The 72,089-nt window shown below is 39.9% G+C and overlaps 1 protein-coding gene and 1 long non-coding RNA gene across 3 annotated transcripts; one reads left to right on the top strand and one right to left on the bottom strand.

Annotated features, from left to right (window-relative positions):
- The first annotated feature begins 8,217 nt into the window (after window positions 1-8,217).
- LOC135471271 (uncharacterized) lies at window positions 8,218-18,393 on the top strand. The gene is made up of 2 exons (XR_010444424.1): window positions 8,218-8,849; window positions 13,176-18,393. It is a non-coding gene; the product is annotated as an uncharacterized LOC135471271 (long non-coding RNA).
- On the bottom strand, window positions 15,120-44,563 carry LOC135471270 (nuclear factor interleukin-3-regulated protein-like). Of its 2 annotated transcripts, XM_064750434.1 has the most exons (3): window positions 44,438-44,563; window positions 44,140-44,276; window positions 15,120-21,962 (listed from the first exon to the last, which is right to left on the bottom strand). In XM_064750434.1, exon 3 carries the CDS (start codon window positions 21,885-21,887, stop codon window positions 20,220-20,222), a length of 1,668 nt encoding a protein of 555 aa, XP_064606504.1. In that variant the 5' UTR covers window positions 21,888-21,962; window positions 44,140-44,276; window positions 44,438-44,563; the 3' UTR covers window positions 15,120-20,219. The 2 variants fall into 2 exon arrangements, with proteins under 2 accessions (XP_064606504.1, XP_064606503.1); XM_064750433.1 differs by lacking the exons at window positions 44,140-44,276; window positions 44,438-44,563 and adding an exon at window positions 24,502-24,663.
- Between the last annotated feature and the right edge of the window lie 27,526 nt (window positions 44,564-72,089).

The following is a 72,089-nucleotide window of genomic DNA, read 5'->3' on the forward strand; positions in this document are numbered from 1 at the left end:
ACATAATTTGTCCCTCCGCAATGCGCAGGCACAAGGTTAAGGCGACCTACCGCTGTTCTATAATTTCAGCAACAGTCGCGTTATACTTGTAAGTGTTATGTAACATGAACTGACATTGCGAAAGTCTTGTATAACTGTTTGAAAAGAGATTCAATGGAGGTGTTTCGAGTTGGAAATCTTTTGTCGTCAAAGGTAAAAACAGTTCTATTGTGTCCTGTGACTGGTGAAAAATGTTAGGCAACCTTTGACTAAACTGGCTGACTGATCACCTCTCTCACCTTTTTCCAGAGGCACAAATGACACCACTTTTCGTTAGATCACAAACCTTCAGTTTCTCAATTTTCTCTGTAATTAGTTCACCCAAATTATTTGATGACACTTTTTGAAACGCCCGTGTTATAGTGAAGGTGATCAAAAATATTTCTCTAACGTTTTTGACAGGTCACATAATACAGTTGGGCTTTTTCTATCTTCTGTGATAAAGGAGTTTGAACTTGAAACTCCCCGATTAAAATAGCATGTATTTCTTCGATTTCTTCCTTTAAAATTGGTTATGAGACTGGCTGGGGAACTTTTTAGCTGACGTGTAGAGCAACTTTTCACTAAGTCTGTAATCTGTTGGTCCATCTTTGGCCGCAAATATTTATTTATTTATTTGATTGGTGTTTTACGCCGTACTCAAGAATATTTCACTCATACGACGACGGCCAGCATTAAGGTGAGTGGAAACCGGGCAGAGTCCGGGGGAAACCCACGACCATCCGCAGGTTGCTGACAGACCTTCCCAAGTGGCCGCAAATAAAGATCGCGCAGGCGTGTTTTCGTCTAAACTATACCTGGGAGATTTTCATAAGTCAAATTAATGTGTCGTAAGCGCGTCAGGCACTACAACACGTGTACCACAAAACACAATATCATCGTGCACTGCTAGTTCCAAGTAAATTGCTAAATATGGCTGTACGTTCAAAGGCAATTGTTTCTTTTAATCAGGCAATCCAGAGGTAATGTATGCTTTGAGGGTTATAAGGCCCTCATCTGGGTAATAATACAGGTAAGGTCACAGCTGTCGGGATGACGTTCGAGTTGGAGAAGCTGATTTCAAATCTTACCCTGAAATATGGGTCGGGGTTTGCATTTGCATTTGTATTCCTGCATAAACAAGGATTCTGCTAGTGAGCTCGGCATCCCGGAGGTTTGGTCGCTTATCATTGTCTCATTGTTTGAGATTATATATTAAATGCGATGACAACACCGCATATGGAATACTTCTAGACCAGTTACTTATAATAAATTACAGGTAACATCACTGCCTAGTTTTTTACATAATTCTGTTTAAACCCTTATGCTAGACAAAGTTTATGTCTTTTTTAACCATTTATATCAATATAATATAGCTGATCAATCACGAGTACCTTAGAGCTTCCAAAAGAAGAATTATTTCCTTAAGATCTCTGTAAATCAAAAAAAGAGAGTAAATTTGCACATAACTTTCTACATGTTGCAGATAAGAAACCTTAATTTTTGGAGGTATAATTTATTTTTTTCATTTTTAACCAAAGCATTCCTGTTGTACACTGTCAAAATTTTACGGTCAGCTTGACCCAATTTTTCAGGGTCGCAGGCAAACTGACCTTGAAATATAGGATGGGAAAATAAGGGTCGAATTTTTTGACGCTAACAACAAGGGCCATTGTTCTAAACAAGACAGATTTTTAGGGTTGAAAACGCTGATCCTATATATTTGGAACCCTCACTTTTAGGGTTGCCAGTTTTTCCATTTCACTCTAAAATTTACATCAGTAGATCAGAGACCCCGATAGCACGGTTGGTAGAACGTCCGCTTCGGAAGAGGTAGATTAGCGGTATGAGTGGTAACAGACATTAATCTGGGCACAAGTTATGGTTCTCGAAACAGTGCTTGTGTTGGGTGTTTTATAGGTGGAAGAAGCCGAAGTGTCCGGAGTAAACCATCCACAACATTAGACTCTCCTGGAAAAGAATTCCCTCGCTTCCAACTTGAATTAAGGTCGGATTCGACGTGAGATAACTGATGCACGTTTTTTACTTGCAAACATTACGACACGTATGTTGCAATAAATTAAATGCTGGATTGGACGTGAGAAGATGGATGCACGGTTTTTATCGCAAACTTTACGAAACATATGTTACAATAAATTAGATGAGTACATTTCAATAAGATCAGTTCTTAAATTCACTAAAAAATAAAGAGAAGTAGCCCAACAGCTACGTAAGCTATTAATAATTGGATATTTGTGTAAGCGACATAGCTGATGCGCTGATATAATTTTAAACGCCAACGGGTTTTGTATTCAAAGTTGTGATACCCCAGTCTTTGTCGCTCCTACACGCTTTATACACTTACAAGTCTATCTGAATATCATGGTCTCTCATGTAAGCAGGTATATAGCGCACGGTCTGGTTGCTTCGCAGTTAAAAAGTTTGTCTTTTGAACAAATACTACAACAATAATTGGATTCTGATAAGCTATTCACTGTCAACGAATAAATCACTATGGCTTAACGCCACATTGGCAATATTTCAGGCATATGGTGGCGACTTATTAATTGTGCGTATTTACAGGGAGTGTTTGAGTTAACAAGAACATTTAATTTATAGAACGCAGTTAAAGTGGCTACAAGATTCCAATGATGTCTCCTATTTGAAACTTTGTACATGAACGTGTTGTATTTAAACGTATTTTAACATCACCATCAAAAGACGACCCACCTGACGCCATGTCACACGAGAAAACACGAGACTTTAAAAAGTTACTATATGGATTTGCGTGTAGACATATACCGTCTCACGAAAGCTGTTACATGATCAGTATTGCACAGGCTTACGTAAGTCAGTGAAGCACAAACCAGACTTCATTTAGATAACGGATCCAGAGTAAAGCATACCGGCGTGCAGATAGATCGGCCAGTTTACACTTGATGCTTGAGACTGTCAAGGTAAGTAGTAAAGTTTTAATGCACACTGGAATGAACAGCCCTTCAGAGCTTACACGTTGACTTTCACCGGATAATGTAATTCGGGGCACCGGCAACAGTACATCTGCGCTACTTAAAGTGTTTTGCTGTAAATCCGGTACTCAAATATATCAAATGTCCGACATGTACCTGCACATATGCACGTATTTCTTCATCCCATGTACACTTTGTAATATGTTCTACTAGGGTCGTTCAAGTACATAGATGCGCACTTCATCAGTTTACTGTCAAACTATAATTTTCCACAGCCTACAGTTCATATACCTATCAGATTTACGCGTATCCCTCCCCGCGTGAGCCTTGCATGCATTAAATATTTCAGAGGTAACATAAAGGTAATATAAAGGTTTGCTGTTTGTGCGTTAAGATGCCTAAGGTAAAACTGCACTGTGTGCTACACAATTGTATTAGAATATAGGCCTACTTTGTCTTAGATTTATCTGATGCTACGATCAGGAGAGATAAACACATTGATCGGTCTTCAAATATTTTAAGCTCTAATATAATCATTCATAAATTTTATGCTCACGAGTGGATCGCTCGTTTTTTAAACGGAGGTAAAAATGGTCGTTTATTTTGTTACAAAATGTTCACATATTTTTAGCCTTTGTCATATAGCATGCCCTGTTTGCCATAGCATGTCATACGGAACCAGGTTCCTGCCACTGATAAATGCAAGGCCAGTAAGTGTTGTAGATGCCTGTAACACCACATTTTGCAATAAATACACGACTGGTGTAATACCCGCAGTGTATTGTAATATAAGAAATTGACGTGTTATGTAATACCATTGGGTAACGTAATAAAAAATGCAGTGAAACTATATATAACCCGAAAGGCGACTACTGAGTTTTCAGTCAGGTTAGACGGGTTGTAGTCTTTTTTTAGTTGTGTCCGGCTGACTACCAAGGCGAGATGGTTAGCGTGTCACCAATGCCGTCGCTGTGAGGTCAAGTCCAGCTCATGTTGGCTTTCTCTTCAGTCGTACGAAAGAAAGTCTGCCAGCTACCGGCGAATGATCGTTTGTTTCTTCCAGGCTCTGCCCGGTTTCCTCCCACCATAATGCTGGCAGATGGTATAAGTGAAATATTCTTGATTACGCCGTGAAACACCAATCACGTCAAATAAATAAATAAATAAATAAATAAATAGCCGAGAGCTCTGTCGGTGATGTAGATTAAGCATAGTGATTAGTGATGTAAACAGAGCCGTATGTTTCTATATCCGAAAGGAGTTTTCCGAAGGGTTAAAGTTTCAATCGAGCTGGGAAAAAGTTCCATTTCCCAGTCGAAATAATAAAAAGTGCCAGACAGATCCTCTTTACCCTTGTGTAAGCATAAAACAATGTATATACCTGTTACATAATGCATAGTATTACATAACAAATAATGTTTTATTCCAGTAGCCTTGTGAAAAACAATAATTACATAACACGGACATTTTTTATTACGTAAGGTCGAAGACTTGCATAGGCTGCCTTTGTATCAGATGTCACGATAATTTGATAATGATGCTTCAGGCGAAGGTGCATCTGTCAGACCTGTTTAAGTTCTGTTCTCATTTTATATTGTAAGACTGTATTTATTTATTTGATTGCATGGTGTTTAACGCCGTCCCTTTTTCACTTATACTACGGCGGCCAGCATTATGGTGGGAGGAAACCGGGGAGAGCCCGAAGGAAACACACGACTATCCGCAGGATGCTACAAGACGTACGTCCGGAGAGGAAGCCAGCATGAGCTTGACTTGAACTCATGGCGACCGCATGGGTGAGAGGCTCCTGGGTTATCACGCTGCGCTAGCGCGCTAACCAACTGAGCCACGGGGCCCGTAAGACTATATAACCTAGTGTTATAGTGCATGTACCATTATGTACTTATGATATAAAAAGAGGTGAGAACTTGCACAGATTTGACGGATGTACATTATATACCGTAAATATACTTCATACCACGGTGGCCAGTTATAAACTACCACCAGATGCGGATATCTAATTATTGATATACAGCTCGAGGAAATGTATCAGTCAACAGGAAACAGCTCAGTATTGAACCACACCGCAATCATGCAGTCAGATTCTTAAATGCGACACTTATCTGATCCCTGACTTTAAGAAAGATAAATACTCTACATGTAATACAGATACGACCATGTTTGCCGGGTGGTGGCAGACAGAGCAATAAGATACAGTAAAGATTTGGAGGTCAAAGATACATTTTAACATAAATTCCGCGATGATATCACTTAGCCCATTCTAACCATATTTTGTTTATATTTATTTATTTACTCATTGTTTGACGCCAGAGTCCATTCTCTTATATAAAAAAGAGATAAAAAGATTAAGAGACCAAGATGGCCCAGATGATTAAAAAGTTTGGTTACGGAGACTATTATGTCGTTGTTTCAACTGAGGTTTTTGAGGTAGCCCTATCTTCCAAAGGGCAAAACGTTAACACCAGATACTCCCGTTTTCATTAAACCAATCAACCTCACAGCCGTCATTTAGGCGAAAGATTTTTAAACCGAGACCTTAACACCCACTAATCAGCCTAAGATTCCATAGATAATAAAAATGTAGGGCGAGATCAGAGAGGATTTCGTTCTTATTTCTTGAAATGTTCTCTGTAGGCTTTATTCTAATTATTAACACTTGCTAATAATTTACTAACACTAAATCTTGATCCACTTGCACGAAGACCTAGTCTCTCTAAACCAGACCGTCCTAATCTACCGGTTCAGTAGAGTTACGGTTACAGTACCCTGCATAAGGAGAGTAACGAAAACCCTACAGCGTCACGTGCTCGGAACAACCCCTTGACAATCAGCATTTAAGACGACTACGTGCAAGTGGACGCAGGAAAGCACGTCGTGCTGATGACTAGTTTTTTGATAAGCTTGGCATTTCCTCCTTAGTATACTCATGATGAAAATACGGGCGAATTCAGTGTCAGATCTTTTCTTTTGACGTTCTAACACTTTTGAGGGGAGATAACTGTATCTATCCAGAGCGTGTTATAGCGTGTGGGCCTCTTGTCCCCTCATCATTCATGTTGTGAATATATCCATCTAACTGTAAGGAAAAGTATGAAGGTATGTATACATGTATTTCTGGAGTTTCCTCGGTGGTAATGTTATCGCGTTATTTTGAAGTCATTTCAATCTGCCACAAGATTTGATTAACATAAACTTATGTCACTGCACTAAAAGGACACACTTTTTCTCTTGCGAGATCTTCTGTTCCGTCGTATTTTGGACGAAAAGACAGTTTCACCTGGACAATTCCTCTTAGCCCGTACGTTTATCAGCGGACTGATGTTCGGACGACAGGATGCATTGTTCCTGTGAACTACAGACTTGGTGTAAATATGTATATATGTCTATGTCCTTCGGTTTTCCCCAAAAAACGTTCACTTCATACTTCACAGGTGCATTGATTTATTGTTATGTATTTACTTATTTGATTGGTGTTTGACCCCCTACTTAAGAATATTTCGCTTATATATGAAGACGACCAGCATTACGGTGTGTTTGTGTGGGGGGTGGGGTGGGGGTGGGGGGGGGGGGGACCACTTTCTGCGGGTTGCTGGTAGACCTTCCCACGTACTGCCACGGAGACACCCATGTGTTTTGAAATATTACCCTGGATAATAAGTGGTGATACCCAATATATCGTTGATGTAAATCTGTGGCCCCATGTGTGTATATGTCTGGCGATTTTCCACAACCGTTCGTCCTATCCACTTAACACTTGCAAGGTGATATTGAGAATTTTTTATTCGTTAAAACATCATAGTCGTTGGTGTAAATCTGTGGACCTTATGTATGTGTATGTCTTAAAATTTCCCCACAAAACCGCTCATCAGATCCACTTCATATGCCACAGGTATATTGAGATTTTCCCCAGGAAAATTTATTTGTGAAAACTACTTATAGTCCTTTGCTATAAATCTGAATATATGTGTACTTTCTTCGATCTCCTCACAACTGTTTATCCGATCTACTGCTCTCCCCCTTAGGCGTATTGAGATCTAAGATTTTCACAGGACACAATTTTTTCGTCCCAAGTATAGTTTACTCCACATAGGCCAGCGTGCGAGAGTTGACAAATACATGGATGACCGATGAAACACGGCTTCAGTTTTCCCCAGTAAGGCTCTTATTCTAACTGCCCTACAAATGCTTAAATACACATATGTTTAATATACACATATCAAAAACAATAATCTGTTAAATGTAAAAGAGTGATGATGTCTGAGTGATGCTAAAATACATTCTGCTATTACAGCAGATTATTCTGTTAAATAAAGCCAACAATTTCTATAAATATAACATAGATTGTATTAGGCTACCAGGAAAAAGTATTAAATATGATGAACTAATTATGCTGCATTTAACAGAATACAGAATTTAAGCCTTACTCAGGCAACATAGTTTTTTTTAGTGTAGTAGTAAATTACCAATAATGGCAAGACCAATTCTCAAAACGACGTTAAACACAAACTACCAAAGAAGTAAGAAAGTATATAAAGTATGAAATTGGTGCGGAACCACACAAAGAGAAGCAGTCAGCAGTTTTCAATGATACTGAAAAGACGCGAGATATGTTCTAGGCGAATGATTGAAATCAGTAATCAAGCCGTGTACAATGTTAGTATATACGTTGTCGACAATAATATATGTATCTCACCTGCACTTTGATTGCAGCTGTTCATGCATATATCCAATTTGGTGACCTAATTCAATACGATGGATGTACAGCCCCTAGGCCCGGGTTAAGCAGAATTAGACACAATAATGACGCAGGTCGCCAGACATTCTGGACGCTCTGTCTATACGTACCTGTACATAAAATTTACTAACAAGAGAATTATACTCATTGTAAAAGTTAAGAAATTTAGAGTAAAGGCGTTTGATGGAATATCCTGGACAAACTAGTGTTTGCAGTCATAACTTGTGGCATTGGTTGAAATCTTCATAGAACATAATTAAGATGTAAACACAATTAAGACATACAGCGTAGAGAGGGAAACCTGAGGAGTTACGGCAGTTTGATAGATGGCAGATGGTCACATGTAACCAGTAAAAAACGGCCTCTTGTCACACAACACCCAGGATCTAACGAATGATACAAGGTGAGATATGTACACGCCATATGCACACGAGATATGTACAAGAGATATGTATAAGCCAATCCCACGATTCTCCTCGCAACAGTTCATCCGATCCTTTTCACACACTTTATTAATTCGTGAAAACTTTAGTCACTAATGTCAATTTGTAGTCATATAATCTAGGACCACGAACTTCGAGTTAGCTTCAATTGTCCAGGGCACTGCTTGTTTTGGGGTTGATTCGCTTGAGCTGACTGACAGTTAGCATACAGTGTTATGTCCCGGCATATACAGCTCTTATTCTTGACTGAACTGGCGTCACACAAAGGTCAGATAACCCAGTTTAGCCTGTATCCACTCACACGATGAACTCGCCGAATATCTGCCCGATATTCGCCACCTCAAGCTCCACGTGATCTATATTCAGGCCGCGGTTGGTCTTGCGCAATACAGAGGGCGTATTTCATAACCTGGGTAAAATGTGCTCCTCAAGGGCCGGCCACACCAGTGTGTCACTGTACAATTACGAAAAACGCCTCATCGATAAATTTAGACCCATTTAGTGCGTGTTTCCCCTTGCCATGGGTTAAGAAACAATTTGTGTGACACACGAGAGGCATTGACAAGAACGGTAACTCTTTGAGACGGACGTACTTTTATGCGCAGAGGGAATACAGGCTCAAGCCAGGCCACGTAGTCAGTGAGATGGTTTTAAATACAACAGGTAACGTGAATATGATTTGAATCATTTCCATATTGATGTAAGGCTGATTTTCGCTTTGATCGACCATCTACAGTTGTACTATTTATGATCGGCTAATATCGGAAAATAAGTCCCCGTAGGATTCCCACTGGTATGTATTTATACTGACAAGCCCAGTTAATAGTGTGAAAGTCTAATCTTGTAGATACACGTTTTTAAAGCTTACGTTAGCACACGCAGACGAATACAGTGCAGAACAATACGAGTAAAGTACACAAGTAAAGCCGAACACCTGTGATCATGTGTACTCAACCGTACCCTAAAAAATTTTCTGGTGTTTTTAAACCTCGTGTAATCCACCTATATATGAATACTACCACAGTCTGGTTTACGGTAAGCCCATGGTACAGAGCCTTTTGGGGAGCGGGAAATGTTCGCACCTGGCAAGGTACAAACGTACTTGAACTACCTCCTGACTTAAAGTCGCAGCCAAACAGGTGTGAGTTGTAAGAAGTTTAGAACTCTTTGTTTCTGGACTGCTGACTTACATTTGTAACAGGATATTTTTAACTACAAATGCACGGTTCGGTTGATATAAAGTGCGCGTAGGCTACATTAGCTCATGAACCAGACGCTCGTGTAAGAAGTACTACCGCATGACTCATTTTTATCGTAGCGCTATCCGGCTCTTCGTAATCGCAGCTCTCCCGATCTCATGTGAGCAGCGCCTTGAATGTGTCGGTCTCTATAACACGGCCTAATGACGTAGCAGATTAGAGTTCAACTTTTAGATAAGTTATTTGCCGGCAGTGATCGCCAACTCTTTCAGACTAATGTGAGGATGTAAGGGCACGCTTGGATAAGATCAGGCTCTTATTTATTAAATAACTTAAGACTTAATTCATGAAGTGATAATGCTGAGGACAGGAAAGAGCTCAAATTGTGGTTAGTACATTGTTTTTCAGGAAGGAATTAATATACAAATTTTCAACTTTTGAAACATTTAAATTATAGCTGTGTTTGAATTCTTGAGTTAGGTCGCAAGACGTTGATAAATACGGATCCAGGCTACAAGGCTAGACTAGTGATATAAGTGGAAAATCGAAGATGTGTGTATTACATTGGGTGTTGCAATCTTTTACTTCCATGCGGGGGACACGGACACGCGTGTCCTCGCGTGGTCTTCTTACCGTATTATCTCCCTTGTCAGCAGTTATGTCAGTGATGTTGGAAAGACAACCAGGAATGTTCAGGGCGAATGAATGAAATCAGTATTCAAATCGCGTACCATGCTAAAACCCCTGACGGGTAAATTTTAAGGGAGGACGCTTACATATCTGGTATACAGAAGAATAATAAAATCTGTCTATAATTATCGGTGTGGTTATAGGGCAGTCTGGTGCTTTACTAACATGTTTCTTGGAGATGAAAATGTCTCCAGTCTTTTAGAAAGTGGACTTCTTATTCGTAGTGTTATTGGTGGAATGTAGTTTAGAAAATATGTTTAGGAATAGAGCTAGAGACTACGACGATTGTGCATTGTGAGACTTGAAGAAATCTGTCCATGGCAGTGCTGAAACGCTTTAAATGCATTGCATGTAGATGTACATATTATACTTAAACACATACAGCATAGAGAGTAAAACCCAAACAACAACGACAGTGTCACAGACGAACGACATAGAGAGTAAAACCAGAGCAGCAGTTTGTCCCAGTTAGAATTTTATTTATGGAAATGTTTGTCAAATAACAAATTACATGCCCCCCTCCCTCACCTCACCACCCTGGCTTGAGCAGAATTAGTTAAAATAGATATGCAATGATCATAAATGCATTATTTTAGACGTCATTGGTCTAGAATTACTACTACACGCTACGTTTATGCAACCACTCTCGATTAAGTCATAATACTGAATGCCCAATGGTAAAAAAAAACGTCAGTTTTACTTTAAAGGAAAAGACAACACATGAGATTACTTTAGTTTTTTCGGAAGAGGACTGAGAACAAACCTAAATCGCCTCAACCAATTTGTTCTAATATGTTCTGTAACTCCACAAATCGCGTTTTAATCCAGAATTCTTAGGAGAGCACGGGTCAGAGAAACTGGAAACACAATGTTGTGTTACTCGTACTCCACACAGGCGTATTGATGAAAGGCAAAACGAGGTACATAATATGTCATTGCAAACAGCTGAGTTCGTAGGTTTACTAAAAAACTTGGGTCTGTTTGGTTAAACTTGGTAACAAGACGGTGGCATTTATGTTCTCATTAAGATGATTTTGGCTAATGTGAACTTCGACAGCTGATACGATTAATTATCCCCAGAAATTATATTTGGGGCATTTTCTTGATGCATGCATGCATTTCATTGTCTTCATTACCGATTGTCTTTTTAACCCATTTACCCTTATTTTACTCCCGTTATTCAGTCGAATATCAGATGAAAAGCGATTACGATTTCTCTTTTTTGGAGAGCATTGAGGCTAGTGGTCAGTATTGAATGAGTACATTCAATGACTCTTCTTACAACGTAGAGAGTAAAACCAGAGCAGTGACTACATTGTGATAGGTGGCTAATGGTCATATGTGAGCGGTGAAAGACGGCCTCTTGTCAATTTGTATCAGTTAGGTTTTATTTTAACTGTTCGTGCAAATGCTTAAATAGTATGAAATAACAGGTCCATAGCACCATGGCTTAAGCAGAATTAGGTAAAAAAAAAAGAGTTGCTGTCAGATGCAGTTTATTTGATGTCACTGGTCTAGCTTGTCATGTATGTCCATGTAATAACTCCATCACATCCAAACAATCACTCATTCAATAATCACTTAACCGCTCAATCCCACACACATTGTTTCCTTTTGTGATATATGAGATATATACAATATATGTATTACAATACAGACAGGAATTACTTTTATTTTATAGACGAAGATTTGTTTCAAATCCCAATAGTTTGATAAGAATGTTGAAGAGGATACCAGGAGATTGATTATATGATTGATAGAGTTTGTGGGTAGAGGAGAGATTTATTTACTCGACTGGTGTTTCACTTACACGACGGCGACCAACATTATGGTGGGAGGAAACCGGTCAGAGCCCGGGAAAAGCACACGACTATCCTGCAGAGTAGAAGATTTGAATGAGATACACGTATCACCTTGGAGAAATGATGTGAATCATACCGGATATGACACCCTGCCAACAACTCATTTATCTGCTTGGGAGAAAACCTATTTTCAAAACTGCGTCACTTCTATTTCGAGAGTAAAACTGATATATACGCAGTCAAAAAAGTAACTGCGCATTGCAATTTCCTGAATTTAAAAAAGTGCGAAAGAATACAATTAATACAAGAATACAAAAGCTCATTCGCAGTTAAGCTAAGGACTCAGCTGACACCAGGATATGCAGTGACGAAATGTCACAAAAAGACCACGTGACACGTTTATTTTGTAGAAACAGGATTCGGTAGATTTTTTAAAGTCTCCGTTACTCTGATCTTCCAATATTATTTCTAGTCAGAACGTCTGATTCAATCCGTGACAAACGTTTAACAGTTCAGTCGAAAAGACAACAAGGTGTCATGATAACTTGATTAAATTAACTAAATAACTGTGTTAATAAGCTTCTAGTAGGATTGACGCAACAGAAAGTTAAAAGGCGCATGCATCACGAACCCGAATAAAAAAGCACTTGCCCAACGTCAGGGAAATGTTCAGGACGTCCGGGATCGCCCCAGTTCTGGGAGTCCACCCTGGAAGGTGAACACACCCGGTATTAGGCTTGCCAACTTTCATTTTCTCATTTCGTCATTTATTTGACCTTGATACTACGTGACAGACGAGATACCAACGACTACCTAACAAATAAGTAGCTCGTTCCCCTGAAATGCGAAAAACAGTACAGCAGATTTATGTAATTGTAGGAAAAAATGTTTATGTCAATACACAGTTTCTTTCTTGAGTTAATATATGCAGGTTAGCCGATCTTTGTCGTCTTTTCGACGGTGAGTAGTTAAGAAATGGCGGACGGAGTACCCTAATTCTTCAGCCTTTGCAACTGCCTTTGCGACCAATATTTTGCAACGTTCTGAGAGAACTAATTTTTTGAAGCTTGCATATTTAGTGACACAAACAAATCATTTTACCGTACTTTTGATAATAATTGTATGCGAAATTCAAATGAAAAAAGTTTTTTAGCTGTCGAAAAGGTTGATTGAGAGTTGAGGGAAGTTACTTGGAGCGTGTATATAGAGCACTAGCAATACTCCGTTTTCACATATGTTATATAGTAATTGTGACAGCCTCGATATTTGATATGTATCTATTTCTGGTCTCTTCACAGCCTGACATCGCCAGAGTCACAATCATCAACGGGGACAGCCGTATTTGTCGTTGTAGACAAGTTGGAACAATAGTGATACACCGTACGATCAGCCACAGCTATCAGCTGAAGCGTTGTACATAACTGCAAGAAGTGTGCTTGGGAATTCTTCTTCAAAACTACGATAACAGATGAAAGAATCAGTCATGATCCGAGCAGCAAAAGGCCAAGATACTCTTTTTAGGCCTGGAATTAAGAAAGACACTGTGTACTGGGAAAAGCGGCAGAAAAACAACGAAGCCGCAAGACGATCGCGCGAAAGGCGTCGGAATCGAGTGCTAGCGCTGGAAAGTCATTTGCAGGAGCTAAAGAAAGAAAATGAAGATATGAGAGCAGAGCTAGCTATCATCAAACGCCGCTTCGGTTTGCCTGTAAATGTGCGGATGATCGGCCATTTACCGCCGGAGCAATTTGCAGATAAAATTTCCTGTTCCGGTCCGTCGTCGGTCATTTCCAGAGTACCAGCCGCAAACCACTCTGTCCGAGAAATGTTGACATGTCCCGACACGTTTTTGGTGAATCGCTTAGCAAACCAGGACAAGATCTATTTAGACCCTCGCCAAGAGTCTCACCAGTCTCACGAATCGAACGTTCCGCTATGTCTGAAGCGCGAAGTCAGTGACCCTGGACAGAACTCCGTGCCCGCTAATCTGTCTTACCCACAGATCTATATCAGAAATTCGGCTTCAGCACAGGTGGACTACAGTTTTCAAGTCAAAAAAGAAAATATTGATCTCTGACCAGACCATTTTAAGCCAGTTTCACCAAAGTACCAGAGCAGACAGAACATCTATGCCATTTTCATCTTGAAGGTGAATACTAGCCTAATAAACAGATTTCACTTAATATTATAAAGAACTTTTTCATTTTGTCTTAGTTTTCATCTATCTTTTACCCCACTGTAGAGGAAGAGCTTATCTTTGAAAAGTAAAAGTTTCAAATGTGAACGTATTAATGCAAATGTTTCGTCAAATATGTCAAAAACATAGACACTCCAATTAAACTGACAAGTGTCACAGTCTGCTTTTACTCTCTATACAAGACTCTTTCATACTTCTGAGGTTTCCATATTTCGGCAAAAATGTGTCATCTTCAGTTGACGTGAATATTAGATGACAAATAAAACTTTGTCTGAATATTTAAATGCCAATAATGTCATTTCATTCGCAGTTCATTTGGAGTATCTATGAATTTGTATTATGCTAGTAAGCTTATTGGTGATTCAAGAGGCGATTACTCATGTCATTGTAGCTCTCCTAATACTTAACAATCCTATTGACATTCCCTTTCTACCAGTAGTGTTCGATGATGATGATGAAAAGCTAGTGATGATGATGGTGATTATGATGATGATGATACTAATGATGATGATGAGGTTTATGGGTAAGATGATCAAAATGTGGAACAACAAATACTGAACAAATTTAGGTCGGATTTCGATGATTATTTATTATGAAAAATCCAATGCAATCGTGCATGGATCTCTTACTTATTTTGGAACAGACCATGGACATCTGAATTGGTGGCAAAAACCCTGAAAGCCTTAACCCCAACATACGCACCAACAAACGAATCACAGCCAGGCTATTAAGGAAATTTATAGAGGCATGATAAAGCAGTTCTTTAAATTCCACTTATTATAAGTCAGTAAAAGCCAAAACCAACGCCCCAATATACAAAAAGCCAAACGCCTAGCGAAGCAGTAGTAAGTATCATCCATAAAGTCAATGGTATGAACCGACATGGGTTTGATCCCAGGTCTCCTGCCAACCTGTAAATGAAATCATCAGCTTTCGTAACTACCTGGAACTGAACAAACATCACTCTTCATCGAGAACATCGCCAGCACGAGTCGGCTTTGTACAAAACAATGATAGAACTCAGAAATTGAAACAACGCATGTAGTTAAACTGTTACAGAGGTAGTTTTATTATACCAGGTATCCAAAATATAGTCAAAGTGACTACCCAAATCCTGAGCTGAAACCAGTAGATAATGAACAAAAAAGAAAACGGCAAACAGGATAACGCTAGATGATTGACTTCACTCGATGCCATACGCGCGGCCGGTATATACATTGTCGTATTTACATACTACAATAACACACGTTTTTTTTATACACAAAACACTAAGCATTCCGTGCGTCGTATGCAACTATGGAAATCGCACTGTCCGTAAAGAATTGTACAAAATGAACGCATCTGAAGAAAGCACGGCCATTTGCCTTCGTAATAATGTCGACTCACATATCATGTAGGTACAATATTACAACCGTGGAAGGTAAACGACAACGACGGGAAATGTTTCCAAAAATTTGTCCCTGATAAGTGGCCAACAACACTTTGAAACCATTGATTTTCTTTTTATAAAGAACCTTGATTCAGTGGGGAAATCATCGAAGAAATACTTCTTAGGTCTAATGCCAGTTTCATGCGGATTAAAGCACGTATGGAAAGACGGATAAAGGAGCTTTCCAAGGCGAGCATTAGCTAAGGAAACAAAGCGTGAGGAATCATTATTTCAAAGTGCAGCTATCCACTAGAAACGAATTTAAAGCAATGGCTTCTTTACACGGATCGCTACTGACAGACAAAATATGAAAATGTTGCTCACTGTGAGCCAGCTAGTTATCCGGGAAAAAAACTCACCAGTTTTAAAGACACTAAGATTGGTGTTTCCGGTATTTAATTTGAGTCTTCTACAGAAATAAAATCTCAATGTAACAAAAGGGATCTATACCAATAGGTCTTGGCTGAAGCCTCTGAAATCAAAAGCAGAACATTTTCTCACATGAAACCAACTTAAGGTGGTTAAGACATTTTCAAATCGATGGCAAATCGAATAAATACATGCACACAGTTGGCAAAATGCACACGCGGTTCAGTGCATTCAATGCCTTGAAGATCAGTATTCTGCAAACTGCCTCTTTTACAGGAATGCCGCTAAACATAGTTTAGAGATAATACACATTTAAATTGAAAAACACAATAGTAGACAAGATTAACTACGGGATGCTTGGTAACAACCAAGTTTTTAGACACAGACACAAAACCTGTAAATATTAGAGAATCAAAGAATACAAGGAAGTTATACGTATATGTTCAATTGTCCCAATTATAAACTCTTTAAGAGTCCAAAAACTGAATTTTATTCTGTAATAATTCTGTACACATCGAATAAAGAACGGGATTCTATATTTTAACATTTTCAAAAGCAACGCAGTCCATGAATCAAAGGTCTGCCTGAATATACTCCAACTGGGGAGAGTTGTAAGCACTGTAAGACATACGTCATTAAAATAACTTTTCACATCTTGTAAATATAAATAAATAAAACACGTTTGATGAAATTCAATGACAATGAAAACAATGAATCTGTAGATAGCATGGAGTTGTTTTATTTGTGCATTGCCTGTCGACTGTTGCCTCTTTCAAATTCGAATGATTTTTTTTTCATATCACCATTGTTTCCAAATAGACACAGGGTATGAAATATACTGAGACACTGTCTGTCACAGGATGACAGTCACTCCTAATCCGATGTTCATCAGAATTAACCTAGCAGGAAGGTGGGGGGCACAATGGTTACGAAAATCTCCGTCCGTTACACAATGCATGCAATCACGCTACAGTTATGAGAGTAACTCATTCGAGCCTGAATATGAGCCGTTACACTATCATGTTGGCTCCTCCAGTTCATACAGACGTTAGCCTGTTGACATGGCATACACGATGGTCAGCGGCTGAACAAAGTACAGAGCCCATACTTATCAAGCTTAAGTCAAAAATTCAAACACAGGTACAATTACAATGTTTTGTTTTTCACTGATTCTTAACTGCAGAACAATGTACTATAACCACAATTTGGGTTCTTTCCTATCCTGCGTTTGGCTTTCCAAGCAAATGCAATTCATGATTAACGTCTTAAATTGCATGATAAATACAGGCCGGATAGCATAAATTTGACTATATACCACATGTGGGAAAGTAGTTATGACGTGAAAGATGGTAACCGCAGTATTATGGGGTTACGTCGCCTGAGTACCGGTGTGTACCACCGTGATTATGAGGTGAATCGGATTACAGTTAAAGCCAATCTGGGGTCCCACGCAAGCTTCACCCGTCTTTCCAATATGTCTATGGGAATCCCTTACAGAACAATTCTTAAAAAATGTACCAATAAACCATGAGGTGTCTGGGACAATCACTAAAATCGAGCGTTTAAATATGAGGTTATTACTCTCAAGTGAAGTCCATGAGGTAAACTAAGTTAACATTAACTTGTTACGGAAATATTTAATACAGTCTTGGGTAAAACTGGCCGTGTTTAATAAATTCTTTAAAATGATGCTTTCTTGGGTCTTTTTTTTTAAGATTGACATAAAATAGCACATGTACATAACTGCATGAAATGCACAGTTTACTGTCATGTGCGCGTAAATCTATTGACATACCATACCCGGTTTTCAGAGCTAAGTTGATTATATAATTATATTAAGTCGGGATTCCAAATGTGCTATTTTTATACTGGCCTCATTGTTGTAAATAACAGCACAAAAGTGTAGCAGAAAATAGGTTTCGCTGGAAAGTCGCAGGAAAAGTTTGTTCTTCGAGATTCGATGCAAAATTTACACAGATATTTTCTTTTTTGTGTGTGTGTGTCTTTGTGGGTTGTTTTCTTTTCGGGGGAGGTTGGGGGGGGGAGGGGATTTTGAATTCCGGCATGTCCACTCACAGATACCATCGCACGCGAAGAAAGGCCAAAGATAACTTATTCCATAATAATACCTAATACCCACTGACATTGCAAAACTTTCTTGGACTAATAAACAGGTCGTTACACAATCACTACTAACACAGACAACTACACTAAACAACATGAGACGACTCAACATCGAGGAAAAACGCGCAGACGCAATACCATAAATCTTTAATCACCTACAAAAGATTCAGCCAACCAGCGTCTACTTACACTACTCAATGCTTTTAACCCAACAGCGAGTTTATGGCACATCAGAACAAATGCAAAATAATCTACCTGGCTCAAATGAATAGCACTAAATTTGGGAATAAAGGAAAAAAAATCATAGCACTCTAGATGCACAATCATAGAAGTAACGAATCTTGTAGGTTATTCTTCGGGTAACTCCTGAACATTAAAAATTAACAAGCTAAAAAAATACAGAATACATCAGCATAAAAGTCTGTATAAAAAGCAAAACAAATTTTAAAACAATAAGAGAAAAGAATATAGCAGCACTGTTTGTATGTAAACATGGCACAATCAAAATACTACATCATTTAAGACATGCATAATAACATGTACTTGATTCCACACTTAAAAACCATCGTACCGTTCCAATGCTGGCACCTTCTGCAGACACAACAGATGTGGTCAACACTCGTACACAGCTATCTACTCCATTGCTATCCACATTACCAGCGTCATCAGAACTGGCTCCTTGTTAACCACTCACAATGGCGGATGCCACAATCCATGCATGATCAACGTAACCTAACAATCATCTTTTACAAACCGACAACTTCGGCAAAGAACAAAGAATACAATAAGGCATATATGGAGACAAAGTGTCTCCAAAAACCTAACAAAAAACCGATTGAAAACGTCTTGCATCAGGTCACAAATCACACTGCCGTTGATTAGCAGACAACAGCACAGTCGGAGGCACGAATAACACTCTGTGCAGAGCTGCATTGCAAAACCTATGACTCCACCAGTCCTAAACTATTGGCCTACTCACCACAAAATACAGGCGCTACACCTTGCTTAGCCTCTGTCTCTACTAGACAGATACAGACAGATATCATCGCGATAAGAAACTAGACATGAACAAAACAAATACGAATTTAGGCATATCAGGTCAACTGCTACCATTGACGCCAGTAAACGTTCATATACTTTTCAATGTTAACCGTAAGGAAGAAGCACGCCTTCAAATTGAAGTACATAATAAAGCTACCCGCTTTACAGAAAGCACTCCGTGGAACAGAATTCACTTGACATCAGTATCATTTTCGAAGGATACTAGAAGGCCTCAGTTGCTTACAAACGAAATGCTACATACCACCAAATATTTATCTTTTGCAGAAACGACGAACTGCGAATACACTGTATGGGTGCTCAGGGAGATAGACGGGTAAACACATGAAAAGAATAACACCTAAGAACAACTACATAGCGATCTGTGCCCACTACATAAAGAGTTGTAACCTCACAAACCAATACCTCTCACTTCACCTTTCTTCTTCAATTACATCCACTAAGTATCGAACTTAAAATTGACTTCTCCAATCTCTCAATAACTGAACGATTATCTACAAACCTGAACTGCCCTTTACCTGATTTCTATAAAATTCCACATGGATCGAAAGAAAAAAAAACATAACAAAGGTTTTAAACAATAGCTCCGGCAATAATATTATATCGTAGAGGAACACCAGACTGGAGGTAATATACAATATGTAGATATATATATATATATTTATATTTATATATATAGAACTATAAGTATATAGTGTCCCAGCAAACATCAGATAACTTGCAATTACTATATACATAATATCCCTGAAAAGAGGCACCAGAATTCAGCCGCTGGTAGAAACCAAAGTCAAGGTTTGACAACCCCTTGAAGCGTCGATGATGCAGCGTCAAATTGAGCACAAATAACACGAAGTCACCAATGTGAATTGTCCCTGTAAGACATCCACAAGACGCTATCTCAGAGCACAACTGTAATATATATAAAACCCGAAGAGGAAACCCGCAAATGCCACGTAAGTTTTTTTGTGTGTGTGAAACAGTCTTAGATGTGTCGCTCCCTGACTTCTGTAATGTATACGAAGTGAAACCGTGCCATACTTAAATGGTTTGTGAGGTCTGAGATCGGTAAAACCATAGCAATAGTAATATACATAAAAACACCAAATATTCGCAAATGTCAGAGGTAGATACTTGTATGTGTTACCAGTCTCTTGAGGTTGGGGATTATTTCTCGTCCTTCTTCTCTTTCTTTTGTTGTTCCATTCTTCGTTTTTCGACCAGCTCTTTTAACTGTTTCATCTCCTCCTGAAGGATCGTAAGTTCATTTCTGAGCTTCCCGTTTTCCGTTTCCAGAATAGTTGACTTAGCTTCTCGGAGACGAGTTAATGCCTTGCGGTTCTCCCGGCATTTACGGGCTGCCTCGTTGTTTCGCCGCCTACGTTCGAGGTACTTGGGATCCAGATGTTTCGGATCCACGGAATCGGAAGGATCACTTCCGGGGTCCGTTTCCATCCTGCGGTCATAGTAGGACGTATCCAGGGAGCTGTCCATGCTGGGCTTCACCAGCGAAAGAGGGCTGGCATGGGCTAGAGCGATTTCTGATAACTGAGCCAGTCCATTGGTGTAATGACCAAAATACTGCAACCCGGTCGATGACCGAGTAGCTGACTCCTGAGACGAAATTTTGTGACGAAGTTTGTGAGGTAAGGCCATAGAATAAGGAGATTTGGGGATAGGGCCTTCCGGAGGAGGATACTCCAAGTTCCGTGCTAAAGCATCGGATGAGGTAGACGAGTCAATGTCCCTTTTTAGCGTCAATTCCAAGGGGCGAGAATCTTCACGTTCAGTGCTGTCGCCGCTGTCGTTACTGCTTTCGTCGTAGTGGGAAGAAATCCTCGTAAGAGGTGGAACTTGACTCAGATTCACCTGTTCGCGAAGTCTGTCTTCTTCTGTGGATGAGTGGAGCGCTGATGGATTGTTTGTAGATGCCTGGGTAGTACCTATGTCGGTACGCGAGGTAGAACTGTCAATAGTTTCATCTTTGAAAACTTTCTGCTCAGAGACCAAGGAGGCCCCAACTACTGCTGCCGATGGTGGCGTCGTGGAGGCGGTCGACTTGGGTAAGTGAGAATGTGCTGTAATGCTTGGGGTGTAGAACTGCGATGACGAGGTAGTTAAAGGTGACATGAAAACTGGCATTCCCACGGGCTTTGTCCCTGACTGGACCATAGGTGGAATTGGTAGGCTCATAGGAACGCCTCTGCCCATGGTGTATAACTTTTGCGGAGTAGCGGGGTCTCTATGTGTGCTTCCTAGGGTAGCAGGAACTTGCTTCGCCATAGGTATGGAATGGGAATGATTGCTGGTGGTGGACTGGTGAACAATGGGCGCTGCTTCGTGTCGAATCATGGAGTCATTGGGCCCTGGGGTGACGGGTTCGTCCAGAGGTAAGCCGTACTTTCTCTTGATTGTGATTAGCTCGGTTTTCAGCTGATAGTTTTCTTTCGTCAAATCAATTATGCGGTTTTCCAGCGTGAGGTCGTGCATGCGACGTTTTTCCCGGGAGCGTCTGGCAGCCTCGTTATTTTTTCGTCGTTTTTCCCAATACTGTATGTCTTTCTTGTTTTCGGGAATGAACTCTCGTTGTTTCCTGGCCGGTATATATTCTAGTCTGTCCGAAGCTCCAGTCCTGTACATGGGCACGTCATCGTCGGAATTGGACCTGGTGTCTGGGTCCCCATAATTCTGATACTGTCCCGGACTCGCCTGGCCTGAGACAAACTCAGATGACTGTTTTCCATTCTTGACGGACAGATCCTCGGCCGCTCGCTCTCTAGAATCCTCTTCTGAAGAGAGATAGCTTGATAACCGACCGTGGTCTTTTGCCGCCATTAGGAGCTTTTTCTTTGGGACTTCACCTTCGCTCAGAATCCCATCAGAAGGAGAGTGATAGCCATCGCTTGCGATCTGCCAAGACACAAGATATGTGAGTGTTAGTCACAAACAACTAGTCATAACGTCCACATAAACTGGAACAAGCCTGCATTCAGACACCCTTTTTAGGGTAAGCTTTCTAGAAATGGGCTGCAAGTTGCCCTAAAATATGCACTATGCCCTTTTTTGTCTAGCACAATGTTAGTATATAGACATGGAAATTGCCACCGTGTCCTTTTTTGACTAGCACAATGTAAGTATACAGATATGGAAATTGCCACTGTGTCCCATTTTTGTCTAGGGGAATTTTAGTATATAGATATGGAAATTGCCACTGTGTCCCATTTTGGTCTAGCACAATGTCAAAGCGGTGGAAATTGCCACTCTGTCCCTTTCTGGCCAAGAACAAAGTTAAACAGAAAAGCAGTGGAAATTGCCAACCTGCCCATTTTTGTCTAGTACAATGGTAATAGAAACGCTGGGAAATTGCCAACCTGCCAATTTTTGTCTAGCACAATGGTAATAGAAAGGCATGGGAAATCGTCATCCTATCCCTTTACTTACCTTTACGGTACAGAGAAATTCTGTCCTGTATTTTGTAACCAGGTATCAGTTATAAGACTCTCGTCTCTGTTCTTTTTCATGTTTTTCTGAATTATATATTCAAAAATTGTCACGGAGTCGAAATCTTGCAAATTCATGAAAAATGGATGACGTAAAAATTAAACACGAGGAAGAGAATATATACTTGTCAGAAAAAAGTGAACACAGGCAATTGTAAATTTGCACGAAACGGGCTGATTTCACAGTGTTAAAAAAATGGTGGCCTTTCTCTGTAGAGTTAAATTCACGGGTTAATGTTTTCACTGTATAAATTCATTCTGGAGTAAAATAAAAACTTCAGCCGTTATTGCCACCGAAGCAGTGATAACGCACTTTACTGAAATCGTGTCGGATCCTTTATGGCCGACGGGCGTAAAAGCTTCTCAGGAAAATGCTCAGCCCTTGGCTAGTGACGTTTTTAACGTTCAGATCTCTGTGGTCAGGTCGTGACATTACGCCAGGAGGTTTATCACGATATGCAAATCAAGTCAGTTCCATGCAACTAAGAGTGCCTACGCCATTCGGTTTGCATCTGATCATCAAAAGGACAGCCTATTCCTGGATTGTGCGTAATAAGTCAAACACTGTGCATTGCCAACTCGATTCAGTTGCCAGAGCCCTCGATATTTCTGTGTTAACTTTATTTTCAAATCAGTGACGAACGCGAGTGCCAGTTTTAAAATACCAAGCCTGGCGACATCGCATGAATACTGTTATTGCCGGTTTAAAAAGTAGGCCAGGTCCCGATGGGCTTACGTCACAAACCTTGATAGCAAAGCTGTAGTAAACAAGCCCGGGGAAATAGGTCAAGCTCCTCAATCCGGTTAACACATTTATAGTTTATTGAACCAGAATGACGGCATGGATAAAGCCCCCACACACAATGACGTGATGCAAAAAAATTATTATTCATTGGCTGTTTGATTGACTCATTCATCCATTGACTCATTCATCCATTGACTCATTCACCCATTCGCTCGTTCATCCATTCACTCATCATGCGTCCGGCTGCCAACAGCTTTCCAAATGTGATAACACCTCACCATCTTTGTGTCATTTTCATTTACACGCACTCAGTCACACAAATATTATACCGTACGTCGATTAGGATGCCTATGTGAAATTTCCCATTTCCAATTACACTTAAATTAACTTTATACACAGCAAATTAGTTCACGGTCTCCACTGAGTACTACTTAGTGCAATGAGCCTGATGCTATTTTTACCATCTTATGTAACGGGATCACGTCCGCCATGAGCATAATACAAAAATATCTTACACAAGAAAGAGGTGAGCTTATGCAATACCAAAACCTAATTCGATCCGCCCACAGAAACAGGAGTTCTTTAGTTTAGCAACATACTGACCCGGTATTACCTCATATTACGTAAAATAGTCATTTGGTGTATAACAAATCCGGGCTCTGTTTGGATAGAAAATCAATGTCTTGCTTTGTTACGATTTCAATACATTTCAACATTTGAACAGTTGACGCACACAAAATATCACTAAGAGACGCCTGGTATTACTAAAGTGTTTCACGACCCTTTCTCTATTACAAGCTTCTCACGTATGTTGAATTTTTATAAACTGGGCGAGCGCCTCGCATAAAAAGTCTTTAAAAGGCGTGAGAAAAGGCACAAAAGATTAACTCAACCTGACGTCACGCTAGAGAGTTATATAAGCTTATGTAAGTTCAGGGATTAGTAGGTCATGAACACTTCGTTATCACACGTGTACCATCACATACTGGGGATAGGTGTATACAAAATCAATAATTCACCACCACTGGGCAGGCTGCCGCATTATTAGTAGTTCTCGTAACGTAAAACCAAACTAATGTATTTGTAGGATCTACACGAGTAGATCGTACAGGACCTTTAAAATAACAGACAGGGAACAATAATAACAATAACAGGGAGAGATAGCAAGGGTAAAGCTAGAAGAAAATCTCCTGTGTGTACTCACGGAAATCCTAAACTGTGACACATCCAGCAAAACCATTTCAAACGAACTATGATCTCTCACCAAACTACTTAAGACGGAAAGCTCCGCAAAACATACTCTTCTTCGCTGAGAGTCGAAGTACAAATGCCTGCCATCGGTCAAAATCCTTACAGATGTTTACGCAATGCGATACAAGCGAGCGAGTCGTGGTTGGCTGGTCGATACGTGTTGTGTAAGTGGAGCAGTGACGTCACAGGCCTCCCGGAAAACGACACCCCAGGTATAAAGGAGTTCAGCAGAGATACGCTCGCTATCTCCCTATTCTTGGCCCAAATCCACCAAGTTGTATAACACGCCTCGTTGAGGCGGTAAACAATACATTTACTGTTTCTGCGCGTGAGATGTACTTAACCATGGATGCTGATTTCATCAAGGTAGCTTACGTAAGGCGGATTTTCGTATGGGCTCTTACTCACGCTCGCTCGAGAAGCGATATTCTAAAAATAAATTATCAATACTAACCTCAAAAAAGGCTTAATGAAATCAACATAAATCAACATCAACATTTGCACTTACTGACTTACTGAAAGTCACGTGACTGTTACATGTGCGTTACAACACATGGTAGGTAGCTGCGCAATCAGCTAACGTATGAAGAATGTTTGTATAGGAATGAGTCATCTGAAATAGATAAATGTATATAAATAAATTTCCTTGTGTTGATCAAAACGTACGGGTTTTTTTCATAAAACAACTCTGCACGAATTCTCACGAATAAATTACACAGCGTTAGTTGCTGGAGAACTCGATACAATTTAATTGACTAAAATTAACCGAGATATCGGTTAACTATTCATACAGGACGGATCTATTCATTTCGAAACATTTCCGATATATCCAAGGCAGATCGCATGACTACCTTGGATACATAACATAATACATAACACACAAAACAACACAGTCATTGAAGTAAACCATGATGTTCAAGCAAACCACAACCTCTCCCGACACTGCTCCGTGCCTTTGTGGTCTTTACAAGCTCTAAAGAATGGTAATCAAAGCTCTATGAGAGATCCGGGAAGACTCGAGTCACACATCCTGGACAACAACTACACTGGTTATACACCATGCGATCTATATACAGTCCCACGCCTGATCTAACATACTGCTGTTATTAAAGCCTACGCGTTTTAGTTGTTTGACTATTTCTTTTTCTAAATTAAAATACATCCTTGCATGGGGACATAATAAAAAGGGTCAGATATTTCATTCACATACACCATATAGAGATTGGGTTGAGAGAGTATTTGACTGCCATTGAAAGTCATTTTCAACATTAGTTAACATTAGTTGGACATAACCGCGCTGACACGATGCGATGTGTAATATCGATTCTTCCCAATCGACTCGTTGATCGAAAAAATTATACAACAAACGCTACTTCACGAGCCACGACCGAAGAGTGTCATTTCTATGGAATATGTGTCTTTTTTATCGTTCTAGTCGAATTCAACGCGTCGATAACAGCAATCTCACCGTTTGAACGCGGTTTTGTTAATACGTGTGGCAGGCTGGTCTCAGTGAGGCCGAGATTTGTTCATGCCTCACTGAGAAAAAACCCCGACAAAGATCAAGTACAACACTCCATCCAACCATGATCATGTTTATCCCTGGCTACAGGCCACCGGTTACACACCAGCCTTCGATCTTAATCCTAAATGTGGATGTTAAAAAAGAAGTTCTAAGTTCTAAGAAGTTCTATGACTGACATTTTTGCTTCAGACGTCGTTTTTCCGGATTTGATCCGGATTTGTGGCTGTATAGATCGGTCGATTTGACGTATTGGTAACACCAATGCGTTAAGAGATAAAGTGTGTACGTTAACAAAACAACATATTGCAATTCACAAATGTAACAGCCGAGTCATATTTTCATTCTCCCAAGGAGGACAGGGTGGGGGTGGTGGGGGCGGGGGTTGGGGGGTTGCGCCCTAGTGTATAAAGTGATGCAATGCCAATAAATGTACATACACCAGTACAGTCATCCGTCCAAATCATCATGTGGTTTGCGCTAGATATTATATTTACTTCAGCGATAATTGTGCTCCTTCTGGGCGTCTTAACTAAGTAGGTTTGAGTAAGGGGACAAGTCATGGGGCGGGGTGGGGGGGGGGGGTCGATGCTTTTCTCAAGGGACATAACTCGTCTTCTGCTTGCGTCCTCAAATGTTATTGAGTACAGTGTACGACCAATCAAATGAACAAAGTACATATCCGTGCAATTCTGCGCTTTAGAACTTTAACCGTCGTACTGATTACAACTCAATCTGTAGGAACTCGATACTTCGAAGAATTAGGTATACCAAAACGTTAAGTACTCTCCTGAAATCCTGCAATGGCAAATGCAATGATTGGTGTTATGAAATTACTGACAACAAGTCTCCTAGGAACGAATGTTATCTGCTGACAGGGAACATTCGGGTGGTATAAGAAACACCGCAAATGTCATTAAAGTTTATAGTATAATCATGGTACTCTTTATCAATAAATACGTGTAGTTTTCACACAGAAACAAAATTCCTAGTAAGTATCGAACGGCAGTGTTCATAAGGCCATATCAGGTGTATGCATTTTAAATGCAGAAGTTCAACAATACAAACAGCCCAAACGTGTTCGTATAATGGAAACCAGCCTACGCCTCATCCCGCTGATATTTACATCGGTGGAATAATTCCGGATTTGTGTTCAGCTTTCCGAAGTTGAATCCAATACGCATTAAACTGTATCAACAACTGAGACAGCCCTTCGCACCTGTACATTCCCGGTGCATGACGCAAACAGATGAATACGAAACAGAATTTCATATTCATAATGGATATGATAAATATTTGAATATGATGTGTTTTCCTTGCACATCATTCGACCATGAACCCAGTCTCCAGTTTTACTAGATTCTGCAAATAACAAACAATCTATTTAAAATACAGATAATGCCTTGTTGTTGCCAAGTACGAGGTACAGACGTACCAGAGGCAATAAATGTCCGCTTGCCGCGGTCGCACCCCAGTCGATTATTCAATATCTGACACAAGCATTCTTCTGGGTGAACAGAAAGGGTATACACAGAATGACCCGATTAGCATTTCCAGCCCAAACCTACGGAGTTCGAATAAAGACGTCATTCATTATCTTTCTTATTCCACTCAATCTCTACAATTCCTCATGTCGCATATATTCAAAACCATGACCTGCACAACTCTTTTGCTATTATTTATTTATTTCTTAAGACGAAAGTAACCCGAGTCCAAAGCCTTTGTCGTCATCTCTTTTGACACGGTTAGAATACCTCAGGGGTGCCACACAGCATTCACAATGGCTATAGTTGAGCGAGTTTAAGTCCAAGGACATCACAGTAAACAACCCACAGGAGTACAGGAGTGGTTACCCCATTGATAGCTATGAGTAAGTATTTATATGGTACGGTGTAGATCGTATCGGTCTACACCTAGATGCCCATAAATCAGGTCAGCACTCGGGTGATGATAAATTGACCGCAAAACACCTTCAGAGAAATCAATTCTACAGGTGCTTGCGTAAATTCTGTGGATTGACAGAATCGAGTGCGAAAATGGGGGCCTCAGTTTGATACGTTAACTCTGTATATCCTTCCTTTTATCCGACAGAAACAGTCAACCGAAACACTGTCAGAGAAGCGTTGAAATATTCCTGTTGGACGGGTTGTTATTTGCCTCATGTAAAATCCATAGTAATCCTTTATTTTTTATTTCCGCTTTGCTTTTTATTACAGTTTGCACCGTCCACCGCGGCTGGTATACAATTGTGTGCTTCAACGCTTAGATTCGTGATAAATTATAAGATTACAAAAGTCCAATATCACTCAAGAATAAAAAGGAAATTATTTAAATCTCAGGAAGAGATATTTACGGAAATGGAACCACTTCCTGAAATACATATCCGCATACTTTTTCTATCTTATAACAATGTTTTGTTTCTTTGTATTCCTAAATCACATTGTACACGAATACAGGTGTTGAAGATAAAACGTCTTCTTAAAGACACATAAAACTTAAGACCACAGCCTTGCAAGGTAAGAGTATCACCAAAGAATAATTTTGATGTGACTATATTCCTTTGGCATTGCTTTCTATTCATTCATCCATCGATCAAACAAGCTCTGGCGATTACGAGTCACGCGCAAGTAATGTTGATGACGTCATAATGTGGTTATATTCTATCCCATTAGCGCTATGCTTATTGGTCACAAAGAGGGTCCACAGGATATTTACTATGTATCCAGGAGAGATTGTCCTTCTTGGAAGAAATATAACGTGTTACCAGCTAAATTAACTATGATGTGATATCTAAAGCCAGAAGATGCACAGACAGATCCACATGATACACCGAGGAGGGGATGGGGTGTATTAAAAAGTTCATTGGTGTTAGGCTTAAAAGTTCAATAGTTCTTCTCACCCATTAACTGAGGTCTACTGGCAGTTTTGTACGAAATCCGCCATTATAATCACGAGTTATGCAGATGAAACTACACCTTCACGTAGATTATCAATATCATATCAATAATAACTTAAGTAAGCAAACAAAAATAAGCAACAAATCTAACGGCAGGTTTCACAGGTATCTGGCGAAATGACGTTGGTTAACTTTATGCGTGAAAGAGGCTTGGGTCGGTCAAGTTTGTGGGTAGGGGAGTCTAGGGACAATCCTAGAAACTCGTCAAATACTTGACAAACATCCTGCCACTGCAGCAGTGAAACAGTTTGCGAACACGCGATTTGATTGGTCGAGGGAAAGAGGTCTTGTAAGGCAGCCCATAGCAGGGCTTGACCAGTTACGAATAAGGTTATGACGAAAGTGTGTTAGTCTGGCATGTCGGCTCAGCGAGTGTTACATAATCGGCCCATTTATCCCGGATTCCGCGCACTCGCTTGTCTGACAATTAAAGCTGTTTGTCTGGCCTTGAGACGAGCTTGAAGGTTACTAACGGGAACTATGACCATTAAGCGAGATGTATATTCTCTTTGATAATAATACGCAAGAGATTTCGACTGACAAATATGCGATTATATGGGCAGGCGAAACGAGACAAATGGGTCATCATCAGATGTCTGGGTTGAAGACTGGACCTTGTCTTCATCACGATTAATATCACAGAGACACTTCAGCTGATATATATCTCGGCAGATAGGTTCATCAAGTATCGCGAGATCCAAAGTTCTCGAAGATCACTGAGACGTACAGACAGTTCAAGTGTCTCTATGAAATGCTGAATCAAACGACAGCTCGGACGTCATAGACACGAACTTTGCGGTAGAACAAGCCAAAAGTTTCAGATGCCGAGGAATTTGGTAATATTGAGTCCATGCAAGAGTGTAACAGCTTCGGAGGTGTAACGCACATCTGGGTTACCGATGTTTGATGTCAGCCTTCCAAGAGATTAAGCAGGCCATATCGAAACACTCTTGTTAACTATAGCTTACTGTGATAGGATTACATTCAAACGGATTATCGTTAAGTGTACATTAGGGACAGACTGACAAGTTCGAGTCACGGAAGAGGGAAGGGTGGGACAAACTCCAAGACAGCCTGCACCTTTTACTGCATATTTCCCTAACTAGGTCCCATTACATTAAAACAGATATATTCATGAAATTTCATAAATTCCTAAAGATACAGCACTCTTGTAAACACAGTCTCTAGACTGAAAGTTGAATTCCATATCTGGTCTTGTAGCAACCAAATATGCTAAAGTGTGTAGAGCCGCGATTCTTGTTCAGTCAAGAAACTGAAGTAATAAGTACTAATTCTCCATACATCATACTGTAGACAACAGAATGGGCAATCACTGTACGAACAGAACATACATTGCCCTGTTTTAAACAGACACTATCGTCCGTGGAGTTTTGATGAAAATAATCGGCTCTGAGCATGAATCGTAAAAGAAAGTACAACAATTATAGTTATGTTTTAATAAGTCTCTACCACATGATTTCCTGAAGGGTTATGTTTACAATTCTATCTTAGCAAATGCATATAAAGGGAGATAAATGCGACTACATTTCAACTCTTGTGAGTGGTTGCACTCGATGGTGTGGAGCTCTCAAATGCAGTTAAATCAAATGGGTTCCCACATTGCTGCTAATGGCATGAAAACCTTTTTTGCTGCAAAGACCGAACAAAGTAATGTTTTCGAGTAGTGATGGGACAAAATGCTTTAGCTGTATCTGGAAACCAAAACCTCTAAAATCTGAAACTTTCTGTTTCTATAGTTTTGTAAATTTATTAACCTGGACACCATGCATGGTGAGTGCACACTGGCATTACCTGTGTAACACATTATATATCTCCATCTTGGACTATTTTTGTTCACACAAAGCATGCGATGATAAGTAGGTCTATAGTAATATCGTCCACTGGAAATAAACAATAAATGCCTGTAATACAAACATTATTGTGAGACATGCCTGTAATACGAACATTATTGTGACACATGCCTGTAATACGAAAATTGTTGTGACACATGCCTGTAATACAAACATTATTGTGATACATGCCTGTGATACGAACATCATTGTGACACATGCCTGTAATACGAACATTATTGTGACACATGCCTGTGATACGAACATTATTGTTACACATATCCCCAACCAGTTCTTCAAAGGTTCAACGTGGCATGAAATACAACCTTTCCCTGGCAACTGATGATAGGCTTTGATAGGATGGTAGTGAATGAAGGCGTCGTCTTGCTAACCCTTGTTACACCAAAGCTCCTGAATGAAAATCTGCGATCTTCCTCACGCGCATCCAACTGGATAAATGAACATGATTTATCAATGTCTCCCGGCATGGTTGTAAAATCAGCTCCAGGCTACTATCCAGAAGAGCTCTGTTCTACAAACGTCCCAGGCTTGGTTGACTGACACTAATGAAGTGACACATGATAATGATAAATGCAACTGTTGTCATAATTACTGTACAACCAACTTAGGCTACCATTGCTTTAGTGGATCAAGGGCAATGTGGGCGGTTCTATTTGCCGCAGTGGTGACATACGTTTCGTGTTGTCCATCAGCACCAAAACATGTATGGTACAAGACACATCTGTCAGGTAAAGAAACCTTGGCGACATTAGTTTCGCTGGTATATGTTAAATGCTGTTATAAAATTAATTCCTTTTCATAGAAGAACACTAAATTACAAATATGAATGGAAAGTGGACATCAACTGATTCGGAAAGGTATTAACTCCGTGGAAGTCATGGGGTATACCTACAGTTCTCGTTGAACATTATATACAGAATGAAGGTCGCTCTTACCAGACGTGTCTCTAATCAGGCAAATAGAGGTTATCCTTCTGGAATAGGAAAACAAATCTATTTCAATGATCAAAGAAGAAAGATCATCATGCCAAAAAACACAGCCACACATCTTACTTCAAAGAATCACAAGGACAGAATCTATTTCAATGACCAAACACGGCAGAACACGTCTATAAACCAGAGTAGAGCCATTGATCTACTTCAATACATGCCAGGACCATAGAATCAAACGGCCAAATCTTAATTCTTTGAAATATGTAAAGGGAACCTATGAAATATGAGTAGATTAAATGTTACATTCTGAACTAGTGAAACAGAACATATTACTGTCAATCACAGATGCGTGATGAGAAAGGTAGATGTTATATTTAAGGTAAAAACTCAGCATAAATACAAGATATCGCGAGAGCAAACTCCACAAAGAAATTCAAACATTTTCCTGAACTTTGCAAAGCAAGTCTTTGTTTTATGGGAGAGTCAAAACAGTTATAAGGATTAAGTGATTGATCCTGTACAACAACTTCACTGGTCTTTTTTCCCCTCACTGATCTGTTACAGTTCTATATAAATTCTAAACAAATCCGTATCCAAGAAGATGTTATTTGCAACTATGACCACAACAACACCATATTTCAGTTCCAGCTTTGCAGACTCTGCAGGCCTTGCAGACTGCGTCAAAACAGACAGCCGTCAGCCAACAAGAACTTTGCAAGTTAATTCCCAAAACGACATATAACACAAACAACCGAAGAACTAAGAAAGTATACAAAGTACGAAAATAGGGCAAAATCATGTAAAGAGAAGCAGTCAAGTGCTACATTTTGTAATATGAGGACATAAGGTTACTTTATATTCTCAAATTACGAGTAGCACGTATCTGCTTTTACCCATAACCAGCAGGCTGAAATATTCATTATTGCTCTTGATACATTGGTAATCCATTCTGGTTTTAGCAGGTCAAGGCCATCAGCATTGAATCAATGAGATTTTTTACGCCTGTCAGCGGTAACAACACTGGATGCATTCAGCACAGTTTTCTCCTAGTAGTGCTAACAATACTGAGCCAAGGATTGCACAATACTTTTCTTTTCCGACAGTTCTCAACCAACAAAGTCGTTGGTTAACTGTGTTAATTTTAAGGTAGCTTACATCATTACTTGGTGAACAATACTCTTATATTATTATTTTTAGGCAAAGGTGTAGAGGAAAAAATTTGAAAGTTAAATAAACTACATATACACATAGTGTTATTCTTATCAGGATTCCATGATTTCACATATATGGGTTTTTTATTCAGAATCTCGAAGGTAAATGGTAAAGTGGTCGTATTTCAGCGGTTATACATGTGGCCATTTGTCAACTATCACACTGTCATCGCTGCTCGGGTTCTACTTTTATGCTGCAAATCGTTTACATTACATCTATATCTAAAATCTAATAACTGGTTTCCATATCACATGTCGTCGTAGCACAATGTATTCATCGATCACTTAGGAAGCACCTGATAAGCCAGGCTCTAACCGCTCAACTTTATGACACGCAGCGACTCGTCCTACAGCACACATTGCGTTAAGGACGCACGACTCGGAAAGTTGTTGACTTTAACGGAGAGTGCCTCATTCTCTGAGTAATCCGCTGATACTGACCATCCGTCATCGCTAGGTGTCAATAAATTATGCATAGGGCGTCATGGAAACACAGCAAAACAAAGGATTCCTGAGACAATAGTGTAGGTTGCAAATTCCCAAAGGGGACAGTCACTACTGGTACAATGTGTTGAACAGAAACCCCGAATACTTTCCATTTCTTCTAATAGTTTACAATCCATTTTACCAGAAGACCTCTCAATATTCCAAATCCAGTAACATTTGTCAAGCGAATCTAGCAAAGTGGAAAGTGGCACCTGTAACTGCATACGGTTTTTGGCAACAATCGGGATGTATTCCCACTGCGTTTAATATCAAATGCCAGGCCAACAGCAAGGGAAATATAAACTCGCTAGGGAAAGGGTTAATCTTTCCAAGGAAGATAACCGTCCACGTGGCGTTATTTATTACGCTTTATGTATCACTTTAGTCACAACGCCAGGTTAAAACTACCCCCTAAGGGATTCATGTTATTGCTTCATAAACGTGATGACATCACAGCATGAGTAATTCCAGACCAAAGACATCTAGCATACTTTCATTAACATCATGTGTTTGATCTAATTCTGCTTAATTCATGATGGTAAGGGATGTATCAGAAAAAACATAAACCAGAACTCTCGTGGTGGACTCAGTGTCCTCGAGGTCTGGTCCTTTTGTACTGCTTTTGTGCTTCTAGGTAATGACAAAACAACAATTCTACTGACGTCTAACGTGTTTTAACCAACATCACTACATGTACATGTTACTTTACGCAATTCTACTTAAACCATGGTGTTAAGGGGCGTGTAAGTTGTTAGAAAGTAAGTATTTACATGAGCAGTTAGAATAAAACCTTCACTGAGGAAAACTGGCCGGATTTTTTCACCTGTTAAGTGTATGACCAGGCCAGTATCGCTGTTTTGGCATTACTCTTTGTGCTGCAATGGTCAACTTCAACACTCCATACCATGTGACGCGACTCTGTACGAAATACCCGTGTAACCCGTTTTGTTGTTAATGCGTGTGGGTTTATTGGTTGATAACCTGACTGATCTACGGACTGACTGAATGATTTATTCATTTCCTAAAGGAGCGCAAGCAAAACGACTCAACAGGTCAACTATACACCCAAATAAACGAAGAGAACAGAAATGGATCACAAGGAACGTCAGCAATATGACGGTTACTAAATTATAAACATTATTCACACACCAACACAACAATATTTATTCTGATAGTATCTACACCTTGTTTAGAATGCAGAGTTGTCCAGAATTGTCTCTCGCGCTCCCTTCGCCGACAACATTATTAGTGAGAGCCCGGTAATTGGTCACTGTGTCATCTTGACCTGCTTACTGTCGTCAGTCCAAGCTGACCCACGATCCTTTCCAATGGGTTAGAGAAATAGGCTATTGATTTTCTAGCTTTTTTCTTGCTAAAAGAATCACACTGAGGGGTCAACTAAGACTGCGTTGACCTAACGGTAGCGGAATGAGATTTGCTACACGGAGTAGATTAATACCGCTCAAAGCACAAGGCGCGTGGGCCGTCATTTTCGTAACCATGGAAAACACGTCCGACTCAAAGAACATAACTTCTCTTCCTCTTGTGGTTCATAGTTTCTTCATTTGTGAAAAAAACTAATCAATAACATTAATTTAGAAGTAATAAGGTTGCAATTACTTAGAGTAACGTCAGAGCTTTCCTAATCAATGAGAACAGCAATCAAGTATGTATATTAAGCTTAGTAAATAATTCCGCTTCGAACGCAAAGTTGTCATAACGAATCTTTCATGAATACGTGTCGTCATGTAGATCGCACCAGGCACATGACACGATTTTTCCGTAATGTCTCCTAGTATAAGAATGACAATCTCTATTGTAAAAACTATTACATGGATATCAGAGTAATGAGTTAACCCAAAGTAGAGTCAATGGTGTTAGAAATGTATGATAGCTATATTATATTCTGTGCCGCACTCTATTTGGCTGCCCCAACAACCTTCACTGAATTCGTTACAAGGATCACTGTACCAAGGGGAGCAAAAACCACAAGCACTTACGACTCTCGCTGATGTCTTTGTTTAGGTGTTTACGTGTTTGCATGGATGCTTCTGCACCTGACTTGTATGCGGACAATTAGCATCAATGCCTGTGTATGTACACAAAGCATGGGAGACTCGGGAGGCGTGTATTGTTCTGTACGAGATCCACCCAAGAACTAGCTGCACGTCTCACCGATTATCTGCACGAAAGTTTCACTGATTCTATTTCTATCGGAATCTGACACTAACCACACGCCTGTTGAACTCCCAGATCTCCGCGTAGATTTAGTGTCTTACGTGTAACAGAAAAGATTATGATCTTTCGGAGCATACCGTATAAACATCCTTCACTTTTTATAAGAGTGTACAAACGTGTGCCCATAAGATGTTTGTAGCACACTTATCCTCCACGGGCCAATGATCATACTATAATTGGCTACAGTGCATTTGCTTTATCAGATTAGCAACACATAATATTGTGCATTTATACTTGACCTTAGTTTAACCCGACACAGAATTAACAGAAATCTATTTCAAGTCCAAATTTTTTTAAACGGGACGTGGCAAATGGAATTGCATACATATAAGAATATTAAAAACACAAAACATACACTTCATGCATATATAGAGGTTCTTTACAGGTGTAAAGGTTCATTGGCTTTTAGACCATCTAAAATTTATGATCGCTTTTCCAAAAGAAACTCAAAGTTTGGCCACAGACAAAATGGCTACATCGTCAAACACAAATCTATGACAAATTAGCCTGAATGACTAAATTTACATCATGACGAAATAATTTCAAATATGAAAGACTATATATCGGACACATGGCGTTATTAATTCTTCCCAGTGACATCTTGAGGTTCATGTTATATGACAGACCTTAGATAGGCCATAAATTAAATTTTGATTAACAATTTGACGTCAATTTTTTCACATGTACAAGTGTGGTCATATTTAAGGGTTGACCAAACTGACAAATATGCGAGCCACTATTAATGAGCCAATCTCACTGGTCATTCATCTAAATAAGATCGTCGTCATATGACTGAAAAATTGTTGAGTACGACGTTAAACCCCAAGCACTCACTCTAAATAAGATAACAATGTATATACGTGGGACGAGATCACCAAATACGTGTAAGTGTTACATACATGCATAGCTCCAGAGTGCTTTAACTTCCGGAGGACAGTCCACAACATTCGCATGTGTTATTCAATAAATAACATAATCATGTGATTTCATACCTGGATGTCATTGGCAGCTTTTCCGTTATTTTTTCACTCAAAATTATGAGATTCAATATTTCCACACTTAGATCTAAACGGCGTCAACTATTTACGATCTATAACCTGTGGTGCCACAGTGATACCTACAGAGGCGCATCCCATGACTCACTGCTAAAACTTATTTACTATAGTCAGAGAACATAAAAACACAGGTATACATTTCATACTGCATTTATACCACCAACCAACAATTCCGTGAGAAAACTGGTGCGTTTGTTTTTACCATCATGCTCATCCAATAATGCTCACCCACCCCACCCCTCCCAGATGATTTCATAAACGTCCTCAAATGTTGAAAAGCTGATCTGTCAGAAATCTTCTTAAGTTTCAAATATTCGACTACCTCGTACAGATAGCTGCACTTAAGGTGAGCGTATCAGTTAACAGATAAAACTGGAAACCGAAGTACAACCATCTGAACGCACAAAAAACGTCCAATCAAACTCTTCCTTTCGTTGAAGTAGATTCTAATTGGGGTTGAATTAGATCGTCAAATATTGGATATATCAACAGTTGCAATCAAATTACAACTGAAATACAAAATCCATTTATCGAATTAACTTATATACTAGCATGGAACACTATTTAGATACTGATTTCATTCATTCGCATTTCCTAGAACATTCCATATGTTTTTTCAAAATCAACAACAATCTGTTAACTTTCTCTTTGTATGATTCCCTCCTAATTTGCTACTTAATACACTTTTTTAGTTCTTGGCTGATTTGTGTCAAACATCGCTTTTGGAACTGGCCCTGCGATTATTGATTCGAGACGAGCATTTTAGTTGACTGCTGGTATACACAGCCTGTTTAGACGCCTAGATTTCAAAACATAAATTAGGGAAATGAAACACAGAGACGGCTTCACTTCTCCACATCAACAGAGTTACTCGTAAAGTCAAGTTTGATACAATAGTTTCACTATTCACATTTCGCTCTCTTAACGTCACTATGGCGCATGCCCATGTTCTAGCAGGTGTGTCAGTTGAATCTATACTGTGACCACATTAATGAAACTCAAGATGTTATACAACATGAGATGGGTTTCTTTGAACTTTCGGTCGTTTTGATATAGTTGTGTCATCTACAAACGTGATGGTCTGAATTGTGTAAAACTGATTGCAAGGCTGACTACTCTTCTGGAATACAAGAAATGCTGTATTTGAACCATCGAGTTCTACATGTAAACCAATATCAGCCATGATGTTTTATATTATTATGCATGCGACCTGCATCATATCCCATAGTTCATGACATCATATCATTGTTATCGCTTTTACCCTCGTTTACTTGTGCTAAATGTAACAGCCGAGATTCAGTGTAACATATAGACCTGTAGATACAGACAAACCATGGGTAAGAAGGGGCATGGTGGTAACGGCTGGTGCACTGTGTGACGTCCAGGACAGAATATCATGAAAACCATGGTGCGCTTCTAACACTGCATTGGTAACAAGATGACTTCTTGTAAAGAAGGCATGAAAGATGTAAGACTTGGTTAAATTAGGACGTTTACTTCCAGCACAGATTCCATCTGGCCATTACGCCTGGAGCTTTCTAGGCCGGTCAAGCTCGCTCGTTGGTCTGTTATTTTTGTCTGTCTAGCCACCCAATCCTTGACCTCCACTGACCGCAAAGTCCAAACATCCCCGGCTTAATACGACTCTGTCCAGCGTCTGATCGATGCTAGTCTAGCCAGACTGTCCATGGAAAGGGATAAATACCTATGCCTAAACACACGGACCGAACTTCACCATCTAGGCAATCCTCTTACAGCCACACATCATGGCGGTACAATGACCCAAACACATCTCCCATCCGAGAAAACGCCACCTAGCATAACCCTGCTACTACGTGTAGGAAAGATATATACAACATACATCGTGACAACAATTCATATTTTATTTATGTGTACGAAGTTGATAATGTGCAAACGATTTTCAGGCAAATTTAATTCAAATTTAAAAATTAACATTAAAAAATTTAAAATTCTAAGGACACAATAACATATTTAAAATTACACAGGCATTGCCAAGCTGACCTTCATAAGAAAAACTTGAGACGGACAAAGCTCTGTCTTCATTGCATATATAGGCAGATAAAATGTCTTTTTTCAAGTCACATTATGCAAGCCTGTTATGACTTTTTTACACTATTGTCGAATTTATTATTAAACTAGACTTCTAAAAGTTACCTACAGGCAGGCCTAACACAACAATAACAACCTATAATATTTTTAACATGACATTTCTCACCAGGCGGTTCATACAGTCCCATAATCGAGAGGATAAGAATATGTACGTCATAATTTTGTCTTTTTGTAAACCATGGACTCGGGCGTTCAGAGCTAACTTCTGAGTTACACAAAGTGTTTCGTTTTTCTTCTATCGTATTTTGTAAATAACTGATGGTTGTTTATCTTCACATTCCTTACTTGTGCACTGTCAGAAATTTTCGTTGCATAACCTAAACGTCCCCATGCACACAATTAAGAGTCCCGGGACGCCTGAAAAGACAGACGAGGGACAGGTAAACGATACAAATCCCAACCAATCTAAATTTGTACAGCGCAAGTGTGACGGACATTTATGAAAGCAGGCCTTAAATTTTCGTTTAAGACTCACCAGTCGCTTTACCATATTCCACAAATGGGAGCTCGCTGGCTCAGTAATATAAGGTGCATTTGTGTGCCCAAGACAATCGTGTGTTCCCGTAAAGCACCTGTTGGTTTGGTTGATAGTTTGCATCTGCGAGATTGTTAGGTAGGTGACAAAAGGCGGTGGTTTTATCCAGGCATTTCTTGGTTTCCTCTCTGCCTACGTATCTGGTCAACGTAATGCAAGTGTATAAGTATAATCAAAAGAAAAACAGTGGTAAAAAGGAGACGACATGTTTTTATACGCTATATCAATTTTACATAGAGCCCGTTTTTCGACTGCTTGTTCAGCAAACGTTCAAAGAAAGTACCTAAAATAAATAGCATCCGTCATGTTTTGAAGAGGCAATAAAGACTCTGTGCATGACAGTTCTCTGTCTCTGAGATGAAACGCTCGCACATTTGGATTCCAACCTGAGAAATCGAATTTAATTCCTCCGCAGTCCTGCAAGGGAACTTTTATTTTGTTTATGATTGCCGTAAGGAGACTAGCATCGGGAAAGACAATTAAGTATCTCTCTACCTATAAATACATGCTTTCACCACCGATTTATTACTGAGCTTGTCATGGGTTTTATGAACTAAAACGTTTCCATTTCCTTCTTGTCGCTAGTGCATTTGGGTCAAAAGTCCACATCAGCTGGGTCATTTGTTTCCGAGTGCAATCGATATCAGTAATCCATTCAGCCATGATTTCTCATGAGCCCAATCTTCTGCCCAGGGTGCACCAGGAACCTCTGTCATATAACCACATGACGAGTTTGTCCTGCAATATGATAACAGCCATCCATTCAAGTACAAGCGTGTATAAAACTTTACTGCGGACAACTCCCACGGTGTTCAAAAATCACACGGCTGCAGAAAACTGTCTTGTGACAATTACCGTCCTTGTAGCTGCTTTTTGTGGAGATACTCAGGCCATTTAGATCAACAGCAATTCTGACATAATTAGCTTAAATTCACCTGTCTATTTTTTATACTCTGACCATTTAGACGATTACAACTTTTGATGTAATTAAATTACGTTGAAATTCACTTGCCTTATTTTGAAAGTTTGACCTCCTGGACCAATAGTAATTGTGGTGTGACTGCGTTCAATTTAACCACCTACTTTCTAGTCTCGACCATTTTCAGTACCTCTAAATGAAACTGCGCTGAATGCGGTAGTTAGCTACTAGCCTGACAGTGCTTTACCAGCGTTTCGACTAAGAGGATGTTCCATTCGACACGACACCAAACATATCGTCGATGACGCACAATTCAATTCAAAATCAAATTTTTTAACGTAACTAATAACCGTAAAGATTCGAAATTTACAAGTTTTTCTCAGCCCAATAATTAACATATGCCACGCTCGGTGGACTAAATATTCAACAGCGATTCGATCTCAGAATAATGTAAAATGGCCTTAATGGTTCGGCTTTCACTTACATACCTCATCAATTACAAACTTGCTGGATACCAATTTTTTCCCAAAAAGAGAATGGCAGAATACTATGCAGCTATCTACAAGCGTCTATGGATCAGTCCACGCCACCTTCGTAAAGTTGGTTCTCTACCCATAGCTTTTCCGACTCATGTACAAAAAAACTTTTTTTCCATTTTCCATCTCTTTTTAAAGCCTTGAAAAGTTTACTTGAACTTTCAGGATTTCCAAGATTTCCTAAGCCCGTTACGAACCCTGACGTGTCCAATTCGATATTTACCAGGAATCAGGTAGAGAGTCATTGCTGCATCAATAATCCCATTTCGATATAAAAAACAACAACAACAACAAATTCATATGATCTGAATGGAGTGATATTATTGTTGTAGACTGACGTGATTTAGCATGGATGATAACTTCCCTGTGTGTGTGTGTGTGTATATATAATTTATCATGGATGACAACTTCCCTGTGTGTGTGTGTGTGTGTGTGTGTGTGTGTGTGTGTGTGTGTGTGTATATATATATATATATATATATATATATATATATATATATATACATATATATATATAGATATACACACAAGTTGTCATCCATGCTAAATCACGTCAGTCTACAACAAAGATATCACTCCATTCAGACCATATGAATTTCAACTAAGAAAATGGTAATGGAATGCTAGCTGCATGCTAGATTTGTTCTGGTGGTACGGTACGGCCATCTCACTTGCCCAGGATGCACGATACTCATATACCGTTAACTCTTATGAATCAACGCTTTATGCGTCGACAAATTCGAACATCCGTGCCGTTTACTACTGTTACAGATCTAACAACTACATGGAGTATGCCAGTTTTTAAAGGTCGTTGCTGCAGGCAGTCTCAGTATGCACGATGTATTTGAGCACGTCATTACATTCAGAAAAACTGTTGGCTTGACTGTGTCATTAATACCCAACCCGATATGATAATGAATTCTCACAGTGCCTGGATAGAGTTGACGCACAATTCTCTGCAAAATAAAACCTTTACATAAAATATAAAATACCCATACCCTACTTTGACACAAAGGTTTGACTTCTAACCGACCTAACACGTAATGTCCAACCATAAGCCCTTCGGCGAAAAATAGACTTAATGAAACAATGGAGTGTTATAAATGATATGCTTGACAGACAGCTGTGTCCTGGTTTTAGCAGTTTTACCTCAGAATTTAATCAGATATGATTTCCCACGGGCTATATTTCCACAAATAAACTGGTATCAATGGCTCGTATTAAAGATTGCAAAAACCTTTGCGTTGTTTTAATGCTATTGCATGTTAAATATGATGACAACACAACATTTTTCATAATTCTAGACCAGTGACACCTAATAAAGTGCAATTAACATCGCTGCTTTTCTTTTAGCTAATTCTGCTTAAGCCATAGTGCCAGGGGACGTGTAAATTGCTACGATATATGCATTTACATGAACAGTTAAAATAAAACCCAAACTGTGGCAAATTGACAAGAGGACGTATTTCACCGGTTACTTGTGACCACTTGCCAAATGTCACACCGTCATTGCTGCTCTGGTTTTACCCTCTATGCTGTACATCTTTAATTATATTTATAAAATAATGTAAATCCTCTCCAATTTATGGCTGCAACATTACAAATGTGGTGATAAGAAATAACTCATTAAATTCGTTCTGCACACAGCTGCTTGACTAACAACAAACTGACGTAAGTTTTAACATCACTAAACATTTTTGGTTTGTTTACAAATGAGAAATTACTTTGAACAATGAAACCAAAAGCAGGAAGAAAGCAGGAGGTTTAATACGTCCTAAAAATGTTTTTGGTGTCCTTACATACACAACATACACAGGCCTTGAAAATGCAGATACCAACTTCCCAGAAACATAATTGTGTTTACATGGATCGGTAACATTTTACATCGTCTGCTAAACTCTTGGCACTGTGATAAGTTTAAGTAACTTAATACACATGGAGCATGGAACCACACATGGAGCCATGGAACCACACATGCAATTGCCAAATTGAATGTGTCATTATAATGTAAAACCTGTAACAAATGTTTCACTGGCCCAAATTTAAATTCGGTCTTTGAGTTTTCATTTCGTATTAGCAAAAGGAGACGTGGAAGATTTCATTAGATGCATCTGAAAAGTACCTCGTTCTAATATGTTAAGTTTGGAATACATATAAAAAGACTGAGAGGGCTACGATGTATGTATTTTCTCAATTGAATAAAAGCATTTCACCTAGAGGATAAAAAGGCATTGATTCTTTTTACAAGGAGTGGTATATTGCATGTCATTCAAAAGACACTGTCTGTGTTACCGGTGATTCTGTTTGCCATTCTTTCTGCTAAAAACAATGCCTTGAAAACCCTGATAGGACAACTGTTTTGTTTTGATACGGCTTGCGACAGGTTCATGGAGTTATTTCTCTTGGCCATCCTAGCTAACTATGGGAATACCTTCAGGGGGTTGTGTGTGAACTTCAAAATCTTATCGGCTCGGTAATAAGAGTTATCTGTCAAGATCTGGCAGCACGGGTTAACAATCTGCTATGATCGCTGCTAAAAAGCGTATATTTCCATCCCTCACCCGCTATTCATGCAGTAGGTTGAATGTTTCTCGGTTCCATTCATTTGGAAGAGCTTACTCTAATTTGCATACGGGTAATATTAAGAGGGAGGACTAACTAACAACCAGCGCTGTTCTTCGAACAAATAGGCCTTTATATGCAGTGAGACAGCGGTTTTACATCTACCAGTATGTAGCATGTGCTGTGCTGATCTCGTGCTATCCGATATGCGTAATACATGTCTTCATTTACATGGGGGCATGTAGAGAAAGATAAAACATAAATAGCTAACACACATTCCCTGTTAGGCCAAGGAGGAACGAGTGACCTAGATCTTAGAGCGGGCAGAGGCCTCAGTACACAGCTGGATAAGGCCTGCGTTAACCAGTGCGAGATTAGGGGGAAACGCCGTGGCCTCCATTCAGTACTGTGTACAAGCGGTAACGACCGCTGCACTCGCTTCTCCCACGTGTAAACCCCAGCTTCATGATACATTCGCCGATTACGCATCTCTGCTGTAGTTATTATTAAGATCGGTCATGAGTAACTGACTTACACAGAACCTAACTGTCAATGACAGGAGCCCATAAACACAACGTATGCAGTTAACGCTCGCCCCACACCCACAAAGACGTATGCCACAAGGCTTACACACTCACCTTTTAGGTATGTACGACCCATGAGCCTTTTTATCTAGGGTACTCGGAGTTAGGCTTCGAAAACCCGTCTTTTCCATTCGAGGTAGAAATGAAGGTTGGAATTATGAACTTCCCCTTCACCCACGTGTCATATTCAGCTGAAAATAAGAAATTATATAACATAATTATGTCAGTAGCAGCCTTTTAAGGTCACGTGTATCACGATGATAGAGTCTGACCTATATTCGACGAGCGACTCGCTTATACGTTATTTGTCGCTTTTCCAGATCGCTGGCAAATTCTGATGATAAATACTTACCTTAGGTGTACAGCGACAAGATGGAAGTGAGGTAGTTTGACGGCTGAAAACACCTAGTAGCTAAATAATAGCCATCGTCATGGTAATACCATGTCCTCGAAAGACGTTCTCCCTGAGATAAATAAATTGACCCGGGTTGGCACTGCGCTTGCGCGGCCTGTCAAGCACTTTTATTATATAATTCAGGCCGCAGCAGAGGGACAGCTATAGAGCGTTGTGTTGAGAATGGCAGCTAAGTTTCCACCATGAGATAATAGCTGCAGAGTAAAGGCTACGGCAGACGCGTTGGCTTGACGCTGGTAATCGCTATTACGCAACTGTTGCCCAGTTATAAGCTGAACTAAATGATCTCTATCCCAGCATTATCTGCGCATGACCTTATTACAAATTAAGTAAGGCAAGTTATGCTTCACAAACAAGGCGTGAGCATTTCAAAAAACTTGTGGAACTCCACTACAGAAAAGCTACAATGATGTATGCGATTGTGGTATCAATAATGGGGATGGGTCGATATGCGAGAGGACCTGAATTTTGCTTTGTTCTTTTTCAAAAGATCTATGGCAGTCCGAGCTACAGAGTGTCCTGCACATTATGACAGCCTTGTGGGCCAGTAGAAGGTAGTGACGCTATCGGTTGACCCAGGAGTGTGGAGGGGCCTCGATTACGGGCTGCACGATTGCAGGTCAGTCCTTGTAGGGTTAACCTGGGATGACCTCAGAGCTCGTGCTGTCATAGCAACGTCGACGTAACAGAGAGACTGCAAAGATATGCTCCCCTGACTGCAGCCAACCGACGCCTTTGTTCGTATAACCGCATTGATCTGATGCTTCAATGCACTGTCGCCCATGGCAACAGCGCTCGGCGTATGGGAAAGGCCGGCGTGTTACTGTAAATGTAACACACGGCTTGTTTGTTCATTACAACAACCAGTATATGTGGGTCACCGCGGGGTCAGCTCGGGTAATCGACGGTTGCGGTCAAACATGGCCGATTCGCGCAACCATATAGCTCCGCTGTGCCTAGCCAGCCCGTGACTCGCTTGCGGATGAGCTAGCACAGCCGTTCTCAGTCGCCCATTACAGCTCATGTGATCCGAACGACTAACCGATAATCATCCGCTCAAATGCAGCGGTTAAATCAAACACGGTTATCTAACTACTGACATGTTAACAAGTTCAGGTTAATGTGTGAGAGAAAGATAGTTTTTTTTTTCTGTGACCCAAATTTGCAAGGCCTAACCGCGCATGGTCACGTGATATAGGGACGAACAGTGCTCTAATTCTCGCATGGAATGCATTCTTTGTTATGTACACCGCCTTCTACTTCACTCTGTCGAGTTGCGCGATACATGTAGCTTGAAAGTTAATGACTTTCTCGGAAAAACGCACTAATAAATTCTACGTAAACGGTATATAAAACATAACTATTTTTAAAAATTACACCACTGTCATGTATACGTGAGAACATTTATTAGAATTGTACACCAAATCTGATGATATTGAAAACTTTATTGTTATTCCACGTAATTGATTGGACCTAGGCGCCAAGCAGGGGGAACGGTTAGGGAGGGAAGTATTGCAAGACATCATTCCGCAACCTTGCTTTCTGACCTTCCATTTCTGAAACAAAGAAACTCTGTCTGCATTGTAAATTCTATGAGACTTTTCAAACTGTGGTATGGAACTTATCTTTAACGTCATTTTTTGAAATTACATGTGGTTCGATCGTTGTTTGGGCTAGCTTTAGGTAACCCTGTATGTCTTCGTGTAAATGTTATAGTCCTCATGAATAAGGTTTGCATCATTGCATGAAAAGAATTTTCAAAATGTGTATCAGCATATGAAGATGTACACACAAGAAATAAGAAGAGTATAGGCCTAGTATTATTTGCGCATGTATGTAAACAGTGCAACAAAAGTTAGTTCCCCCCAAAACATTCCTTGATATCTCCCGTGATATGTACCAGATCGCAATGAAATTTTGCACACACTATCCCAGTATCACGCAGACGCGGTATATCAAGGATTAACGCGCAGGTTCACTTGTGCGCTAACGGCATGCGCAAACTGAAAATCCGTCGATTTTGAAAATTTGATGAAAGGAGTCAACCAGATTTTTCACCGCCAAATTTTAATTTCATCACAGAATTCCTGACCCGCAGGTCATGTCCGAATCAGGTCTGAGATGGTCAATAAAAGGTTTTTGGACCTGAATCGCTCACATTACTGTCCACAAGTGTTGCACATTCTGTGACTGTGGTATACCGTGCTTCAGTTATGCAGTACGCAGAGGGCGACTGCAATTGGCCTTTTGGAGGCTAACACCCTTGTAAAACAGGTTGCACGTCGCATGGGGGTGACACCAAACGCCATTCGGAAATTGCGAGCGAAGTTTCTCGCATCAGGAGATGTTAAGGATCTGCCAAGAAGGCCCAGGCCAACCACACAAAGACAAGATCGGCGGGATCGTAAAACGTCGCACTAAGGAACAGAACGACATCAGGTAAAAGGGTTCGAGTGTGCCATACAAAAAAGCGAATGCCATTTTCGACTCTAGCGTGTATTCAACTAGCTTGTCATGTCACTTAACATCCATTCTGAATTTCAGCACCAGAGGTTCGAGATCATCTTAGAGCAGATGCTGATGTCGGGGAGAGACGGTTATGTGCCCAAACAATCAGGAGACGCCTAAAAGAAGTCGGAGTATCTCCCAGGCGGCTGGTAAAGAAAGCCTTATTTTCTAGACGGCAATGGATCAACGTTCTTTTCACCGACGAAACGCGTGTGTGTCTCCGTCACGTTGACTCTTCGAGACGTGTGTGCCGTTGACGGGGTGCAGCCAGTAACGGCCTTTGGTGGTAGCAGCGTAATGGTCTGGGCAGGCATCAGTTTCACAGGCAAGGCCGATCTGGTTCCTATTGAGGGAAACTTGTAGGCTGCTGACTACGTTGCTCAAGTTCTCAGACCGCATGTTTTGCCCTACGTAGCCGCCGTTGGAGATGGATTTGTCTTCATGGACGACAATGCGCGTCCATATCGTGCAGGGATTATAAATGATTTCTTACAAACTGAAGGCATTGACCGGATCTAGTGGCCGCGTGTTTTCCGGATCTCAACCCCATCGAACATCTTCGGGATCAGTTGAAACAATCGGTCTATCGTCGAGCTGGGATGGAGTCCACTCTTAACGATGTGAGACGCCTCCTTCAGGAAGAGTGGTTAGCCATCCCTCAACGTCGGATCCCACGCCTCATCAGCACAATGCGAGCGCGTTGTCGAAATGCGATACAATCTCGCGGCGGCTACAAACGATATTGACAATCACAGGTCATCGAGTGAAAATGATCGAATTCTGTGATAAAATAAAGAATTGCAGTTCAAAAATCTGGTTGATTCCTTTTATCAAATTTTCAAAATCGACGGATTTTCAGGATTTTCACTGGGATAGTGTGTGAAAAATTTCATTGCGACCTGGTACATATCACGGGAGATATCAAACAACGTTTTTGGGGGAACTTACGTTTGTTGCACTGTTTATTCTTATGTCCAGTGCTGGCTTCCTCTTCGGCCGTATGTGGGAAGGTCTGCCAGCAACCTGCGGATGGTCGTGGGTTTCCCCGGGCTCTGCCCGGTTTCCGCCCACCACAATGCTGGCCGCCGTCGTATAAGTGAAATATTCTTGAGTACGGCGTAAAACACCAATCAAAAATGAAGAAAAAAATCTATGTCCAGGGCCCAGTGGTTCAAAAGTATACCGCTTGGGAGCGGTAGATCCAGAATCAATCCTGGATCGAGTCACACCTAAGACTTTAAAAGAGAAAGTTGTAACTTCCTCGCTTGACATTCATCATGAAGGGGGGTAGTGCAACGACTGGTTGACGCCTATCTGTATAATGGCTCGGGCGGGGCGGCTTATTTGCCTTCGGTAAGTCGTCTCAGTGAAGCAGCACTAGGTAAAAGAGCGGCGGAAATCCGTCCTGCAACAAGGAGGTACATTACATACACCCTAAGGATGCCTTCGTCGTCATATGACTGAAAAATTGTTTGAGCTCGACGTTAAACCCCAAGCACTCACTCACTCAAAAGTGTAAACTTGACTTATTAAACCTTGTTAAAATTGGGGCCAGACTAAAGTGTCATTTACTTTGCTTACGGGTGATACTGATGTTATGAGTCAAGCCTAGCTGAACTTTAATACACTTTTGACCAACTAATGACTATTATAATAGAACGCTTTTCCTAACATAGATTGTTTGATATCCTATGCATTTTGTAATCCAGTTTGTCTATATGATTTACTATTTCTGACAACAGTTTTCAGAAATCTGTCACTATGTTTAAAGGAGAAGAAAATTTAAATATCAAACAAATACCATTGAAAAGAGTATGCACTTCCTCGCAGGTGCATGCCATAAAAAAATCTAAAATGTACCTGAAGTTGATAAATTATAAATAAAGTCAGCGCCAAAATCCACTGTGGGCGACTCCATTTTGCCTAAAAACTAGACCTGAAGTCTTCTGTGTAGGAGAATTGCCGTCGGAAACCGCCGAAATACAGTTCGTACATTTCCTGTAGAAATCTTCTTCCCAGAAGGTGGCAAACAGTACAAGTTCATTTCCCGCTTGGCGATCGGCTGAGAGGCAACACACCCCCAGCATAAATTACAGGGTGTTAAAGATGGAGGACGCGATGGACTCATGCACCAGCATGCACCACCAGAGAGAAAAAAATGTGCTCTTTACAGCCTATAGTGTCGTCTTTTTAAGTTTTCTCCTCCTTTAAATACTGCTTTACATTCACAGTCGTGCGTTTTAGATTCATAGTCGTATGTTTTAGATCACAGTCGCATGTACTTAAGAAATAATGTTCTCAGTGGGGAGATCAACTGTTTAAACGTAATTAAAGTTTGAATTACGTACGAAAAAAATAACGGAAACACCCAAAATTAGGATAACAATAGTTTGATACTGAATTTTATTTGGTTTACTTGTGTAAATGCTTTGCGGTCGTCTTGTATTCTGTATCAAATTCATAAACATTGGGTAACGAATGTTGAAATAATGGAACACTTCAGTTTACATTTTCAATTCAATATTAATTTCTCAACATATGTTGATAAATAACAAAACAATAAAACATCATAGATATGTGTTTATGCTTATTATAAGTAAGTAAATGTTGAAGGTATTATGAAAATAAATATGATTTGCGTTTACTGTATTGTGAAATACAATGGATGGCTATCACAATTTAAATTTGTAATGACGCAAACTGTACAAAGTTATATGTACATTAAACCAGCCCCGTGCACATGTTTCGCTCAGTGCGCCGTGCCAGTTACGTAAAATATACACGTCACATTCATGCATAAAGGTCACATGATGTACCAAATTTGTAGATCTGGGTCAACGGCAATATATTGGCGGCAGTCAGACAATAGCGTTTGCGGAGAGAAAACATGAGTAAACGGACTGAACACTGTGGATAAAAAAAACAACAGTTTAACTCGGATAAACATCAAACAAGGATTGGGAGTTGAAAAGGACGATCTGCAGCCAGTCCGCTATCCAGAGGATGTGAAGTTGATGTGAACTCTGCTGTTGTTTATTGTTGCATAGTTGAACAGCCCTCCAAAACTTTGAGGCGTGACTGAAAACTGGAATTTTGTCATTTGGATGGTATTGCCACTGTTACGTGTAACATTACAGTCGACAGCGTCGGGCATTTTGCACAGGGAGTGGCGTGACAGACATGGGAGTATTTTCCCTCAACAGCATTTTCACTTTCAGCTTTTTCTGATAACACACTTGAAGCATGCAGGATATTGCTGATTTCACAGCGTTTTGAAATGGACGGTTTGGTGACATAACTCCCTACACTGGATTCATTGCGGTGGCCTGTCACAGACATAACGTCCATCACAAAACCCCCCGGCATCAGCAAAAACTGTGGCTGTCGTAGCCCGGACACAGTGATTTGTGTACCGGGGGCTAAGTTTTGTATCGCGGGAAATATCAGACATCATGGATCCGATATTTTTTAGACCCACTTGGAGATTGCCATACCATGGTGTGTGGTCAACTGGGACGTTTAGAAGAGGCCGCTGAAAGAAAGACTCGGAGGAAGAATTATCAGGTCCGTATGTAAAAAAAAAAACTTGTCGTGAAACCATTATTATCTCTTTTGTGTAGCATTCAAACGTCCCTATGGGCTTTAAATTATCTGTAACCTGATACTTTTCTTCTTTAAAATAAACGTTCGCTCCGACAGAAAAAATAGCCATTTTGTTTCTTTGTTTATATTTGTCGTCTGCTTTATTCAATGTAAAGAACAACCTCTATCCACCCATAGAACTACAATAGACCCGTCCGGAAGTCAAATTCTTCTGTCTCGTGATGGGGGGTATCTAACGACTCAGATAATGTGCACTTGGCATAGAGCCAAGCAGTGGGTTGTATGTAATAAAAAGGAATCGAAGGGTAATGGAATTGATTTCAATGATAACAGTGAAGAAAAAATGACATCATGAGTGAATTTTCTCAACGATAAGAGTGAATTTGGCTGTGCATATTGGCGGAGAGTAACAATCGGTAACTGCATGAGAAATTGTGTATTGACTACATAATACTTCCCGGTATAAGAGGCAAAACCGGAATATTTTGACGAAAAATTCATCAGCGCAAATCTAATCGAATATTAGATTAATATATACTAGTGTTGAGGGTGCACGTGTTATCGTGTAAAATCGGTAATAAATTTCCTAGACTTTATAAACCGGGTAGCCTCTTTAATATGTTCTTAGAATGAAGACTTAGAGGAATTTATATATTAATTAGCGACTGGATCAGTGACAAACAACAGAAGGTGAATTGCACGGTCTTAGGTCAACTGTGGTAATGACACAATCACAGAACCCTGCTGACTGTCACAAACAACAAAAGGTGGTTTGTACATTATCAAGTCAACTATGGTAATGACACAATCACAAGTACAACAGAACCTTGGCGACTTTATTAGTCACAAACAACAGAAGGTGAATTGTAGTCTGAAATCAGCTATGGTGATCTCCGAACAACAGAACTCTTGCGACTGTATCAGTCACAAGCAACAGAGCGTGGCTTGTACAGTCTCATGTCAGATAAGATAATCCTACGTACAACAGAACCCTCGCGATTGTATCAGTCACACACAACAAAAAGTGACTGTTATACTCACATAATCACATGCACAGAACCCTGCTGACTGTATCAGTCACACACAACAAAAAGTGGCTGTTATACTCACATAATCATATGCACAGAACCCTGCTGACTGTATCAGTCACACACAACAAAAAGTGGCTGTTATACTCACATAATCACATGCACAGAACCCTGCTGACTGTATCAGTCACATACGACAAAAAGTGGCTGTTATACTCACATAATCATATGCACAGAACCCTGCTGACTGTATCAGTCACACACAACAAAAAGTGACTGTTATAGTCACATAATCACATGCACAGAACCCTGCTGACTGTATCAGTCACACACAACAAAAAGTGGCTTGTAATAGTCTGAAGTCAGCTATGGTGATCTCCGAACAACAGAACCCTGCTGACTGTATCAGTAACACACAACAAAAAGTGGCTTGTAATAGTCTGAAGTCAGCTATGGTAATCATACAATCACAATTACTACAGAAATATTTTGGTGTCAGAAGTGGGTTAGTCTATTTAACAGTGGCTAGTCTCTACATGGCGAATCTCTACCTACTGTGTGTAGCGTAGCGCTGTAACTCAAATCACCGGATGATAGACTTTCAACGCACAAGCCTGGCTGACGTGTTACAGATCTATGGGGCATCAAAAGCAGTCCCAAGGGAGGGAAGCTCTGCAAATTTTGGGGTACCTCGTCCGTGAAAGATTGGATTGATGACACATCCGCGGCCATACGTGCACAGTCAATCAAACTATATGACGCCGTCGACTTTTTGAAGTCACATCTTGAAGTGGCGGTCCGGTCCGAATCTTTTATCATTCGATGCTGTTTTCATTGCGTGTGCTCTACCTCAAAGCTTTTGCGTTTTTACTGATCGCGGGCTACACCAGTCGGAATCTTTGTTTGACTTTTCCCATGCGCTGGTGAAGCTGCTCGATCGGTTGAATAAAGCGATCGAGCGGAAAGTTGACAAGGACGACCTAATGCTCAGAGAACAGTTTGGTGGAAGCTGAAACAAAACATAAAGAAGTGCGGGGTTTCCATGAAAGTTATCAGCCAATTGAAAACAGTTTGAGTGAGGATGATTCTTTAGCCGGCTGTCCACAACGCCATGCTGCAAATACAACAGCAACAAAAGTCCTCCCAGGTGTTGGAAGACCAGAAGCTCATGGCACAAATATCTGTCCCATCGGCTGTCCGAAGTCAAGTTCCAGGGGAAATAAAACCGGGTTTAACATGTTTCTTCTGACACAAACCTGGACATTTTAAAGCTGATTGTCGAAATACAAGCGGTGGTTACAGTGGAAAAGCAAGATGAGTCTCTGAGGGAATTTTAAACTCGTAAGCTCTGCGGTTGGGAGCAAACTAACGGGGCCAGACACGGACGAGAGCTCTCAAGATGAATGATTTACTCGGACAGTTGGCGGAGTTCCCACGGTTACGGCCCAATTTGGTAGGGTACAGTTAAAATACTTAATACACAGTGGTTCAATGGTTTCAACAGTGACGGAATCTTTCTTCAACCGCCACTTACGACATGTAGTGGGAGATCCCAATACGGATAATAACTGGTTGTAGGTTAAAGCCGCCAAAAATAACGTCATCCCCTACGTAGGATACATAGAAAATGACGTCGAGATGGACGGAAAGATACTGCAGCGTAGCACAGTATTGGTCACCAAGGGCTCTACATCAGATACAAGAAAGAATTCTCTGCCCGGGTCTTATAAGGACCACTGTTCTCCGAATGATAACGAGATACTCTGCACTCTTTCCTAAACCACAACATGAGACACGGTGTGGGTTGGTCGGTCGGTGGAACACAAAAGATTGAGATACCCCCAGAGAGCGAGAGTATTTGCTGTCAGTAACCAGTGTGGCCCCTGTGCTTCAGTGGAACCGATAACTACACCACTGCCTGGTAATTCGAACGCTCGTTGACACCTCCATTGGCAGAGTTCTGTCAGAGTTATCAAAACGACAAGAACAAGTATCAAACTGAAGCTAAGAACACGTTCAAGAATCAGCAGAAATAGAAAACAAAACATTAGTAACGGTGAGAAATCATCGTGGACAGACAGGGTACAACACATTCAGATGTACGAATTAATACATTATCTGCAACTCCGGATCACGAAAGCACTCTCCCGGATGGGCTTGACCTGTCCAATGTCCCGGAAAATCCAGAGGAATCGCAAAGAGCTAAGGAACTATTTGCCAGATATTCATCCGCGATTGTTGAAAGCGATGAAGATCTTGGGCAAATAGACATTGTAGGGCATCAGATACCTCGACGAGATACTTATCGGCGAATACCACCTACACAACTGGACGAAGTCAAGGACTGCTTATTGTCCTCACCCGAATGAAGTCCGGGCCATGGATTATAGGCTGCTGAATGCGAACACCAGTATTGTCGCCTACCCAGTACCACGTATAGAGGAAAGACTAAGGATGCTCTCACCGGCTCCAAACTTTTTTCCACTATGGATATGCAGTCTGCAAATCATCAAGTTGAGATTGAGGAGAACGACAAGAAGAAAACTGCTTGTACAACGCCGTTCGGGATCGACAAATTTATTCGCATGCCGTTTGGTCTCTGTAATGCACCAGGCACGTATCAACGGCTGATGAATTACGTGAGAGAGGAAATCTTCGTCTCGCTGCTGGTCTACTTGAACGACTTGATAACCTATTCAAAGATAGTTTATAAAGCCCTTGGATTGTCTAGAATTTGTATTCGGAAAACTGCAGTTGTGTAGACTGAGACAGGAGTTGGAAACGTGTAAATTCTTCAAGAGGGAAGTGACATACCTGGGACATTGGATTTCAGGAGATGGTAATGGTACAGATGCAGAATAGACAGTAGTTGTATCGTCTTGGCATGTTCCAAACACTTTTACCGAGCTTCGGTCGTCCATATGGTTTTGTAGCTAATACACGCGTTTTGTGAAGAATTTCGCAAAGATATCGGCGCCTTTGCAGCATCCAGTTGCCCCAGAAAGCAAGCGGAAGAGATTTACCAGGAAAATCAGCATACTACACAAATGGGACTCCACCTGCAATAGACCTGCATCCATCCTGGCAACGGATGCGTCTAACAAGAGCTTAGGCGCGGTGCTTTCTCAGCAACAAGGTGATGCCCTCCGCGTGATAGCGTACGTCAGCCGGGGTTTCGGAGGATCCGAAAAACAGATGAACTGTTTATAGCAGCGAGAAATTGGAACTGTTTGCCCTAAAATGGGCAGTTACCGAGAAGTTTAGGAACAATCTCCTTTGAGCAAAATTTACCCTTTTCATGGATAATAATCCCCTGACATATCTGCAAACCAAGGCAAAACTTCCAGGGGTGGGGCACAGATGGGCTTTAACTTCGACATCAGCCAGGCAGACATAACACCAATGCAGATACCTTATCCAGAATACCAACAGAGGATCAGTGTATTGGGACTGCCTTACAATTTCTAGACATGCAACGTAAGCCATATAAAGATGAAAGGCCCTCTATAGAGAAGGAGACTGTTGGTCTTTTCAGTGGGCCACCAATAGACCACATCCACTCTTCAAGACCGCTGGACATCCTTGCAATTGACTTTACCACCCTGAATCAATCATCGAATGGTATGGAAGATGTGCGGATTATGACTCACGTTTTCAATAAGTACTGTGGCTGTAGCAGCACGAAATCAGACGGCAGGAACTGTAGCCAGTGTTATTTAATGACTTTCTTCGGTACGGAGCACCACGAAGAATTCAGTGAGCAAGGCAGGAATTTGGAATCTGCAGTGGGGGTTTAACTGTAAATTATATGGCACCTCACAGTGTCGAACCACTCCATATCACCTTCAAGGTAATGGATAAACTAAACGGTTCAACAAAACGCTTCACGACTTGTTGCGTACCCAGCCCAATGAGAAGAAGAGACGATGGCATGAACATTTTAACGGGGTAGTACATGCGTATGAAAATGTATACGCATTCCGTTACGGGGTATTCACCAATCTTTTTAATGTTCGGCAGATACCCAAAGCTTCCAGTGGACATCTGAGTCCGAGGAGAAGTACCCAGGGTATTGGGTACCGTACCATTAGGAGCAACTGCAGTATGCTTATATTTTTGCCAACAGGAGATTCGAGCATACAGCAGCAAATCCTAAGGGAGTGTTTGACCAGAAGGCCAACAAGTTGCCATCGGAGCCTGGAGTCCACCTCCGAAAACGTGCAAAGTCGTCAGTAAGCAATGTGTAAGTGATGTCTTATGATATAGAGCCTGAGGACTAAAGCAGGAAAAAGTAGACTCGGATTCTAGTGGGGAAGATTTTTACAATGTCTTTGCTGGAAGCCTTTCTCAACAACGGATTCCAGAGAACTGTTACCGAACTCCAGCAACTTATCCAGCTGAAATTCATCAACATGTTCTACGGAGATCTTCCAGGAGTACCTTAGGGGTGCACAGGGATCAGTAACGTCGAGTCAAATCAGTTCTGTCGTGATTTTTTGATGCGCTAGTCATTGTGTAATTTAAAGTGTTATTTAAAAGGATAAGTCTTTTGAAAAAGCTTTGTAGTATGGCACATTTTATGAAGAAATTCTTATCATGTATTAAATGCTCAGTTCATTGCCATTTATACCAGAGAAGTAAATAAATATACGCCAGTCACTCAATATATTTGTGTTCCAAGGGAGGGGGGGGGGGTCACCCTGAAGGTGTTGTACTAACCTTTGTTAGCACCGGTTACTTCCCAAGAATTATTGTGTGTTGTTCTTGGCCAGAGAGCCATGCCACACATATTTCTTGCTGGTCACAAGTGGCGTTACGCCTTTTACGATGGAGTGATATTTGCTTCTCACTTTTACATATTTTTATGAGTTATGTTTAACATATAGTTTGCATGTTTACTGAGGTATGATGGATTACTTATACGTGTAAATTGAAGTGAAAATAGTGTAAGAAAAGTTCTAAAAATTGTGTAATTTTGAGAGCAACGGCAGCAACACAATGTTGATACTTATCCGGCATCTGGCTGTGATATAAATGTTTACGCATCAACTACACCGCCGAAACATTACTTCTACTGCGTGTAAACAAAAATGCTTTAGTGGCTGTATTATGTTTTAAAATATACATCATTGGTGTATTTATATTGGGTTTTTATACATTTAGTTAAGTAGGTATGTGTGATGTAAATTGATCAGATATGATGTTAGTATGCTACCTGGGACCATGATGATCAGTCCCTCAGCTAGCGGGTATATTTTATTCAGGATCACCAGTCACGGTTAGTTGTTAATTGTGTTAGCTTGCTGTACTTTGTATGTTTCCATTTTTGTATGTTTTTTGTATGTTTTCGTGTATATATATTTGTTTACTTTAGGTACTGTGGTATTATATGCTGACATAATGTAACTTATTATACCGCTCATTTTGTGATTGATATTCAACGGTATTTCGTTCACTTCACCAATGGTAGTATTGAAAGTTCCTTACTCAGTGACAAATATGCATAGGTGATGGTTTTTCTATGACTGGATTAATGGTAACATTAACATTGTAATGTGTTACTGTAAATGTATGGTGGGTTTGGCCATCGCCTGTCTGATGAGCCATCCCGCAAACGTAAAGAACGGAAGCTCGTAAGGACCATCTTCATGGTAATGTTTTGCATTTTTCACTTCGGTAATTACTTCGCTGATTTGTCGTGATTATACACACACAGTTGAAAAGTGATTGGTGGCTAGAATGTTAAATGAGATTTGGTATGTTGGTAGTTGGTATATTTTATTAATTATATGTTTACTGCTATTACAGATCTACTCCGCTCGAGCGTGTAAATATAAGCGTCAAGTCCGACATTCATATACCATTCGTAGTCCGTAAAAGGCGTTCCAAGTCGATAATCGCAAGATTATGATACTCACTAGCCACTGTTAGTAGGGGTTTCGGTTAGGTCATAATCTGCACTACGATTGTAGAAATAACTACGCTTCTGTCACGTACATACATGCGACGAATATATTGTTATCATCCAAACCCAGATCGCTGCCACAATCACACAACTCGTTCACCACGGTGTTTTTTGCCATAAGTGTAGGAAACTCGTGCCTTTCTACAGCCCGTTGAGACAATTCACCCAGGTATGATGACACTACCAGAAAGGGTCCTATTTTCGTAATACAAATAAGACTACCTTTATCTTTGACTGTGGTTTGTTACAGCAGTCATTTCACTGCTGATTTCTGTCAGACGTCTCAGAGGAGTACCTAAGCAGTTTTGTCCAATGGGGACTCCTGCCTTTGCTATGACACTTCATTGGGCAAGCGATAACGTATTATTCCTGCATTGCAATGTGGTCAGTTCTACCGCCCATAAAAGTCCGCACTTATGTTCTGTAATAGCTGTGGTTTAGGAACCATGTACCTTAAGTTTTAGCTCCTAGCTAATGCAGTCTCTCCACTTAGTTGGGTATGGGGGTTGTGGTGGTTGTGTGGGTTGGCGGGGGGGGGGGGGGGGAGCAGCTGAAACTGACAGGAAAATGTAAATGTTGCAAATGTCCATAGAAGTCTTATCGCCAAAAAGGTGCTTTTACTTGTTACGCGTACTGGGATTGCCCACAATCTTTACATCGTGCAACCTCAAAAATCATGAGTCACACCTAAATCTGCTCATCGGTACTTGCATGCAGGGCTCCAATACTTTCATGGAAGCCACGTGATTGCACTCTGTGACAAAACTGTATGTACAATACATGACGATGGTTTTTAATGCTCGTACATGTACGTAAGTCGTACGACAAAGTCCGACCAATTAAGGTTATAGTCATGATTTATAAAGATCGCAGCTCGCGATAGTGGGCATTATCTTCATCTTTTAGATCAGTTCAAGATTTACTATACCATTAGTTGCGGTTCTTTCCCGTGCCAAAAAATGCATAGGCATAAAATGTATGCATGAAAAGGCCTTAAGCGGGCTTTTATCGTATGGCCGAAAGTCACCAAAGGGCATGAATAATAATGACCGCATTTCAATAATGCTAAATAATAACAATAGAGTTTTTATCCCCACGCGCAAAACTAGCAACATCTGGATTTATGATCGGTTTTAAGTTAATGGCTGAAACTTTGAGTCTAGCCTGCTGAGAGGAATCAACTCAACTGTAACTCTTTGAATATAGACACATATGGGGCGTTATTTTCAAAGCAATTAATTCAGTTAGTTTGCATACCTAAATAATCCCATCAACCCGTATAAGCGTAATATAAAAGTACAACAATGGTGGTTGAGCATATCATTAGTCTCTCAGCCGCATGTAACAGAGTTGTTACAATTTGTCTTGGAAAGGTCCAGCATCGCTGTAGTGCGGTAGTCCTAAAATTACGTCATGTTTTCTGTGCCATTTAACATTAAACAACATGATAAACATGTATGTATCTTTTTGTAGCAAGTTGACCGTCGAGTATTGGTTGATGTGGGGAACTTGGTTAGCCTAGGCAATTAATTAAAGCGAAAAATCTCCCCCAATTAGTTCGCAATTTAGACAGCAAAAAATACAATCCGAGTTATTGTGGAAAAGGGGTGAAAATAGAAATAAAAGGTCAGACACATTTTTTTCTGACGTACTTGGAAACTGTATGAATCAGTTTATAATAAGAAATTCTGAAGAGGTCATTTGATATATTTATCTGTTCATTTGACTGGTGTCTTACGCCGAATATTTCACTTATACGACGGCGGTCAGCATTATGGTGGAAGGAAAACGGGTGGCAGGCTGATTTTCCCACGTACTGCAGGAGAGGAAAAAAGTGTGAATTGGACTCGATGCTGCGTCACTCGTTCCTTACGGGCCTATATGTTTAATGCAAATCAGTGATCGGGTGACGCAAGCGGGAACAGACACGTCCTGGAGTTATAGAATAACTTGCGCCTGATATAACTCATAACGTTGCGGCGCTTTCGATTGTCTCAATGTGAGTGGTTTTGAACACTTTGAACTGCGATATATCGCTTGTGCAACATCACAATAATGAAAAGCTATGCTTTATAAGCTTCCTGTAGGACGCTTTATAGATGCATATATGCTATGGGTCTTGTGTTGTCTTTTCTTTTAATCAAGTGACGTTTTACTCCCTACTCAGTAATATCTGGTTTTCTACTTCAGTTGTCATTAAGGATTTGAAATGAAGAAAGAAGACCCTCAACATGCGCCTGATGGTAAATATCACCTATAGGCTTTTATAATACCAGCTATGCCTGTTTTCGTACTTACACACACAGGAATACTACATAACACGTCAACTGTCCCTCAAAGCTGATCTAAATAACGGACAATTCACCGTAATTCATCTCTATCATAGCAGTGCCATTCGCGCGCCACCTCATACTATCTCGTGTTATTTGCAACTGTAAAGGTCCAGTAACACCTACATTGACGCCTAATTAAAACAATTCATAAGCGAAACCTTGGACTCAATCGCATTCGTTGAGGATTTGAGAATCTTGATAAATCTGGAGATATCGGCAGCAATGGCAAGGCGCTAGCCGTGGTTGCTGATGTTTTTTTGTGCATCCACAAAACCCAGTTTTTGGTCGGCTGTTGTATACATGGGTAATCTTAATGAATCGGGCTTTGTGCTGTGAGATAACTACGAACATCGCAAATGACTTTCAATAATCGTGTTCACCTTTTTGTCACAGAGTGTGATGCATTTTATGCCATCACGTAAAAACCGTGGTAAAAAACGGAGCTTTCTAACAGTCGATGCATGAGTTTAGGTGTGACTGCAAACATTTTGGGGGCCGAGGATGTCAGCGTGCCAAGACGGAGCAATGATCCTGGAGCCTCAACAATGCGATCGCTGTGAGCTCAAGTCCAGCTCATTCTGGCTTCCTCTGCGGCCGCGCGTGGAAATGTCTGCAACAACCTGCGGGTCGTGGGTATATTAATATCTTATATTAATTCAAACATATTAAATTATTATTGTTAAATAAACATCGGCGTATAATGGCTTTCCTGACCCACGCACTAGGGTTTCTGGGGGCCTCCTTGGCTCAGTTGACTAGCGCGCAGCGTAATGGCCCAGGAGCCTCTCACCAATGCGTTCGCTATGAGTTCAAGCCCAGCTCATGCTTTCTTCCTCTCCGGTCGTATTTGGAAAGGTATAGCAGTAACCTGCGGATGGTCGTGGGTTTCCTCCCACAATAATGTTGGTCGCCGTTGTATAAGTGAAATATTCTTGAGTGCTGGGTAAAAACCAATCAAATAAATAAATCTTTAACTAGGGTTTCTGTCCTTCTTGTTGATTGGTGTTCATGGGTGTTGACTATTGGCCGTCCGTAACGATCATAGTCACCAGCGGTACTTGTAAGTTATGTAATTTGTATGATGATTGTGACACAACATTCAAAATGTCTGCCTATATATCTGTTGGAGAGTTACCTACCCCAAACGCGGCATTCCGATATCATTTCCTCTTTGCAGGATCACAAGTCTAAAAATCTTTGAATACTGCAAGCTTTTGTTCCAAAAGTCTTTATAACGGAGGCTTTCGAATGAGAATGGAAGGCCTTCCAGCAACCTGCGGATGATCGTGGGTTTCCCCCGGGCTCTGTCCGTTTTTTTTTTATTATTATTTCACCAAAATGCCAGGCAGCCTTCGTATAAGTGAAATATTCTTGAGTACGCCGTAAAACATCAATCAAACAAATAAATATAGTGAGAATGTATACTTTTACTCCCAAACTGTACATACGTATGACTGTGGTTGTGTGAATGTTTGATATGGACGCCAAAGTACATGACATAAAATCGTGTGGAATCACCACGTCATTTCATTACTATGATTTTTCTTTCCTACTCTCTGTGCGATTTCCTCCCATGCGCCATAATTCTGGTCGCCGTCGTTTAAATATTCTTGAGAACGGCGTAAAACACCAATCAGATGAATAGATACTATGATCTTCTGAACAATATCGGGGATTACGGTCTTGAAAGTGTATATGTTAATAGCCGGTAGAGACATTTAAAGTAGTAAATAAGCAAAGCTCAAACGCCAGAAACTTAGAGAGAAACTTGTGAGAATATTTCTATCTAACAAGTTCAATTTACGATCAGTTTAACTGAGGATATTCTATATGGGATCCTCGCTGGTCGCTGAATCTAAAGCGTTCTTGCTGATTGTCATTATTTATCTTAATAAATAAACGAGATAAAACAATACAATCCAGGTTTAAATGAGTTCACTGAGAATTAACCACGTGCAAAAAGATAACTGATTTTACTTCAGTGCGAATCAAACCTGATCATGGAACCTTTCACTATACAGCCGCTACTGAATTAGCCATTGAACTTATGCAAAACATGAGTCATTAATCGTCACCAATTTGCCCACTAAACATCATGAGAAATACAGAAATGAACTATTACATAATATATAAAGATTAGGCCTGACCTACTTTTTAATCGTTCTCCATTACCAAAGAGTTAAAAGGTATATCGGGCTAAGGTGACATCTGTTCAATGCTGACGTGTATTACATATGGGCTAATAAATGCAATATGGATGTTCTTGGGGACTTGCACATATGTTACCAAAGCTGCTCACTGGGAAATCCATTGCAAGACCACAAAACCCTATATAATACGCACATATGCCTCCTGATAATCATTGCTTTTACGTAATGCAAGGATATCATAAATTTGTCATTTGTGTACTCAATGGCGTTTATTCCTCAGTATCTAAACTTAGAATAATTGCCGTTTGTATAGATTTTACACCACCAATAGCACTTCGCCACCTCAGTCCTAATTCATTCCCAACAGGTCTCCACATTCCACCTACTCATATATAATCACGCATCCTACCACCCACACAAACAACATGACCTAAAGAGGTAAATTTTATTGATTACGCCATAAAGTATTTATTGAATAATTAGAAAAGTATGCATTTTATGATCTGTCCATGCATGTCGTTTACTTTAGTTCTAGTAAAAGCGGAAGGTTTTGTGTATCACAGAGCACAAATTATTTTAATTCTCTTTCATCGATTTCGCAGAGGTCACAAAGTTCGTTGACAGTGGGTCAAGAGTAAAAAATCCAAGCTTAACCAGTAAATGCACCATATTAAAGACTGAAAATAAAAAACACGCTATTCCAAGTGTATTTTTCTTTGAATCAGGAAGTGTGCGCTCAGCGCTTGAAAGTGGATTTGTATCAGCTCAGCTGCATCATGCTAGTGTGCTGGGCCAACACCTGAATCTAATACTAGTGGGCCTGTTTACACAAATAGATCTTATCTCCAATCTGTTGTAAACCCTACAATGTTTAAAATTTATGCTAAAAGTAAGGCACGCGATTGCACAAAGGAATTGTAACATTTTGTAGTTACGATTGCGAATGTACATCAAATTTGACTCATACATAATGGGGAACTGAAAATGAACCAGCCAATAACTGTCATAATTACTCAGCAGCTACGCTGTGAACAGATTCAATTGTGATATGTGATTGCAAGGTATGATCATTGTAGGTTAAAATCCCTTCGTTTAAAGTGGTGTAAGTTGTATGTTAAGCCTACTATCAACTTAGGCTTACGATTCCTTTGGGCAAGTGGCCCCATCAATTTTTATAACATTCACAACTGATACCAAACTGGTGTATTTATTTCTCTACTTCACACAAAGTACACGACGCAAGAGATGATCTTACAACCCAGGGTCAAAATATGTCCAAAAAATGTAATGAGGTCATAATCTAGAAAATGGGATATTCTGGTAATACGCATGTGCATGACACTTAAAAGATTTCCGATTACGTACGTGGCAATCCAATGACGTATCTGTCATTTCTGTCCTCAGTGAAAACTGTTAAGTGCTTCTCTTTATATGAATTCGTACTGATTTCATACTTTTATCTTCTTTCTTACTAATTAGAAACTGATCTTTGCCAGTGTTGACTCGGACACCTCATTATTTATTTGTGTGTGGGTTTTTTATATGATTTATGTTTTACGCCGTACAAAAGAATATTTCACTTGTACGATGGCGACCAGAATTATGGTGGGAGGAAACCATGCAGATCCCAAGGGAAACCTACGACCATCCACAGGTTGCTGTGAAGTATATGTCAGATGAACGTGAAGTATATGTCAGATGAAAGAGTATTAAACACTGTCCATAAAAAGAATATTTTTATTGTATTTTTTCCACCACCTTTTCTAACCTACCAAAATGCATTTAAATCATAGGATTTTATGATGGCCTTGTTTGACCACTTTTGAACCACTGAATGCATATACAGATAGATCTATGAATGCATTCGCCAATTTGACCTTGAAACGAATTATTTCAGGCAAAAAGTATGGATGTAACGTCAAAGATACCTTTTGGGTCACAACAGACCAGTGTTGTGTTTGATCTTTAAACAGCATTTTACTCGGTTACAAAAATTCTGGAAAAATAAATCCAACTATTTTCCTGGACAGTTTTCAGTGGTCTATCATCTCATATATACTTCTTTCTAATGTTGTCTGCCTTTACGCATTTTGACAAACATTGTGAAGAGGTTCCATTTAAATTGTTTCGGGTGACCGTTTACTAAGAATCCCACTGTCGTCGTTGGCTTTATGTGTTTAGATAGTGTTTTATGAAGCATTCAGAAAAGTTTTACTGACTTTTGACATGGCACATGTACCAATAGGTGGAGAAACCTCAGCAGAATGGGTAGAGTTTAGGTGTCGTATTCTTACACCACTTATCCGCTAAAAGGGATGCATCTCGAGATCTATTTCCAAGTCAACGTTTAACACAAACCATTAAAGTATGAAGACAAACTAAGACATTAATAGGGCCTAATATAAAAAGAAGCAGTCAACAGTTTTCCATGATGCCGGAAGACGCAATGAAGATTCATGCCATGTAAACTTCATTATTATCCAAATAGTGGACCATGCGAGTTCACAAGTTGTTACGGTGATCAAAATATATATCTGCGCTGCGCTTTGATTGCAGCTGTTCAAACTATTGCAGCTATATCCAAAGTAGGGATCCATTTCAACGCTGATTAGGTGATTCTGTCACACAAATATTATAAACTGGTAACACAGAACAAAAGATGCTAGAGATATATATGTATTTAATAAACTTTTCACCCAGGATTTGTACACATCACTAATAGTTTTAAGTTAATGGTGCGTGTTTTTGCTATGCTGAATTATGATATGTCGTACTAAACGTGCAAGCTACATGTGGTGGTATAAATGTACCTAACAAATGTTTGGTGATATACATTTTGGTTTAAAATTTACAGAATGGTTATATAACTAATAGAGAAACTGAATGGGTTTGTGTAACTTTACTTACTGGCCAGCAGTCACGTTCACTATCAAGTTGAAGAGATTAGCGTAGTTCAGGGAGTTCCCTCCCTTTAAAGAGAGCATAAACGCACGACATTCTAAAAAAGCCCAAGTTTGAAAGTACAACTTGAATCTATGCATTAGTCACAAGAGCATGGTCTAAAACAACGTTCAACAAAAAATACTAAGAACCTGTATCAATTAACAAATTAGGGCGGATTCGTGTGGCACGCTGGTTTATAAGTAAAATCTTTCTATAAATGCGGTTTTGATTGCAACCGTTTATATATCTAATGTTGGGAAATATTCTTCAGATAAATGTTCTTATTTACTTTCAAAATTGCTTTGAAAATCAACAAGCAATACACATTTTGTAAGGTAATCGTCGATGCGCTGTGTTTTCTCATGTGTCCTTTCTTGTACCCAATAACCGCACCGCAAAAGAAATATTCGTGCCTTTGTTGTAAACCGCCAACCGACTAACTAAATGAATGATCAACATTTTATGAAGTGAAATAACGACAAACTTTTAAAGATTACTCTAACAACTAGACAAATAAGAATATAACATGAGCACAACATTTTGTAGGTCTATATCTTGTCACTTACAATCGGCGTCATCAGTGTTCAGTTCCAGAAGTAGTTATAAAAGGGTACTCCGTTAAATGCCAGGGCCGGTATTTATAAAGATTCTTAAGATTCAGCTAAGAATTTATACTTAAGTATGGAAGTTACTCTTAGCTAAGAAAATATTTAAGAATGCATTCATAAAATTTCTTAATACGATTCTTAGAGAAGAAAATACTTAAAAGATAAGTTTTTCTCGTTTTAGCAACGAGAGAGGTCTCTAATAATAAAGATATTTTTGGTACATCATAATCTCACGTGAGCAGCAGCCGACAGTTCGATGTACACACAATCTGTCATGGAGGTAAAAAGGGAAAAAAGCCGAACTGGTCAAACGACGAGTGTTTGAGCCTCGCCATTACATGGCACAATACAAGGACATACTGAGGGGCAAGCTGGGTCCAGGATTGACCTCAGAAAAGAAGAAAATTACATGGAAGTTAGTGACGGACAGGTTGAATGGACAGGTTCACAGCCGTCAAGCGGTCACAAGAAGAAGTGGAGGAAAAGTGGCACAATATTTTCTCGCAAACCAAATCGGAAATCTCGGCCTACAAGAAAGCGCCATGTGCGACGGGTATGTAAACTTAAATTGTTTTATGTAAAATATTTAATTGGAATAGTGTAACGGTATTTAATATTTATAGGATTAGACCAAGTCTCGCTAAACTTTAGTCTCGGTAGTTATTTTGGAAATAATCAACCGTCGAAACTGCCTTTGAAAACTAATCCAATTCAGCTGTTTGTACTTGGAAATCGAGAGCTGTCGGCTCGATTATCTCTCATAAATGCAGCTAAACATTGACTACGATTTAAACATTGTACTAAAACAAAAATGGCACAGAGTATAATTAAAACCATAGTTCTTACTTGAAGTTGAGGAGTGTAGTGCACTGGAAAAAATAATATTGCAAATGATTAAAGTGAACGACACATTAAATTAGGATGCTGAACTTGGCCTTTACTGACTAGATTTTTGTAAAGTGAGTGAAAGCAGTTCATTTATTAAGCTTAAGAATATTTATGTACGAGGGAAACTGATTTATTGAATTTAAAATGCAAATGTAGGTACTTCTCTAATATATGTAGACTTCCAAACTGTGGAGACTAGATGTAAAATTATCAATGAACTAGGTAGCATTTTTATACTGAGCACTACCACAGACAAAGACTCATTCAAATAGATCTATATTTCGATTCATGCCATAATGAATTACGTGTATAAATGAAATTTTAGAATTTGTGAGGATTAATCTAATAACCAAGATGGTGTTAAGTATGGCATAAAACAAATCATGCGGTCTCCGTGGTTCAGTTGGTTAGCGCGCTAGAGCGGCGTAATGACCAGGGAGCCTCTCACCAATGCGTCGCTGTGAGTTCAAGTCCAGCTCATGCTGGCTTCCTCTCTGGCCGTACGTGGGAAGGTCTGTAGCAACCTGTGCATGGTCTTGGGTTTCCCCCGGGATCTGCCCGGTTTCCACCCACCATAATGCTGACCGCCGACGTATAAGTGAAATTTTCTTGAATGAGCGTAAAACACCAATCAAATGTTACTTAAACAGTGATTTATGCATCATATTCACCTAGCAAACAGACCATTTAACCTTCCCCAGTGCTTACACACTTTTTATCTTCGCATGTGTTCATGTTTCAAACTTTGACCCAGAGGCTATCTGTGCCCCATTAGCCTATTTGTATTATTGTTTTTTTTATTTCTAAACAACTCAATGTCAACTTTCAGTGAATTTAAAGTTTGTGATGTTTGTGATAAAGGCATTTAGCATGTCTGTCACTACTTCCATGTAATATTTTTCTTGCCCATCAAAATGTACTTGTATTCAGCCATGTATGTCTGGTGAGTCTCTATCACTTCAGGTTTGTTCAGTTTGGCTTTCTTTCTCTTCTGTGTTATATTAATTTAACGTGCAATAAAGGGTGTATTAATTTACCATGGGCTTATGGAATAAATTTATTTTTCCTATCAGGTACTAATGAATGCTGATAGGAAGCAACACAGCTCCTGAAATATTGGCCCTCTATATGTAAACAAATATCTATTTGAATAATTGCAATAAAAGATATTATTAGCATTTTTGAAGCATAAATGTACAGCTAAAATATCGCAGGGGAAAATTAGCTAAGTCTTAGCCTTAAGCTCTCTTGTCAAGATCATAGTGCTTCAGCTGTGAGGATATGAGTGTAAACCTGGATTCTGCCATTTTCTTGCAGATAATGTCTGACAAAAGTCAGTCAGTAACTTGTCACTTAGCTTTGGTGTCCATAGATTACAACACTTGCAATCTTAGCATAAGTTAAAAAAGGAAAGTATAATTTAGACCTGATATTAAAATGACTAAAAAAGAAATGGTGTCAGATATGCAATACAGTTTCAGAAAATTGATGTACTGACTGTGGAACCTTCAGTATGTACTGAAGCTACAGAAAAGATAGTCATCTAGCATTGACCAAGCACTGGCAATTAACATGAACTGAACAAGTGATGTGATCCAGTGTTGCTTGCCCTGGATATAAACTGGCTGCCATTGCGTGGCTGGGATATCGTGAAGCAGTGCGCAAGGCAAGCAGTGGAATCAAACTCAAGTATATTCCATTGCTCATATTTAGTAAACGTAAGTTTTTTTTTCTTTTAGTAAAGTATCAACTATTGTGTTTATTATTGGCAGAAAAAAAGATAGAGAGAGCACTTACATATTCATTCGACTGGATGTGTACAAGAATAACAGTTTAATATATCACTAGTATGATAATGGGGTAGGTGGGCTAAACAAAAACAGAGGCTTATTTTGAATACAATGTTTTTTGACAAAGAACATGCAACATGAGACTGAGTGAAAGAGGGAGAAGTCATAGTCAACAGGCCGATAAGTCAATAATAAATTCAAAAATGTGTGTCGGCAAATTGCTGTCAGTATCGAACGCCTTCAACATTGGCATCTGGGGCAATGACACCATCCCCTTGTTGATCAACTCCATTATTTTCATCCTCCTCTTCATTACCTGGATGAGGTATTTGTCTCAATTTGCAGATATTATGCAGAACGGCGCATGCCAAAATTATTTGGCAGGCTTTGTCTGGTGACATCCTTATTTCTCCACGCAATACATGAAATCTTCTCTTCAACTGGCCTATACCCCTTTCAACTACACTACGTGTCCGTTTGTGGGACCTAAAATGTAACAAAATTAACAAATCATTTTATCCAGAGTTTTAAAAAAAAAACTTGCAAAAATACAACTTTACACAAGTGAGATTCGATCTCAGAATATCAGGATTATGAGAAGGTCAAAACTTAACCACTATAACAGTTATCCCCCCTGTTGTGATGAAGGATTTATGTCTTCATCAAATTTTTGCGATGAACTCTTACAATGTTTACGTCAGTAATTATGCATCTTTGTAAAGACTCAAGTGTTTCAATTGAGGATGTATTTTTTTTTTTCAAAAAAAAAAATTCCCATCAATTACCAAATAAAGAAAAGTATGCGCCACTAATGAATATCAAGGGAAACAACTCAATGTTCGCGATACAAAGCTCAGGTGATATTTTAAAACCTGTTGTAATTTGTTTGAGGGCCGGGTTGTAGCCTGAGGAAATGGGTAAGAAGCCAGCGTTCAGATGGGTACCCGCTATCTCCGATCAGATGAGTGTGGATGGGTGTGTGGTGGTTTTCAAAAAGCTGTATCAGTCCACTTTCAGCCAGAATTCGAGGCTATTCCCATCAATAGCCCCAATAATGCCTGGAAACTGGGCAGCAGCGTAGAACGCTTCCTGTTGTTCACGGATTTCGCGAGCTGTCAGTGGAAAACGAATGAACTGAGCAATTAGCCGGTTTGAAGATAGACTTCTTGCGGCAGTGTGACAGCCCTAGATACAGTCGGCTGTGAGACTCCCATGTCATCACCACTGCACAGCTGCATTTTCCCAGTTGTCAAAAAACGAAGAGTAATCAACACTTTCCGCATTGGAGTAATTGCACAGTTTCTATTCGATCCACTTACGTCATCCCTAACTAGTGATTCGATATACCGAATCCCTGCAGCATCCAGACGAAACCTTTCTAAGAGCTCCCTATCATTATATTCGAACAATCTCTTCTTTCCTTAAAGTAGCGTCGATTTGGTTGAGCGGCCGCCATGTTGTTGTTGCTTAAGAATTTAAGACAAAGATAAAAGTGGTCATGGGCACACTTAGAATTTAAGAATTTCTTAACAGTTAAGTTTTTTATGAATGGCACTTAAGTATTTTTTAGGTTTTTATGAATTTTTTAGTGGGTTTAAAAATTTTTTAGCGTTAAGAAATTCTTAAGAATCTTTATGAATACGGGCCCTGCATTCTCCGGCTCATAATCATAACTACAATTTTTTTTAAAACTGAGATCATTGTAGTTCAAGCATAATGGACGATGTGTGTTAATAATCGGATAACACGATTACATTTGTCTATTTATTTAATTATTTATTTGATTTGTGTTTTACGCCGTACTCAAGAATATTTCACTTATACGACGGCGGTCAGCCTTATTGTGGAAGGAAACCGGGCAAAACCAGAGGGAATCCCACGACCTTCCATATGTTGGGTCATACCAAAAGACTTTCAAAATGGTACTTACTGCTGCCTCGCTTGACGCTCAGTGCTGAGAGGTTAGAACAAGGGAACATCACTGCTTGATCCTTTGTGAGTATAATGTGTCTGGTGTCTTCGGCACGATCCTTCAGTTACAGCAGCACTCTGTCGGCATGGACTCGCCCTGCCACAAGAACACACAATATCTGTTCCTTCCTCGTCGTCATATGACTGAAAAATTGCTAAGTACGACGTTAAGCATACAAAAATGTATGTTGACATGAAAGATAACTGCACGCATTGTAAAACTTTTTTAAAAATTAGGATGAAAATTGAAAATCCTTTAGACACGTATTTTTGCAGCATTAACTTGTGTCGTTGATTGGAATCTTCACACGGGATCTAACAAATGCTCTAAGATGAGACGTACTCGCCTACATATATGTGTGCAGGACTCTTTTGTGTATTGTTATCCATGGAAGGATAATGTGTTCGAATGTCGAATGTGTTCTACCACTGTACACACACCTGGTGGGTGTACGTCATATCATCCTATCATATGTGACAAACAAAACATCAACCCTGATTCCAGCACATATTGTTGTCAATATAGGGAGTAAATAAAAATGACTAATACATTCGACTTCAATAGTTCAATATTTTCGTTAATATTTGAGAGTCTCTCAAGTTACAAAATGTGCTTCAATAGAAGGGTAAAAGAACAAAGATGATCAATAAATTGTTATCCTATGCCACAGTCAATTTACAGAGACCGATTTTGGACGTTGCACAAAACGAACATTTCGATGTCATTTCCACCGGTTGCTGATTTGACATCATTTCTCATGTCACATACATGTACAGCCACAAACAACACTGTTGTAACACTTTTTCGCAAAATGATTCTGACTCAATACCTGTCGTAATCCAGGACAAACTGTACGGAAACTACCGTCTTACTTATATTTTCTTTACTGTGGAATTATTAACGCACACGCGTTTCGCTTTCTATATCTTGTTCACGCACACGTGTTTCACTTTCTACATTTTGTTCACGCACACGTGTTTCACTTTCTACATTTTGTTAACGCACACGTTTCATTTTCCATATCTTGTTAAAGCACGTGTTTCACTTTCTATATATCGTTAACGCACACGTGTTTCACTTTCCATAGCTTGTTAACGGTCACGTGTTTCAATTTCCATAGCTTGTTAACGCACACGTGTTTCACTTTCCATAGGTGTTGAATAGGTCTACAGTTGCTTATTTAATGTGAAAATGTTCGACATGTTGTATGCATCATGACTGAGGCATGATAGGAGCTTTACATTCATAGTTTTGAATATATCGTCACGATATACCAACATCTGCAGTTGAGGTACAGATTTTATTATCGACAATTTTTATAACAGCAACGTACACGATTTGAATACTGGTTTCACTCATTTGCCTAGAACATACCGTGTATCTTTCTAGCATCATAAAGAACTGCTTCTTTTTGCATGATTCCGTCCTTGAGTGAGTTCGTACTTTATATACTTCCTTTGGTAGTTCATTGGTAGTTTGTGTTGAACGTTGTTCTGGGACAATACCAGTGCGACACCAGAGAAATACAGCCCCTTGTCAGTACTTCATCCACGATATCATTAAATGTTGGTTCTGTCACATTTCGCTCTAACTATATTTTGTTATTACTTGCCAAGGAAGACAAATGCAAAACAGTCACTTTGATGTAGAGACGTAGAGGTTATCTCCCCTTTGTTAGCATAGTGCCCTGAACAAAGTTATGTGAGCCAAAAGTCATTTTAAAAAATAGGTGGCAAAAACGTGTTAACAGCCAATGCAAGTGTTATTCCTTTATCCGAGTGCCCTCTTTTAATCGATCATC

This window comes from Liolophura sinensis, chromosome 7 (genome assembly GCF_032854445.1).
Source record: "Liolophura sinensis isolate JHLJ2023 chromosome 7, CUHK_Ljap_v2, whole genome shotgun sequence".
In the NCBI taxonomy this organism is placed as follows: Eukaryota; Metazoa; Mollusca; class Polyplacophora; order Chitonida; family Chitonidae; genus Liolophura; species Liolophura sinensis.

Coding starts and splice junctions, on each gene's coding strand:
- LOC135471270 (XM_064750433.1), bottom strand. CDS start 24,537: ATGGTTTTGCTGGATGTGTCACAGTTTAGGATTTCC. Junction 21,963..24,501: donor TGTCACAGTTTAGGATTTCC/GTGAGTACACAC, acceptor GTGTCTTGGCAG/ATCGCAAGCGATGGCTATCA.